Genomic DNA, 72,089 nt, shown 5'->3' on the forward strand with positions numbered 1-72,089 from the left:
ACGTTTTCTTAGGGTAGCTGAGTTGTTCTAGCTTTGATTTGGACACGCGTTTGGTGGGAATGGCTTTTTGACGATTGCTGATGTGACAGAGGCGTTTTCGCAGGCGGTTTTCATCATTGTAACAGGTTGGACTTCCCGTCTGCATTTAAAACTTCCCCCATTTGAGTTGAACTTCATTTTTCTAGTTCTTTTCACTTTTTTGCTTCTTTTACTTTCTCTCCTGTTTTTACTCTTCGACGGACCATGACCGACTTGGTTTTCTTCCTGAGCACGACGTGGAGTATCATCGAAAAGAGGCAATAATTCTCCCCCACCGGGGAAGCTCGGGGTCCCTATTACGATCTTCGAGGATGGTCTGAGGTTGTCGACGACATACTTTTTTGACGAGATAATGCGCTAGTATGGATTTTGTGTGGACGGCCTAACTCTAAATGTTGTCAACAAGATTGTTGGCTTTGAACTCGTCTACCAGACCCTTGGAGTTCTGCTACAGTTTTGGGAATTCAAAGCTTTCTTCAATTCTTCTACTTGATCCGGTGTTCAGACTTTTTCCCAAAGGCGGGGTGTTCATGCCTTCATCATCAACGAAAATGCTCCTAAGAAGAACTGGCACGATCGGTGGCTCTGGGTAAATTGCAACCTTGTGGGTTTTGGTTATCCTCGCTTGACCACTTTTTTTGATTATGCGCCAGAACTATTTGGGGCTTGCGCAACTGTGGTGCAAGCAAGTAAGACCATTTGTGTTAATGGCAAGGATTGGGGTGATCATATGTTGGCTGCAGTTGGGATGAGCGCCGCCTGAAGGGCACCAGGGGATCCTTCCCTTTGAGATGGTGCTCCTTTTTGGATTGGGGTGATCCTTTTTGGATTATTGTTTTGCTTTGTGAACTATGTTGGCTTGTCTCTTGTTTGCAGGTCACAAGAGGATCCTTCCCTTTGAGATGGTGCTAAGGGGTCGCTTTCAGGGCACCAACCAATATCGGGAAGTGCCCTTGATTGAGACGCTCCCTCTGCCGTTCAGTCGTGACCATGCCCTAGCCCTTGTCGATCCTCTTGTTATGTCTCCGCCCAGGTCTGATCCTCCCATTGGTCAGGTGTAAATTTGAAGCACCTATCGGTGGTGTTTCTCGTGAGGACCCTTTGCCTTCTGATACGGAGGAGGAGGAGACGTCAAACGGGTTGATTCAGCGTAACATCTGTGCGGCTTCCAAATGGTGACTTTCCTAGCTGGATTCGCCGCTTGTGGAGTCTGTTGATGCAGCTCCTCAGGTCGGCGCTTGCTAAAGAGGCGGAACATGGACTTCCTTATGGGGAAGGCCATAGTGATGGTTGACATCCCCGATGAGGGAAGGATCGACTAAACTACCCCGTGAACCTAAAGAAGAGCCGATGGAGACTTCAGCTCTTGGTGAGGATGTTCTTGGTGTTGACTCAAGCCCTATTTGCGAAGGTGTTCCAGACCCTAAGATCTTGCTCTTGGTTGGGGATGATACTGTCGAGGGTTCTGCTTGTACTCCTCCGGCAACGCCGACCATATATGTGCTTGGATGGGGAATAACCCAAGACTCTCTCCTTTCACAGCATGTTGTAGCGTATAATTGGGGTTGCCATGATTTTTCCCCTACTACCATCGACGCCTTGGAGCTTCTTTCTAATTCCCATCTTTCAAACAACTTTTTTATATATAGCTACGCAGGTCGGTTCGTATATGACGGTGACTGTCTCTCGCCTTCATCAGGACGGTTCTAGTTCTAGTGAGCTAGCGTCAGTTAAGGCCGAGCGGGATGAGCTGAGGGCGAGGTTGTTGGAGTTAGAGGGGGAAAAGCGGTTATTCGAGGAATGCTATGATTTTTTGGCGGGGGAGAAGGCTTATTTGGAGGACCAAGTGGCTTGTCTGGATGGGTTGGTAGAGTGCTTTTCTCAGCAGAGCGAGGTCTTAGTGGATGAGAAGAAGGTGCTGGAGGGCCAGGCGGAGTGTTCTCACAGGAGGCTAGAGGATGAGGTTGCGAGGAGGAAAGTTGCAGAGGAGAACTTAGGTTGGTTGCTTCAAAAAGGCGTTGTCCGGGTGGTGGATAAGGTTTTTGAGAGTGTTGAATTTGCGTTGGGGTGAAGCGGATGAAGATGGCATGTGTGGCTACCCGCATGGAGAACGACAAGCAGGTGATCTTAGAGCAGGTTGCCACCAAAATTTTTGTCTCTGGGGAATCGGACGTTACTGCGGAGCATGCTCAGGCGATGCATGATGCTATAAAATATTTCATGGATATGGACTTTGCCTCCTATCTTCGACTAGGTGAGCTGGACATATGGGGGCCTTTGTCAGATGTACAATGATCATGACGCCGAGGAAGGTCATTCTGAAGGTGGCACTTCTCACGCCATACCTTCCTCCACCCCCTAGTAAGTGATGGTTTTTACCATTTGTTGTTGTTGTTTGATGTTTAAGATAATATTTGCATCTTCACGGTGTTTTTCAAACAATTTTTAAAACAATGTTTAGTTGTCTTCTTTGGCCATGCGTGGTCGTTTTAAAATCCTGGGCGTTATCCGAGTTAAACAATATGTGCTTTGTGATTTTTGTATGTTAAGTTTGCTTTTAGTTTGCTTTTAGTTCGCTTTTCTCCCCCCTCCCCTTTTGACGTCCTGGGTGGTTTGTGTTGGCTAACCTTGGTTTTGGTTCTCCAGGAGGTTAGTGTTGACCTTTGAGGGTCTTGGTCGTGTTTATTGTTTGGTCAACCAACTTTGGGGGTGGGGGGTAGAGCATCGGTTCTAATGGGCTCGACGCTCCCCCTCATATTAGCCTCTGTTGGTTGAGGCTTTAGTTAGTCTGTAGGTGCGAACTCTGGATGGTTCATGTTGTTAGGATTTCTTTCTTAGCTGAAAGCGTTCGCTTTGGGGCTTTGTTCTAAGGCTTGGTTCAAGGGGAGTTGTACTCCGACCTTAGTCGTCTGAGCAAGATCGAGGTCGTCACATCGGGATCTAAGAGCTTAGGCATTGTGTATTTATAGGGAAAGATTATGATCCTTTAAGGCCTCTTATTTGTCGTGATCAGGATTTGCGACTCTCCTAACCTTGTTGTGAGCCTTTAAGGTCGTTGATTGTTTTTGTATCATTGGTTTTGTGTTGGGTGGCACAAATGATCAATCTGTTATTATTTGTCATTTGTACGAAAGTGTGTCGATACTCATTCGCTGTAAATTTTCTTTTCATTGCAAGTTTTTTTGGTGCCTTAGAGGCATTTACATTGTCAGATAAGTATTGGAAGTCCGATAGCTTTTGCTATTCTAGGTTTAGCTCTTGAGCTGACTAGTTGGGGTGTGATTATTCGTTAGGAGTTTGATCACTTGGCCCCTTCTATTGATTCCCCTTAAACAAAGGCTATTGGCTTGGGCTCATGGGCTCCCAAGTCATTGGAACAAATTATTCTTATTGGTCTTCCTTAGCTTGTGTCCTTCGACGACTAAGATCTGCAAGATTTCTAGCGTTTATGCTCATGTGCGAGTCGTGATTGGCTATTTCTAGGTTAGTCATCTTTTGGAAGATGATTTTCAATTTCCTCCATTCTCTGGTTTTGGTCGCTTGGTCATCATTTTTTAGTGGTTTTTCCTCCTTCTGTATGAGTTTTTCGTTGGCGGCTCTGTTTTCTACGAGGTTACTGACTTGGTGTCGCCCTGGGGGAAACCTCTGCCAGTTGTGGACTCGTATGGTTATAGTGAGTTTCCTGTTTGCATTTTTTAGGTGATTACCTATCCTCTCTTCTCCGGTACCGGTGGCTCCGTGTTTGTGCCTCCCATCGATCTTCGTGACTTCGCGCGTGTTCTCCTTCGTTCCCTTCTTTTCCATGTCATGTTCGATTGTTGCCCTGAGATGTGCAAACATGCTTAGTGACATCCAACCTCGTTTGGTATTCATGAGGATGATCCTTGATGGTTCTGGAGTGGTGATGTTGTTGCTATCGCGCCCTTACCCCATGGGCTGTTCGTTAGAGGTTGGCATATTTTTCCTCTTGTTTTGAGTGTGGATGGTCATTTTTTTGCGCTTGACTGTTTGGGTGTTAGTTGTCGTCATGAACCGCTTTCTTGGGATGTGTGTAGTGGCCCAGACGGTGATCTCCCGAGGTGGTTATGCTTGTGTGTTTAAAGTTTTCACTGTCGCTGAACCATTTGTCGTTATGAACTTGACTATACCATGTATTGTTGATGGGATGGCTTGTAGCCAGAAGAGAGCAGGTCGCCCTAGAATTATCCTTGTTACGTTTTCCTTTCCGTTGTGGCTGAGTAGTGTCAACGGGAGGTTTATGGTTCCGAGCGGACATAATTTGTGTCCCTTGAAGCCGATGAGTGGGGCTCGGGTTGGTGGTCTTAGGCTTTTCTTACAGGATGGCGGGAGTTGCTCGAGGCAGTGCTCGTAGAGGATGTCGGTGTTGCTACCTCTGTCGGCCAGGACTTACCAGATCTGATGCTTTTGTATGAAGGTGGGGATTATGATTGGATCTGTGGGGTCCTAGTTGGGCGCTCATGGATCTTCTGGTGAGAAACTTATGTTGAGAGTGTCGCCAGGTAAGTCGTCGGTGCCATCGGCTGGCAGTCGACGCCTGACTCTGTTCTCGGGGCTTGCGATTTCAAATATTTCTTCCTTTTTTATTGGTTGTTCGTTTTTCTCCTTTCGGGTTCTCTCGTCTTTCCATTCGGCTTCAAACTATTACCATAAAGTCTTCGTGATTTCTGTTAAGTCTCCGCTCAGTTGCTTGTCTTCTACTTCTTTTTTGAGGATCGTGCACTCTCCAGTGTCGTGGTTTTTGCTCTTGTGATATTCACAATATTTGCTTTTCTCTTTTTCTGTCTGCTGAGGGTTTTTTTTTTCAATGCGTGCACTTCCATCTTATGGCTCGGCTCATCCTTGACGAATGGGACAAATCTGCGAGATGAGTGTCTCAAATGTATGTGGGACTTATCATGGCTTCCATCCAGGGCCGACCCGGAGATTTTGAAGACCCTGTGCAATTTAATAAAAATGGGCCCTAAATTTTGAAAAATCTCAGAGATTTAAGCAAAAATATTATAAATTTTAATTTCCTATTGCAAATACTTAAATTAAAATTTCAATAAAAATAATACACAGAAAATAAAATGGCTTCTATATTATTGGCTTCTTGGTTCTAGATTTTCCACACTTCAAATCACCAAGAGGGTATCAAAACTGTAAAAAAAAAAAAATCAGAATCCAAATCAGCATGATATGTTTCATTATTAGGAAAAAAGCAGAACAATGATATTATATCAGAAATCCAAAAACGACCTTATGATTTTCGACACTACAAATCAGAATTTACCTTAATTCCCTGTTCCTTTTGAGTTATGATTTACGAAAACTCATATCATTGTTCCTTCGATTTACTGATTACTAATTTGGAAGTAGTAGAAAAAGAAAAAAGAAAAACTAATCAGAAATTTGCAGCTTCTGAAAAAAAGAAAAACTGATCAGGAAAAGAAAGGACAAAACTAAAGTTGAATGTTACCTTTTGATTTTGAAACTTCAAGCAGGTAACAAATTTGAGGCTTCTAAAATTGTTGGTAAGCTTTGTTAGAACTGAAATCGTTGGTAAGCTTCATGGTTTTGAGAAGAAAGAAAAAGAAGTAAGATTGTTGATTGCTTGTGTCTTTTATATTTGAGTGGAATCGACTTATGCTTCCTGTCACTCATGTGTGCGTTATCAGTGATGAAAAAACCAGAAACCAAAGAGTTTTTTTGTTTTCCTAAAAATTATCCCGCTCCCTCCTTGCCACGTCGGTTGATGGAGCAATAAAAAAACTAACCTAATTTTCTTGGGCCATTGAACGAACATACTCTAGTATAAATGATAAAAAAAAAAAAATTAGGCCCTATAGTTTTTTGGTCCCTGTTCACAGGCACTTGATGAACCTGCCATGGGCCGGCCCTACTTCCATCGTTGCCCTCCTTATGGCTATGGCAGTATTGGGAGCTGGCTGATTCTTGTTTGAGGTAGGTGTTCACTACGGCTTTTAGATTGGCTTCTTTTCGTTCTTATCCTTGATCTGCCTGAGGTATTTTTCGACTATGTATTTGAGCTCCTCCTTGGATTTTGGTACTATTCCTTGTATTTTCTTTGACAGGGGAATGGGAGTAGCCCTTGTGCGAAGGCGCCCGTGACTAGAAATTCCTTGTGGCCGGGGACACTCAGGGTAGCAATTGTAAACCGATCATAGTATGACCGAATGGATTCTCCCTCTTTTTGCTTGCATGTCGTGATTTAGTTGGCATCTCCTTTGACTTTCCTCAATTGCATGAAGTCGTGGAGGAAAAGGTATCTTAACTGTTCAAAGCTGGAGATACTTCTCGGACGTAGTGCTTTGAACCATTTGCTAGCATTTCTCGATAGTGTAAGCGGGAAGTAGGTGCAAGTGAATCTCTTGTCCATCCGAAGGGATGTCATGGTCCACTCATAGGTATCTATGTGTTCGTCAGGATCTGTCGTGCCGTCATACTTTGGGATGTTTGGTATCATGGTGGAATGCAGTATTTCATACTGTAATAGCTCTTGGCAGAATGTCGAGCTGATACTTGTTACGAGGCTGTTCATATGTGGGTAGTTGAATGGCCCGCCGGCTATCGCCTGCTGCATGGTATGAGCTGTTATACCCTTGGCCAAACTTGTAATGGTATCTATTGTTATACATGTTTGCTCGAGGCATATACGATGCATGTGTGGGATGTACGTGCATTAGCTTATTCGGCTGCAAATTCGACTCCGTTAGCCCCATAGCATGTGCGTTCGTCCCCTGTGCTAGCTCACTTTGTGTCTATGTGTGAGGGTACACGCCTTGGTGGTGGTATGAATATGGGTTGAACAACGGTTGTTGGGCGAATAACGGGATATGTGACATGGCTTCCATTGGAGAAGGTTGGTGACATGCAAGTGGTGCGACTGATAGAATGGTGTCGAGGGACCAAGGGCTGGTCCCCGCCTGTTATGCCGATGGCTATGGTCGATCTGCTGTTTGTTGTGATTTGGTGGTCAGCGCTCTTTGAGGCACTATGGTGGTAGTTGTGGCCGATTGTTCTGTTGTGACGGGTGACGGCCGCCATAAGCTAGTAATGAACTCTGCCATGGAGCCGACTAGCGGTGTCGTTGGTGCCTGTGTGAGCGGCTGTCCTTCCAGTGTTGATGGACTGCTTCTGTCAAGGGACTACATTGGTCTCACCGAGCTATTATTGTCGCCTTCCTGATGTATCAGTCCTTTATTCGTTATTTCCGACGCCTGGTGTTGCGAAGTGGGTTGTGCTGTACTGGGTGTATGTCTGGATGACCCCAAATGTTGTGATATGTCTCCGACTCGATTCCTGCTCTGTGAAGGATGGAAAAGGGGTCCGATAATCACAACAAAAAATATGACCGTCATTCGTCGTTCGGGAGATTATCCCGGAACGATGCTCCGACGATCTAGTCAGTTCAAGGTTCTAATGAGAGGGTGAGAAAGTATGAGATAAAGGGTTAATGTTGAATGTTGGCCCCTTCTCTTGGAGGATAATGGAAATTTTTATACATGGAATCGGGGGGACAAAACCCTGACCATATCTTCTACTTTTTCAGGTCTAACAGGGACAGATGGTTTTCGATTGGTAGATCGTGCTCCGTGAGTGGCCGTTGTTATTGGTGCAGGCTTTCCAGGGGATCAGCGTCCTGAGCGTTACACCTGTCGCTATGGAGGACGACTGGTACTATTTTTTCGTGACACTGGTTTTGGCGCTTGGGTGCCAAGAAACAAATACGAGGTTGTGAAGGGAGAGGGTGAGGACCCGACGTTAGACGTACACCGACTTTTTCCTAGGTCGTCTATCAAATTGACGGTTCTGTTATACCTAACGTATTCCTGATGGGACACGTCAACACTTTATGCCTAAGAAACTAATTATATGACCAAATCTAAAAGAATAAGCCCCACAACAACTTAACCCATCAAACTAGCCCAAAAAGGAACCAAAAGCATCAAAACCAAGATATGAAGATATTTAAGCAAGAAGATGACAAAGTATGAACTTGATACCTCAAAAGACTTGCAAAATGAGTGGTGATTCTGGAGTTATGGATCTATAAACTTCACACCAAGCAAAGCACCTTCAATCTTTTTTACTTCCTTCAAAAAGAGCAAAATAACCACCAAATTCTTCTCAAGAGCTCAAAGACAAAACAATGGAGGCTAAGGGTCGCGATTTAGGGCTTTAGAGTTATGGTGGCTAATAAAGAGGCCAACCCTAAGGACTTAAGGACCTTATATAGGGTGCAACACCCTAAAATTAGGGTTTCTTAATCTCCTCGCATGCAAAGCGTAACCCTCGTACGCCCAACGTACGAGGCCTCGCATCCGCGACCATGACTACTGACCACGCTTAGCGTACGCCTCGCGTACTGGACCTCGCACTAGTACGCTCTGCATACTCCCTAAGTATGCCTCGCGTGCTTGGGTTATCCTTAAACCTTAAATTCTTCTGAAGGCCATAACTTCTTCATTATAGATCCGACTCCGAATATCCTTATATCCACGAGAAGGTAACGAGAAGCTCTACGCTTTTATCAACTCATACATGCCATAAAATGTCCTGAACAAAAATCCAATTTCCATAAAAAGCCCGAACTGATACTTTACCAAAATACCCATTGGCTCCAAAACACAAACCGAACATCTAGACCATCTAAATTATGTCACCCTCACCCAAAGTACACCCCACGTACTAGGGTTATCCTTAAACCATAAATTCTTCTGAAGGCTGTAACTTTTTCATTATAGATCCGATTCCGACGATCCTTATATCCACGGAAAGGTAACAAGAAGCTCTACGCTTTTATCAACTCATACCTGCCGTAAAATGTCCCGAACTAAAATCCAATTTCCATAAAAGCCCGAACTGACACTTTACCAAAATACCCCTTGGCTCCAAAACACAAACCGAACATCTGGACCATCTAAATTACATCACCCTCATCCAAATAGGAAACGATTCGGAACAGGGCGTTGCAATTCTAAACAAAAGTTAGGGTTTTTAGCCCATAACTACTGAAATCACACGATCAAAATCGAAGTTCACCTTGGAAAACATGATTAAAAACTAAGTGAACAAAGGTTTAGAAGTGTTATTGCCTTAAAATCTCTTCAAAACTCAACTTCAATTCTAAATCAAATCTCCCCTGGTCTTCCAACACGTCTGTGGTCTTCAGAAGTCGAAAATAACCTGAAGCATAAGGTAGGGTTGAAAGCAGAACCGAAATATTTATACTTTCTAAAAACTGGCTCCCACGCAGTGACAAACAGGCTCAACAATGTGGTCATCTTTAAATACGCGTATTCCCCAACTCGACATACATGATCGTGAATATTCGTTTCACTACGGCGTGGCTAATGATCTCCACTCCGTGGGCTTCAAAATTTCAAAGCATTTTTGACTTTGGATGACTTGGTCCGATTTTCCTGCTTCTAGATCCGCATTTTGCTTCCTTTTTAATCCCACACGTGTCTTCGTTGCTACAAAACAAAATTTAAACATATTAAGCACATTTTGTTCTAAAATAAGCACAATTATAACTAAAAATATTAAGATAAAGCACAAATTAAATGAATAAATATGCAACTATCAATCTACGACAAACTATCACCATGTATCCTCAACTACATTGATGACACTGTAGATAAAATTATATTCAAAACCAACAACTCTACACCTTCGTCGCCTAATTCATGACGCTTGCAAACAAAATTGATCAGTTTTGCTAACAACTTCGCATCCGGTGGACCGGTGGTATTCAATTCTCCACGTAAACAACCATGCAAGATTAATTTTTGTATACAATGCAATGCTGGCTCTATGATCTTGAGTGTTTATGAAGAACATACATTAATGATCGAGGACAATATGAATTTTGATTCAGATAAAGTTAATTCATTCGTTCCAGAATCATGTATAACACATGGAGATGATAATTGTGACGATAAGTTAACGCCTGATTGAGGCTCCTGCAGGGTGAGAGGAGTTCAAGGGGAGATAAGGGAGGGGATGCGAGTTATCCGGGGAGGTAACGTGTCCGAGTATGAATTTACATCGACGGACAAACTTGGCTTGAAGATGCGAGTTTACCAATTTACCCCTTTATTGTGTGCAATGGATGGAAAAACAGACGGGGTTAACTTGGGAGGACCACCGGTGTTATCCAAACCTTTAATAGGAACCATCGATGTTAGTTTGTCAAAAGTTGCACCAAAAGTGTTATATAATGTAAACCACAAGGACCAAGACTGTAATTTACTCTAAATAATATGAGATGTTTTACATGAAAGACATATTCCAAAATTGTCCGACATACTGTCGTTTTTCTAACAAACTGATATGAATTATGAAAATATATTTGCGTTTCTATAAACGAAGTGAGAATAAAATAAGGATGAAAATGTCATTTGCCAGCCAATTTTCCCTTTTTTTATAATTCGAAAAAATATCTCAGTAGTTCTGAAATAAATATAGAAGGGATTGAAAGAGGGTAAAACTAAACCTAACCTGCAACATTTCAGGCTTCAGCGCCGCTCTTCCCTTCTTCCGACACCATCATCTCCGACCGGCAGATATTTTACCATCGTCTTCATTCGAGATCAGTCATCTACCGCCATACAGGTAATACATAATTTACCTTTATTATTTCTCTGACCTACGGTTTTTATATTATACGAAGATAAGGAAAATATTGTAAAAAAATTGTATATTTATCTGGTCAGGTATATGATTATGCTATTCATTATTGATCAATTTGACACGCGATTCGTGTACTAAGAGAACATAGAAACTAGAAACTATTAGGCCCATGATGGAAATTGACATTGCATTTTACATTGTAAGTGTTAATTTTTACAGCTGAGTTTATTGCTGGGCAGTGTAACTCCTGTTATTCTTTGTTATATTTTTTCGAGATTTGACAGTATTCCGGGCATCGCGTTCAATTTTAGGGTTAACTCCGGCTGTTTTAGGGTTAGCCGTAGTCTTTAAGAACATATTTAATTTGGTAATCTATGTTCTTCTTAACCAGTTAACCGTGTCTTTGGTAATGGTTTCGGTGTGTATGTTTTGACTTTTGATACATATGGGTTATTAGTGTCTGTAATAATAGAAGCGAATTTATGAATCACCTTGGAAGATGAATCTCTACAAGTGGCTATAGTTGATTCTTCACTCAAATCGGCTTTGAATAATGTTGATTTAATGGCACTTTGAAGTTATGTAGTAGCATATTAATGATGCTAGGTGTATATGGACACCTATCTATCATAAAAGATGTGGGTGCCTAAGACTATGTGTTTCTATAGTTAGTTTGATAACATATAAGTAGGGAGTAGAGGCCAGTTGATGAAGGTCATAGAAATGCCAATGGCAGTAGATAAAAAAGGTCTAGCTTGATGGACATGGATTGATATGGTTGTGAAGTATTATTTAGAGTACATGGACATCTCTTTTGGTGGTCAAGTTTTTTGGTATCAGTTAGCCAACACGGGTGAAGGATTGTAAATTTAGAACTTTATATTTGTGAAGCAAAGATAAGTGAGTATTAGGATTCATTAACTGTTAGGTGGTTCGAATTGCTGTATGTTTCTTCCATTCCCTTCATGAACTATTGTTTGTTTTAATATGGATCGGGTTTCTTTCTCATTTGTGGTCTACCCAACTACTTAGGATACCTGCCCGAGTCATCCAAAATTTGTGCCAGTTCAAATCTTTTGAAGTTGTTAAGGTTTCTTTGTTTTCACAATTCACATGTTTAAGTGAGGCTTCTAGCACTTACAGTCAATTGTAGTTGCCACTTGCATGGATCCTTGAAAAGTGTAGAACTAGATATATAGGAACAATACTGAAAAGCAATAGAGAAATGTAGATGACACATTTTTGTATGCAAATATAATATACTCCTTTGGCGGCTTTAGTTGAGCATGATGCTGCTCCTCTACATTTCTCGTTTTTTTTTTTTTTTTGGAATGATTTCTTGAAGTCTCCATCCTAGAAGAACAATATGAGAACTTTCACTAACAATAGGTTCCTATGTTATTTTTCCAATATATATTTTTTTAATCTTATAGTTCTTGATGACACTAGGTATGGAAGCTTAGATTTGCTTTGCTCGTATGAATCGACTTACATCTTTCACATTTGAGCTTTGATCAGGTAAAATTTGTTGGGCAGATAAAAGGAATGCATTTATTTCGGCTAATGAGGTTTAGGTGGAGAAAGCATGATTGCATCATTGATCAAAATAAGGTTATATAGAATTCAGATTGGCTGATTTGTTGAAAGTGTGAAACCCTGGGAAGACCTTAAAGACAATTAGTTTACCAAAACGACATAACTAGCGAGTAGTGATACATTTTTTAATGATAGCACTCCCCATTAACTTTGGACATACATTTTAAGCATGTTTACAAGGATATCGAATCATTGTGTTCTTGAAGAGACTTTTGTGAAACTGTTGTCTAGTTGTCTAGTTCCATTAACACTATTGACAAGGGAAGGAGGTTAATGAGAAGTATCAACCACCTTGTTAGGACAAAGTTGCACCTCATTGAAGATTTGAATCTCAACTATGTGCATGGTTGCTTCAGAAGTCTCTAAATCTTCATCAACCAAAGACAGCTCTTCTCATGCTGTTCATCTTTAACGTCTTTTTCTTTTATTGTTTTATCACAGCAAGATAATTTAACTTGGCCTAAAAGAGAAAAATCTCATTTCTTGTTATTCCAATCCATAATCTTATCCCTGAAGACTGTAGGACTAGTTCTTAAGTCTTAACCTCTTACTATTTGTATTCATTTCACTCTTACAATCATAAACCTATCAACTGAAGCATCTAGAGACCCCTCACATCATGCAATACTGTATCCAAAGTGTAGACAGAAAGCTTGGATTTGCCCACCTCACTTGTTGAAAATGCTATACTAGGGCTATTGGTAAAAGTGAGAGATACTAGTCACATATGTGTTTCTGCTAGTGTTATACATTGGTCTCCTGGGAAGAATAGGCAAGAGGCAAAGAAAACTCAAACATACATGAAGGCTCTCATAAGTTGAACCAAGATGATCAAAAAGGCTGAGTAAACATCTTGTATTTCATGAATAGTTGTCGTAGAATTGAGACAAATATGAATCCCACTACTCTGTAGATTATAAACCATCCTTCAGATGATAAAAAGAATAAAAATGAAAACAAAGAGCAAAAGAAAAGTTGCAACTTTGTCAGAGTGTTTTGTATATAAACCTTTCGGAAAATCGGGCAAGTAGCTTTGTTTCAGCTATAAATGAAGTTACAGGGAAACCGAGCAAGCAACCCGAGTAGCATAATTAAGGCAACACATGGAAGAAGATCATATACAATAGGAAAGAATTTTGGTTTTTAGGAGAGAAATCCTGAATTGGTGATGTTATGGAGGGAGATATCATGTATCAGAATATATCTAAGTTATGTGAAAGCCTATGGACTATTGGTTTGTCTTATTTAAGATAGTTTAAAAACCATCTTCCTCTCTATCTACCCCTATAGGATGCACAAAAGGCTTGCCATTGTGTTGATGGAGAATCTTAGGCTAGACTGAATGGCAGTAGTCCCCATGTGGTGTCCTAATATCTTAAGCTAGACTTAATCCTTTGATGAGGTTGCAACATGCAGCTGTTAAGCACATGTGGGCTAGAGCATATTGTATTTTGCATCAAGTGTGCATGCTTGAGGTATTTGTTATTTGTGAGGAATGTTGGTGACTGTAAATTGTATTAGTAGAAGCATTGGATGACCAATGATTTAGCAGCCTTCTTTTTTGCTTCTCCTCTTTCTCTAATCATATTTCTGTTTTGTCTGGCAATTTTTATATATTTTTGTTCTTTGTTGTGTAAAAGATGTATAAAAGTTATATAAAGGGGACAAGTACTCTCATGCACATTGTTATGTGAGTGAGTTGGCTTATATGATACTCCTATTAAGCACTGCTTTTGTGCATTTTTGAATTGCTCATTGGAGAGTATATTCTCAGCCCCTGTGCATTAACTTGCTGCAGGAAACAGGAAAATTAATCCCATCTTTCTTGATAAATTTTGATGCTATAATTTGTTGTTGAACCCATTTAGCTCTCCTTTGACCATGCCTGCCTGGACATAGTTCCCCATCTTTTATTTGACTTTGCTGTGTATGAACATATATTATTTTTTGATATCTCAAACCTTATTGTCTGCTCTTCCACCTTTCTCATTATTGCTGCATTGTTGATGGTAGAAAGCTAGATACAAATTTCCACATATCATTTTGAGAATTCAGTCATTCACAGTTGTCTGCCATTTTTGAACTCTCCTTGAGCAAAACCATATCATATCATATCATATCTAATGGCACAGATTCTATTTCTATCACTGTTGTTCTCACTTTGCCACTCCTTTTCTCCTTTTGAATCTTGTTCCCATTGCTCTCTTCTTTCTTCTGTAAATGCTTCTTCTGGCTTCTGTGTATCTATCCCAGTTGCTGTTCAAGCTTTTATTCCTAGATACATAACAATAAGATGCCAAGGACCACCCGGGCAAGGGCAGGGGCAGGGGCAGGTGGGGCAGCTTCCAAGGCCGAGGAATCTCCAAAGGTAGTGGAAAAAGCAGCATCTGAAACAGAAGAGCAGGTGGACTTTGAAGAGGAGGCTGTTGAAGAGGAGGTTGAATATGAGGAAGTAGAGGAAGAAGTGGAGGAAGAAGAAGAGGAAGAGGTTGAAGAAGAAGAAGAAGTTGAGGAAGATGAAGAAGAAGAAGAAGAGGAGGAGGAGGAGGAAGATGCTGATGATGAAGCAGACAGACAGAAAGCGGGGGAGGATGAAGAAATGGAGAATGCTGATGCTGATGCTGATGAAGAGAAAAAGTATGCAGAACTTCTTGCCCTTCCTCCTTATGGTTCAGAAGTATATCTTGGTGGAATTCCTCTAGATGTTTCCGAAGATGATGTCAAAAAGTTTTGTGAATCCATTGGAGAAGTCACAGAGGTAACCTTATCCCTCTCTTTCTCTCACCACATTAAAGATAAATATATATATAATTAATAAATAAGAAACAAACAGGTGCGGATAATGAGGGGCAAAGATGCATCCGAGAATAAGGGGTATGCTTTTGTGACCTTCAGGACCAAGGAGTTGGCTTCTACTGCCATCAAGGAGCTTAATACTAAGGAGTTGAAGGTATTGCTTGTTACAATTATCATTATCATTCTTTTTATAAACAATAAATAATAATATGAAGCTATATTGGCTGTTGGTTGGTAAGGAGTTTTTGTTGTTTGTTTGTTAATTAATATCTCAGGGTAAAAGGGTGAGGTGTTCCACATCTCAAGCAAAACATAAGTTATTTATTGGTAATGTTCCTAAAAGTTGGACATTGGAAGACATGGAAAAAGTTGTGAGAAAGGTTGGACCAGGGATCAATTCTGTTGAGCTGCTAAAGGTATCAATAGATACCATCACTAGTTGGTTGTTTGTTGGATATATTAATTATATATAATATAATATAATGTGGCTTTTTGTTTTTTGTATTTATTTACAGGATCCACAAAACTCTAGGAGGAACCGTGGATTTGCTTTCATTGAGTATTATAACCATGCATGTGCAGAGTATTCGAGACAAAAAATGCTGAACCCTAAATTTAAACTTGATGATAATGCTCCAACTGTCAGCTGGGCTGACCCCAAAAATGCAGAGTCTTCAGCTTCTTCTCAGGTAGGTGAAGGTGCATACTTTTTTATTTTATTTTTTATATATATTAAACTATTAAAGTTAAGTTGTTGACTAGTCAAGTCATATATATGTATAGGTGAAGGCAGTGTATGTGAAGAATCTACCAAAGAATGTGACTCAAGATGAGTTAGAAAAGATATTCGAGCACCATGGAAAGATCATAAAAGTGGTTCTCCCTCCTGCAAAAGCAGGCCACGAGAGGAGTAGGTTTGGTTTTGTTCATTTTGCAGATAGATCAAGTGTCATGAAGGCTCTTAAGAACACCGAGAAGTATGAGTTAGATGGTAATACATACATACATACTGCTCTCTCTCATGATCATGATCAAAGCAATTTTATGTACTTTGATTGAGATGGTTTTGGTGTATATATAATGTAATATAGGTCAAGTATTGGAGTGCTCACTTGCTAAGCCACAAGCAGACCAGAAATCATCTGGAGGATCTTCAAACAACCAGAATAAGGCGGCTCTACTTCCAAACCACCACCCTCCTCGTGTTGGTTATGGCGGCTTGGTAGGTGGTGCATATGGTGGTTTGGGTGCAGGATATGGGGCAGCCGCCTATGGACAGGTAGGTCACAACCGACACAACACATTTCTTCATCTTATCTATCTTTTTTTTAAAAAAAAAAATGAAAGTATTATTCATGGGTTACTGCAGCCGCCACTTATATACGGAAGGGGACCTTCAACAGCTGGTATGGCCATGATGCCAATGCTTTTGCCTGACGGAAGGATTGGATACGTCCTGTAAGTTGAAGAGGAAGATTTAGACGGTTTTTGTGTTCAAATGTCTTTTTTCATTCATTCGCTTTTATTTGCAAAAACAGGCAACAACCAGGTATGCAGCCACACTCACCACAGGCCATGCAACAACAGCCAAGAGGTGGTGGTGGCCGGAGTGGTGGAGGAGGCGGCTCAGGTGGTGGTCATAGGCGTGGTAATGACAGTGGAGGTCGAGGAGGTGGAGGACGACGCTACAACCCGTATTAGGAGGCCGGGTCTAATGTTAATTGTGTCTCAGATGGATTAACTTTAAGAGCACCTGGAGGGATAGGGATTGGGATTGAATGGTTAAAAAAACTTTGCCCAACTAAATTGTTTTAACATTTCTTTGTGCTTTTTTTTTTAATGGAGAGCTTAATTAGCTTGAATGAACAATCATAGTTGGTTTGTTATATGGAAAATAAAACTAGACCGACTGCTCTAACTAATCCAATCCAATCCAATCCATCATGTCGTCAACTTTGTTGAACCTTTGTTTTGGACTCGGCTCATTGCATGTAAAAGCTTTACAATCGTTTATTCCTAATCTCCATTGTACAGTTTCATCACCAACTAAACTCATAAACCATATCCAATAACTGAAATTAAAGTAAGTTAGGTATAGAGAATGTTACCAGATGCTACAGTCTAACAGCACAAACCTTTACCAACTACTTATCTTCCCTCGCTAAATTACATACTCACACTTAAATTAATGTAATGTGCTGGAAATACATTGTACTAATGGTAATGTCACATACAAATAAGGAAATTCATCATTTGCAGCCACTGATAATCTAAGACACACAATCACATAAAAAATTGATTGGGGGAAGCATTACATTACGTAAAGTTTAATATGACTAACTTGTATCATCCACCCATTTGTACCAAAAAGCCCAAAAAAAGTATATAACAAGGCAACCCAAATGGTAACATAAAAAAACGTGATTCGATTTAGTGGGTGTATCAGAAAAATGTATCATGATAAATAAAAGATGTACCATAAGCCCATGTAAACTATCCTCACTACAACGCACAACCCCTTACCTACTCTATTACTGACCATAACCATCTCTATCAAAAACAAACTTTTTATTATTATTATTATATATATATTTTTTTATATTTAAGAACATGTTAGTTTTACGGTTCAAAAAAAAAAACATAACTACAATACAAATAAAATAATAAGTACACCTTTATGTGTTTCCCTGCTAAATAGTTCTACTATGTGTGAGACCTGTGTATTACACGAGTTTATTAAAAATAAAAATTTAATATCAATATATAAATATGAAAATATTTTATAATGTAATACTTTACATAACATAATGTAATGTAATTTTTTGAAATTTGCAAAAGAAATTAAATCGTTTGAAGTATTTATGAGAATTTATTAACAAACTAATAGGATGATTTTATTTCTTTATAAAACCAATTACAATTTTATGGAATTTCATTTTAAGAAAATAGAAATCCTTAAAAAATGATAAATAGAAAATAAAATTTCTAAAATTCTCACAAAATGACAAATATGTCATGTAAAAATAAAGATAAAAATAACATGCGTAAAAAAAAACCTTAATTATTTCTTATCACAATTTCATTCGTAACCCCGTCTGTCAATTTTCATAACTTTCACGTTTCACAAATATTATTTTCCAATTTTCCACTATATTATTCCTGTTACTAATTAAAGTGGCATAAACCAAATCGTAAAATATAATTTAGAACTTAATATATTTATTAGAATTATACAAATAAGTAGAGAATTTACTGGATGTCTATCACAATTCGCAACAACACCCAGTTACCCTAAAATTTTTGTAATCTCATCATGTCTCTAATCCAAGAACTCGACCACCTTAAAATTCCAGTTAAAGACATCAAATTGGCCACCAACAACTTCTCCGACGGCAATTTCATCGGCCAGGGTGGATTTGGGAGTGTGTACAAAGGCCAACTCCCCGTCTCTGCCACTGCCACCAGATCCACTAGACCATCCACCACCGTCGCTGTAAAGCGGCTAGACGTGAAGGGTGGTCAAGGACAAAATGAGTTCTTGATGGAGATCTTCATGCTCTCTAGTTACAAACACGAAAATCTCGTCTCTCTTGTTGGATTCTGCGAAGAAGGTGACGAGAAAATCATTGTTTACGAGCACGAGGGTCGCGGAAGCCTCGATAAGTATCTGGCCACCGACCATCTTACATGGGTGCAACGGCTTCTGATATGTCTTGGTGCTGCTCGTGGACTAAATTATCTACATACCGGTGTCGGAGAGGGGCACAGGGTTTTACATCGTGACATTAAAAGCTCTAATGTCTTATTGGATGAGAACTGGGAAGCAAAAATTTCCGATTTTGGGTTGTCAAAAATAGGTCCAACGAATCAGGAGTTCACTTTTCTTGTTACAAATGCCGCTGGAACATTTGGCTATGTTGATCCGCTATACGTATCGACGGGAGTTCTTACAAAAGAGTCGGATGTGTATTCTTTTGGTGTGATTTTATTTGAAATCTTGTGTGGAAGGCTAGCGATGATCGGAAAATATGACGACGAACGTCGGTTCTTATCTCACTTGGCTCAACTCCGTTATGAAGAGGGGAAACTAGACGAAATCATTTTTCCCGGTATTCGGAAACAAATAAAGCCCGATTCGTTGCGAGTATTCTCCAGAATCGCTAATCAAGGCCTGAAAATAGATAGGAAAAAACGTCCGACGATGGCAATGGTCATCGAACAGCTACAAATCTCGTTGGAATTTCAAATCGTAAGTTACTGTTCTTGTGAAAATAGGTCAAAGTTCTGGTGTAATCTTGTAAAGAACTTGAACTTTGTGCTATTTAATGCTAGGGTTGTCGGAAAATCGTACGAATTGGGTTATGGGGATCGAGCACAGGGGGATCCCCATGGTCGTTGCAGCTTGATAGCAATCAGAAGCTTCGGAAGATAACGATAGATCACGAGGATTGGCTTTATTCTATTGGTTTCACAACTCAAGATTTTAGTGGGACGTTGGATTCTTCTCAACGTCATGGTGGCAGCGGCGGCCCTAGCGGTGGCAGAATTTCTGAGGTGACAAATCTTTAATATTAAAAAAAATGAAAAAAGATGCAACAGTCTATTCATTGAACATATCTACCAAAAAGTCAAAAGTCAAAAGTGATCCATTTGAAAGCTAAAACAGAGAACCTTAATATTATTGGTTAACGTCTCAAAATGTTAAGACATAACAATCTATGCTATCTATATACATCCTATAATTAATGATGCCACATGACATAACATATAATAATATACTCTAACACCATAACTATGTGATTATTGTCTTTTTAGCAATATGATTATTATTGTTGGTTTTTGTAGGTTAACTTTGATGTTGATGAGGAGATAACCGAGATACTAGGAACAGTTGGGAAAACGACCGGACGTTATGCAAATTATATAGTAATCTCATCATTGTGTTTTAAGACAACCAAAAAGACGTGTGGGCCTTTTGGTAAAGAGACAGAGACTCGTTTTTCAGTGCCATGGGATGAAGGTACGTTTGCAGGGTTTTATGGTCGCGCTGGTTTTTACTTAGATGGATTGGGTTGTTACTTGAAGGCTACAATATGAAAGCCTTCTTCTTATATGACTCCTTATAGGTACATATAACATATATGAAGGGCTAATATTGTAAAATGCCAATCTACTATTGGAAAGAACATCTCATAGAATCCCTAACCTACTTCTTTTCGCTTAATGTCCATCAACTTTAGTTTAGTTTAGTTTACCAATATCGTGAATATATCAGGATAAATGAGTTACCCGAAGTGGAAAACATCTATACTCATTTTTGTTGTTGTATATATTAGATTAATTTATTTTGTTCTTTGTGAAATTTTGTCCAAGCCTAATGATTATAAGCATCAAGAAATAGACTTTCAGAACAGCATACGTTGATTAAAATTACTTGATACAGCTAGCTATCTATCATTTAGGATATCACATCTATCAGGTTTTTCTATGGAAAAATACAGTACCATTGACATATTGATTTTTATTGAATAAAAGATTTATAACCTGTTAAACATGGCTTCATAGGTTTTTGGCATTGCTTGAAAGCCACTAAAGCCTAACTACTTTTAATCAATAGATAATTTCTTTTGAATATGTCAACTTAGATGCCAATCATTAATTCCTTATGATCGACTTTACTTTTCACAAGTTATATAGTATTAATTTACATACAAAGTTGTCTCATATTGCATTCATATCATCATCAATCTTACATAAGCATTATAATTTAAAAAATGCATACATCACAATATTTTTTATATAAAAAAATTAGAGTTTAGAAGTAGCATTGGTGAAGATCAAGGTTCTAAAAAGCTTGATATGGTTTCGTCATGGCTACAAAGCTTGTATTTGACGACTAAATTTAACAAAATGTCGTCTTAAGACAATACACTACAATAAATGTTACCATTACCGGTGACGCCTTTAGCAGCGACCTTGACATTAGCGGCGACATCTAATTGACGCGTTACATGTCGTCGCTTATACCTTTTTGCAGCGACCGGTCGCCACTAATACCTTTAGCGGTGACAGCCCCTATCTTTGTCGCCGCTAGGACCCACCGATTTTTTTTTTTTTTTTTAATTTATCTAAAATTTATATAGAAATTTTTTGGCGACCAACCTTAAAAAGTATTTAGGACGTACCTTACCAATAAAAATATTTGAATTTACATAGAAAAATGTATATAGAAAAATTAGTGAACCATGTGGTTTTCTATTCAAGACTCGTCACTACGTACAAACAAGCCACAACTCGCAAAAGTTTGAGCTTGACATTGCTGTCACGTCACACCTAACGTTATTTAAAACATTGGTGAAGATTATACATTTTCTTTTAAACACAATTTCATGTATGCATAGTTATAGAGAACATGTGTATGTGATTGTGTTTCATTAAAATTTACCATTAATATAGAAATTTTTCTAAAAAGGAGTAAAACTAATAAAGGTTTGAGTTTCTAAATAAACAAAAAATATTTTTTTTAACCATCATCTAATAATTCACTTGGAAAGACAATGATTTTTTTTTATAGAAGTCACAAGTTCAAATTCCGAGGGTTTCAATCAATGGTGTCCAAGACGAGGTAATGGAACATTGATAATGAATATAAGACAATGCTGTAAGCAGAAATATAATTTTTCTCAAAGAAGAAAAACTTTCTTTAAAAGGAACCAAATGGATTGATTCTTGACCGCGATAACCCACTTATTCTTTTGAGAGAGGCAATCATGAATTTTAGCTCAACTTCGTTCTATATTTTCAGTGTTTGTTTTTGCATGACGAGTTCGCAAAGTGTTGGTGATTTGTTTCATTAATAGTATTTAAGTGTAATAGATTAATTTGTTGACAATAAACAATCTTGATAAATACTAAACAAGTGATGGTGGTGCGGAGTGCACATTTGTGTAATTTTGTTCAAGATTCAAAGTAGACTGTCATTTACGGGCAAAACCCTTGAAAGAACGTGGGTCCGGAGGCAGCGCCCCTGGAAGCGGGGTCTAAGGGGTGGCATCCCTTGGCGGGGTCCAAGGGGCACAATTTTTAGAGTATTGATCCGTTTTTTTATTTTGTCTTAGACTCTTGTTGAAGATCCGGTTTTGTGACTGTTGGAAACTATCTTGTGACAGTTTGTGCATTTTTCAGACATAGAAAACTGCTTTGTGATAGTTTTCAGACATAGAGGTTTATAACCACCTTTTGGTTGTTATTTTGGGTACATACGAAATTCATAAAAAACACTCTCTATTATTGCACCTTATTTCTGATTCTTATCCAATTGCTGATTTCGAGAGTACCACATAAATACTTCAATTTGAAAGTGACATCACGATTTTCAGAATTCTAAGTGCTCTCATACCCCAAAATTCTAACACAAAGTTGGTCGAGGTTCCCTGGAAAATTGATGGCGTTTCGGAGGAGAATATGAGACAAAATTGCAAAAATGGTCCCTGTGGTTGACAAAACTCTGTGGTTTTGGTGGTGCAACGGTGGTCCAATTTTAGATACCTTGTGTGATTTTGGTCCCTATGGTTATCATTTTCTTGTAGTTTTGGTCCATACCCTACCTAAAATGACAATTATACCCTTAACTGATTCTTTTTTAATTTCTTTTATTTGATTTCTTATTATTTTAATTAAAAAAAACCAAAAAAACCCACCCCACTCTTAAGTCAACAATTCACCACGTCTCTCTCTCTCTCTCTCTCTCTCTCTCTCTCTCTCGTAAAGACCAAACACCAGACTTCAATCCACCGCCTCCATCATCGTCAACGACTACCACCTCAAAATCTTCAATAAATTGTTGCCAACATATCTTCCTCAATCTCCACCACAGAAGCTACCGGAGACTCCTCGCCTAAGCCAACTTTCACATTCCGATCACCACCACCACCACTATTGATCAACACCACTACCACCCGTCTACACCACCAATATCTATTTAATTTTGTCTCCTCAATGTGGACATCAAAGAACAATAACTAGAAAACTACAGATCGGAGAAGTGAAAAAAATAGATTGAATATGGAATACATCGAAGCACTTCAAGAACGTATAGGATTTCACCAATTTAAGAACGTTATCTATTGATGCTCGATTTCTTCATTGTTGTTTGAGAACGGGAGGACCTAGTAGGGATAATGTGTGTATGTGTGTGTTTCAACCTCTTTTCATCAACAACCATCTTCGATCAACCTTTACCCACAAACACCATCTCATACCATTTTCACGTTTCATCTCCGACAACCACAAAATTTTATCCTCAAATCAAATTGAAATTCAACACCAAACCATACCAAATCAAAATCAAGAACAAACCTGCAACCTGCAACCAATATCTAAGCCTACAATCTTTTTAAATGTTTCAGTTCCAGAAATTTCCCCCCCTCAGATCCAATAATTGAAAATGGTTCTAGAAATCAATTCCCCCATCAAGAAGGCGTCGATAGGTTAAAAGAGGGAGGGGGAGGCGGTGGGGGAGATTGCCGATGGTGGAAGACGAGTATAGATGCGTCGTTGACTGTGGAGGTTGTGACAACCGTCAACTTCCAGTCAAGTCAAAGTCAAATAAAGTCAACGATTTTAACCAGTCAACCCAATTAACCCTGGTATACTAGGGATTTCGCTAGATAATTACAATACAGCTCGCTATTCTAATAAGAATTCATCAATTGAAAAGTGGTATATCTAGATTCCCTTAACTTAAAACTGTGGTAAGTAATGAATTCAACCGATAAAACAATGTTGCATACTCATCGGGAGTGTGTAAGACCCTTAAACATGGCTTAACGGGGTATACGGACCTTGCTTGGTGAAACCAAACACTCAGAAAGGTCACAAAAGAAACCTCTCCCAAATCTCTTTAAGTATGTGAAATCTCTCCCAAATCTCTCCAAGATTATGAAATCTCTCCCAAATCTCTTTAAGTATGTGAAATCTCTCCCAAATCTCTCCAAGATTGTGAAATCTCTCCCAAATCTCTCTCCATTGATTGTGAAATCTCTCCCAAATCTCTCTTCGTATGAGAAATCTCTCCCAAAATCTCTCTCAAAACCCCTTTCGATTTATTTTGATCATTTGGGGGCATCCCGATACTTGGTTTGATGAGAAACCACTCAAAGAGGGGAGATATTTTGGAAAATAGCCTCTTAGGGCCGAAGCCTCTCTATAGGGGCCAAGTCCTCTTGGATCCGAGACCACATGAACTGAGTCTGAGGCCCTTGAGCAACCACAGTCTTCAGACCGCAATGGGGTAGCCGCACCAAGCTGACCGCAGCCAGCGAGCCACAGCAAGCCGACCGCAGCCAACGAGCCGAAGCAAGCTAGCCGCAGCCAGCGACCGCAACAACCTCGCCTTCAGACCCTCCTGGCGCACCTTCGTTTCCCTGCTGATGAAGCCACTGCGATAGCTACTCGGACCACAACCCTTTTTCCTTCAGACCCACTTCAGCAGCCAAGCCCCACTTCGGATCTAATGCTGTTAAGGCCGGAGTCACCCTCCTGACTTCGAATTTGCCATTTTCACCCGGTTTTCGACCACGACTCCGTTTTAAGCCCGTTTTTAATTATTTTAACGCGGGATTTTCTCCAAAAATCATATTTTAACATATAAGACCCTAAATATTCATAATTTAAACATATTTTTATGGAAATATTTATTTAAGAATAAAATCTATTAAGTGAGATCTTGAGGTGGAGTATGGATCTTGCCATAATATTTGACACAAACAACCACCCCATGCCCATTCCTTTGACCAACTATTGTACTCCCCACCACTCCTAGTCACCTCATGGTACTACCCCACTCATTTCCCAGCAAACCCACGTCCAAATGAGTTGGAAAACCCTCTCTCTCACTCTCCACTTCACTCATTTTCCTCATTTCCACCAAGTATCAAACACCACTTTTCTCTCAAATCCTCTCATTCAAATTCGAGATTTAAGGGCTGATCATTAATTTTTCTCTCATTTTTGGTAAGTTTCATCACCCTCCTTATGGTTATTACATTCACTCTTACTCAAATCATAAATATTTTACACAAACATCATCACATTCATGTTAGATCTTCGAATCTTCAAGTGATCCTTCAAGTGTTCTTGAGTTGAACACTTCTCATCTTCAACATTCACCCTCTGAAATCATATAAGGTGATTTCATACCCATATCTTTTCATGTTTTTATTAAGTTTTAAGGGGGGGGGGGGAATACAAGTTAAAACACCAAGAACACAACTAAACTCATTTAACAGCCTTCATCAGAAAAGTTCAACTCTATTCACGGACTGTTTTGGATAACTTAAACATTTTAGTTTTCAATTTTTTTAGGTGCAAGTAGTTCCATTTCTTAGCTTTAAAATGACTACTTGAACATCTCCACACAATTTTTCTACGATTTATGGTGATTTTTACAAAACTGTCTATCATTTCAAGAAGCAATCCAGACCAGTATGTGATTCTGGACGTTTTCACACATGTTGGAGGCCACTAAAAATCATGAGAAAAATTATGAATAAACTAGAAACATTTTGTGAACTCACAGAATTTACGGAATCGGTTTTCGACTTCATATGATTTTTCTAAAACAGTGTAGGAAAGTAAAAATCTAGGTAACAGTTTATAACTTTCATCGCACTTTGTAACTTGTTGAGCAAAGTGTTAATATTGAAGATTTCATATTTTACATGTGTTTCTTGATGTGGTATATTTACATAACATATAAATACTTACCGAAGTGTAAGAATCCTCCTCCATTACCATTAGTACAAAACAAGAATGATAAACATAGTTATATTTTGCCATACATTCGACTTACATAGAAAAGGGTTCTTATACACCACAAACAAACATACTACACTATACTAGGTATAGTTAGGTCGCATATACATTACAAACATTTTGATAAGCTATAATATGTATAGTTTATGTTCATTTACATTACAAAAGGTTTTCATACGAAATGGGGTACAAATACAAAGTACCAGTTTTATACAAAAGGGGTACATCACAAAGTACCAGATTTTCATATAAATGGGGTACGAATACAAAGTACCGGGTTTATACAAAAGGGGTACATCACAAAGTACCGGGTCTTCATATAAATGGGGTACGAATACAAAGTACCGGGTTTATACAAAAAGGGGTACATTACAAAGTACCGGGTCTTCATATAAATGGGGTACAAATACAAAATACCGGGTTTATACAAAAGGGATACATCACAAAGTACCGGGTCTTCACATAAATGGGGTATTAATACAAAGTACCGGGTTTATACAAAAAGGGGTACATTACAAAGTACTGGTTAATCTTAGTATAGTTATAGTGACCCACATAGGGAGTTAACAAAACTTAAAGTATACGGGATTTTATAAATCAAAAAGGGTTTTCATGTTGATCTAAAACCGCTTTTAATAACAATAGGTACAGATTTTACTTGTACACTTTTGGTCTCGGTACGTGAGATCATATAACACAAAACTCACACGCACATCCAATCTTGGGTTTTAAGACTACGGGGGTGTTTGGCTTAGCTTTTCACAGCCAAAAGTCCTTTTTGTAAAAGAAAAAAAAACAAAAAGATGTTTGGCAAACTAGTAACTTTTGGAGTTTTAATACAAGGAAAAGCAACTTTTTGGAAAAGTCAGGATTTCCTAACTTTTTGTAACTTTTTGGAAAAGAACTTTTGAGCTTTTAAAAGCTAAGCCAAAAACGCTCTACATATCGTTTTTATAAGGAAAATATTGGATTTTCTTGGTAACATACAACTCATTGCAAAGATCGGATTTTAAACTCTGACTTTCAAAAGCTTATGAACTCACCAACTTATTTGTTGACACTTTTTCAAAACTACTTGTATTCTTAGGAAATCAGTGAAACTGGAAAACCAACAACATTTTGAGGATGGGACGTTAAATCGTTAAACAGTTCATTTTATCATCATAATGTAATGGATTTGAAACATGTAAACATATACTTTGGTGTAAAATTTTCAATTATATGTGTGATGGTTGTATTTACTTTGAGCACTATTATACTCGTTGTTGTGATACTATACATGAAGTCCGCCACCCCCGGACGTTTTTGCCATCCTTGGTTTGGGGGTGTGACAGAGGTTCTTAGATCAAGGTTTTAGACGACAACCAATTTTTTTTGTAATTTGGGAATGGGCTAGGGTTTGAACGAGAATGAAAAATAAGTATGGTTGAGGCTTTTTTTATTTTGAATAAAAACTGATAATAAAAAAATGGAAAACAAATTATAAGGGAATAATGGTCTTTTTAAGTAGATAGGGACCAAAAACAATAGAAAAATCCAATTTTGGACTAGTGGTGCACCAACATTTAGTTTTGGACCAAAAGCACATAAATTTGCCAACCATAGGGACCATTTTTGCAATTTTGTCAGAATATGATGATGTCTTTTAGAAAGAAACTGCAAATACTAAAACAAAAGCTTAGACTGTGGAGTAATACTGAAAGGGATATTCCAACTTCTTCCACCATTACTACCACCAACTTCAACCAACGCTACCACCACCACCACCTTCAATCACTACTTTCAACCAACACCACCACTTTAACTCTTCGAAACTGTAACACACTGTTATGAAAATATTCGTTTATGGATTTCAGAGGCCAAGGATAGGGGCGTTTTGGTCTTTTGGTTCTTAAAATTTTATTCGAAAGGTTTTGGGCCGGGGTGTGTCGCTAGAAGCATAGGGCTTCTTGCCACCTTTTCGTGGATATAAAGTTCATTGGAAACGGAACTCGGATAAAGAAGATATGACACTTGGAAGTTATTGGCATTAATGGTCCCTAATGTACAAAGTTGACAAGGAAGGACCATGCATGCAAAGTGGAAGGCGCGTGGGTACGCCCAACGTAAGCTGGGTTATGTCCTGCGTATAAAGGGAATGGTCGCGGGTGCCTTAGGCATACGCCCATCGTACATGAAGTACGCCCAACGTACGTCTAGTGTCCATAAACCCTAATTTTAGGGCCAACCACTATATAAAGAACATAATGGCTCAAACCCTAGCCTCCTTATCTGTCTGCCAACCTCAGAGAAACCCTAGAACGACTCATTTCTTCATCATTGGGTGATTTTGACTTCAAGAAGCTCATTTTGGGTGGTGTAAGATTGGAAAAAGAAAAGAAGAAGTTGGCAAGGAAGAACTTGGGAAGTTGGAGCTCATAGATATGGAATAACATCATCATTTGGAACTCTTTGGAGGTATAAAGTTCATAACTTTACCTAAGAATACTTAGATTTAGTGTAGTTTGGTTTTGGAGTCACTTTGGTCCTAAGAATGGACCTTTATGATGAAATCTCGCCTTTGAGCTTAGGGTTGCACCCTCAGCGCTAAAAGGGTCCCATAAGCAGTAAAGTCTCCATCTTGAATGTCTTAATGGGTTCATGCATGAGATCTAGCCCTCTTCATGGAAGTAATGCATCATTTTTGTAGTTTGCGCTTGTTTGAGCCAAGTAAAGTCACCAAGTCAGTGACTTTATGGATTAAGACGTGGATAAAGATCAGGATTTGTGATTATAGCTTCTAAAGTGGAGTATTAAGCCCTTAATGGGAAAATGACTTAGTAGGGGATTTACGCTGAGCGTACGTGCAGGTATGCCCAACGTACGCACCTTTTAGCCTGTACGCTTAGCGTACGTAGATGTACGCCTCGCGTAACTTGTCAGTATGGACTTTGTGTTATTGGGCCACGATTTGGGCCATGCTTGGGTATTTGGGTTTTGATGGGCCATTAGGACTCAATTATTATGGGCCAAGAATATGTTTGAGCTTAGGGTAACGCCCATTAAGGGGATTGGGCCTAATGTAGCAAATTAGGCCATTAGTGGGCCACTAGTGGGCTTGGGAAGCTTACCTAGTGTTGGGCTTTTTTATATTGCAGTTTTGGGCCTTGGAAATGGACCAAGTTGGACTAGGGGTAGAATGGTCATTTTACCCTAAGTAGGATTATTGAATTGGACTAAGTGGTATTTTGGTATTGGTAGCTTGGGGAGTCGAGGGATCAGCAGTTCGGGGATCTGCTAGCTAGCAGCGAGGGGTTATTCACAGGATTCTACAGTCAGCTTTGTGAGGTGAGTTTTCTCTAGTAGGAACGGGTCTAAGGCACCAATGTCGGCCCATTTATTTATGTTAGTGTATACCAGATTTAGATCCGATGCCGGGGTTAGCTGTAACGACCCAATTTTCATGACCAAAAATTTCGTTTTAAAAACATTACTTTAGAAAATATTAAAAGCTAAAAAACATTGTCTGATCAAATCATAACATAAGTGAACCATGTCTAAAAGCCAATTCATACATTCAATCAAAATATCAGAGTACAAATCCCAGTGAAGCTCGTAAATGCGGAAACCGAAGAGTGTGTGTGTGTGTGACATGCTGCTACCGCGCCGGCTCCTTTCCCCTAGCTGAGGAGGTACCTGAAACCAAAACTGAAGACTGTAAGCACAAAGCTTAGTGAGTTCCCCCGTCGTACCACATACCATACAAACACATAACATACATACTGCCAGGCTATTCTGGGGTGCCTGACTACCCGGTACGGCCGTTCTGGGGTGCCGTCCTACCCGTGTCAAGCCATTCTGGGGTGCTGACTACCCATGTCAACCCATTCTGGGGTGCTGACTACCCGTCGGTCCTAACAACCGACCACAGGGACTGGTCCCCTCATACTACCTCTATCGCATATAACATAACAAGCCAACATGCAAACATATCATCATATACTGTCAGACGTATCTGGGGTGTCTGACTACCCGTCGGTCCTAACAACCGAACTCGACTACTATCACATACAACGTATCATGCTAGCATATAACATATCAGGTAGTAGTAAACCTAGATGATATCACAAAGACAATCATCTACCATACGTCTCCTACTGGTGGGTCGGCGTTGTGGCCTTAGACCCACCGCTACTGGAAGGTAACTCACCTCGAAGTAGCTGCTGATCTGATCGGGAACTGACTGCCTACTGCTGCTACTGCTGCTACTCCGGAAATCCTCCGGCTGCAATTCCCACAATATACCCAATCAAACACTGCGCACTGACCTTTGGGTAAAAAGACCATTTTACCCCTGACCATGCCCTAAGCCAAAGTCAGAGTCAACTTTCAGTTGACCCGACTCGCTGAGTTGGCTTTCCAACTCGCCGAGTCCCTATCCAGACGACTGCCCTGAATCCCGGTCCTACCCGTCGAGTTAGGCGACGACTCGACGGGTTTACCTTCTTAACCAATATTCAAGTCCTTCATCCTACTTGCCGAGTTGTATGAACAACTCGTCGAGTTCATCTTCATCCGATGAACACTGATGCTAAGACTCGCCGAGTTGTATGAACAACTCGTTGAGTCCATCTTCATCCGAAGAACACTTATGCTGAGACTCGCCGAGTTGTATGAACAACTCACCGAGTCTGTTCTTGATCTAAGGAGATTGCCTTGAACTCGCCGAGTCAGGGCATTGACTCGCCGAGTACCTCCATAGATGAGTTAAGCTTCCGACTCACTGAGCCACACCCCGTGACTCACTGCTCACTCGACACTACGAAAAGGGGACAAACTCGGAGACTCGCGAACAGACTCGCCGAGTCGTTGCCATGCATCCACTAAATACACAGATTTGCTCGATTCCAGTCCATGCCATTCACAGATCTGGGTTTCTAGGACACGAATCACACGTAAAGTTTCCAACTTTACGTGTGGATATTCACCAATATGGATTTTAGGGCTCAAAATGTCTCAAAAGGGGAGATCTAGGGCTAACAAGCAACATGGGGCCATAAAGCTAACAGATCTGAGCTCCTGGAGCTCAATCTTGCCTAGATCCAGAGGCCAAACATCTTATTACGACATACAATGCACATACAAGCTTGGGGATTTGACCAAGAAGGACCCAAATGAAGTTTTAAGCATAGAATCAAGGGGAAAACATGTTATACCTCAAAGGAACTGCTGGAAGAACACAAATAATGCCTGGATGGCTTCCCTTCTTCTGGATCTACTTCCTTCCTCCTTCCAAACCTTCAAAAACACACACACTAACCTCAAACTCTCAAAGAATAGCTTAGAACGAGAGATATAGGGCTTTAAGGGTCAATGGGGGCCGGCTTGGGGCTGATAAGTCCTTTAAATAGGGTGCAAACCCCTGAGACTTAGGGTTTCATCCGACATCTATGACTCGCCGAGTCCAGGATATGGACTCGCCGAGTCGCCAACTTAAATGTGTCCCGGGTCCCGCATCCACTCGGCGAGTCGGACCTATGACTCGCCGAGTCCAAGGCTAAAAGAAAGGAAATACTCAAATAACATTTACGTACCAGGAACCGGGTGCTACAAATCTCCCCCACTTATTTTAGACTTCGTCCTCGAAGTCTGCTGCTCGATCCTGAAACAGCTCGGGATAATGCTCCATCATCTCGTCCACCAGCTCCCAAGTCCATTCCGAACCCTTGCGGTGCTGCCATTGCACCTTCACTAGCTCCACCTTCTTGTTCCTCAAATCCTTCGACTTCCTGTCGAGGATTGCGACTGGGCGCTCAATGTAACTCAGGCTGTCATCAACCTGAATATCCTCCAAAGGTACTACTGCAGAATCGTCCACTAGGCACTTTCGCAACTGAGAAACATGGAAAGTGTTGTGGATCTGGCTAAGCTCGGCTGGCAGATCCAGCCTATACGCTACCTTGCCCACCTGGGCTACGACCCTGAACGGTCCGATGAATCGCGGGCCCAACTTGCCCCGCTTCCTGAATCGAATGACGCCTTTCCACGGCGACACCTTCAGGAGAACCATATCCCCGACCTGGAACTCCAAATCGGATCGACGCTTGTCGGCATAACTTTTCTGCCGACTCTGAGCAGTCTGAAGCCTGCTCCGGACCTGCTGGATCCTCTCGGTCGTCTTGAGCACCACTTCGGTGCTCCCCATGACCCTCTGGCCAACTTCACCCCAGCATATCGGGGTCCTACACCTTCGCCCGTACAACATCTCGAAGGGAGGGCGGTCGATACTCGCGTGATAGCTGTTGATGTAGGAGAACTCGGCCAGGGGAAGATAGGTATCCCAGCTACCACCGAAATCTAGCACGCACGCCCGCAGCATATCCTCCAGAGTCTGGATGGTCTGGTCGCTCTGCCCATCCGTCTGCGGGTGAAAGGCAGTGCTAAAATGCAGACGAGTGCCCAACTCGTCATGGAATCTCTTCCAAAACCTGGAAGTAAAACGCACATCCCTGTCCGAGATCACCGATATTGGCACCCCATGCCGTGCCACAATCTCTCTGATATAGATGTCGGCCAATTTCTCGGCCGATATGCTCTCTTGAATCGGAATAAAGTGAGCACTCTTGGTCAATCTATCCACGATGACCCAAATCGAATCCACTCCACGTGCGGTCCTGGGAAGCTTCGTGATAAAATCCATCGTGATATCTTCCCATTTCCACAGTGGAATATCCAGTGGCTGCATCTTGCCATGCGGTCTCTGATGTTCGGCCTTGACCTTCCTGCAGGTCAAACATCGCTCGACATACCATGCCACATCCTACTTCATGCAGGGCCACCAATAGTCTAGACGAAGATCCCTATACATCTTCGTCGCCCCGGGATGAATAGAGAATCGGGACTTGTGCGCCTCCTCCATCAAAATCTGGCGTACGCCTCCGTGATACGGCACCCACACCCTACGGTGTAGTGTCAAAAGTCCTCGGCTATCATAATCAAAGGAGGAAACCTGACCCACCACACGCTCGCTCTTCCGATGCTCCTCCTTGATAGCCTCCTGTTGAGCCTCCCGAATCTACTCCAACAGGGGAGTCACCACGGTCATCCTCATGCAAACGTCCCTGATCGGCGCCGCCTTGCGGCTAAGCGCATCGGCCACCACATTGGCCTTCCCCGGGTAGTAAAGGATCTCACAATCATAATCCTTCACCACGTCCAACCATCGACGCTGCCTCATGTTCAGATTCGGCTGATCCATGAGGTACCTCAAACTCTTGTGGTCCGTGTAGATGGTACATCGAACCCCGTAGAGGTAATGCCGCCAAATCTTGAGGGCAAAGACCACCGCCCCCAACTCCAAATCGTGCGTCGGATAGTTCGCCTCGTGAGGCTTGAGCTGCCTCGAAGCGTAGGCAATGACATGCCCCCTCTGCATCAGTACCGCGCCCAACCCAGAAATGGACGCATCACAATAAACCACAAAATCCTCTACGCCCTCTGGCAGGGCTAAGATCGGCGCCTCACACAATCTCTGTCTCAGCGTCTCAAATGCAGCCTGCTGCTCGGGTCCCCACCGAAAGACCATGACTTTCTTCGTCAGCCGCGTCAGGGGTACGACTATCTTGGAGAAATCCTGGATAAATCTCCGATAGTAGCCTGCCAATCCCAGGAAACTCCGAATCTCAGATGGAGACTTCGGAACCTCCCATCTCATCACGGCCTCGACCTTGGCCGGATCGACCAGAATCCCGTTCTGGTTGACGAGGTGTCCTAGAAATTGCACCTCGCGCAACCAAAACTCACACTTGGAGAACTTGGCATACAAGCTCTCCCTCCTCAGGGTCTCTAACACCTCTCTCAGATGCTCCTCATGTTCCTCCCGAGTCTTGGAATAAACCAAGATGTCATCGATGAAGACTATCACAGACCGATCCAGCATCGGTCTGCATACGCGGTTCATGAGGTCCATGAACGCGGCAGGAGCATTGGTGAGCCCAAACGGCATCACCACAAACTCATAATGGCCATAGCGTGTCCGAAACGCGATCTTCTGCATATCCTCCTCCCTGAACCTCATCTGATGATAACCCGAACGCAAATCAATCTTGGAGAACCAAGATGCTCCCTGAAGCTGGTCAAAGAGGTCATCAATCCTCGGAAGCAGGTAACGGTTCTTCACTGTTACCTTGTTCAGCTCCCGATAATCTATACATATCCGATGCGACCCGTCCTTCTTTTTCACAAACAGAATCGGGGCTCCCCAGGGCGAACTGCTCGGACGAATAAATCCCTTGTCTAGCAGCTCCTGCAGCTGCGTAGACAACTCCTGCATCTCGGGAGGAGCCAACCGATACGGTGCCTTGGCTATCGGAGCCGCACCAGGGACAAGGTCAATCCTGAACTCCACCTGTCGCTCCGGAGGTATCCCAGGAAGCTTCTATGGGAAAACATCTGCAAAGTCTCGGACCACCGGAACCTCGCTCACTGTCGACTTACCCGCCTCCCGGGTATCCATCACATACGCGACATATCCTGCGCATCCCTGCTGAAGGTAGCGCCTAACCCTCGCTGCTGAACATACAGCGGGTCCACACTGGGCCTCTCTCCATGAATCACTAACTCTCCCTTACTTGGGGTCCTGACCCGCACTAGCTGCTGCGCGCAATTTATCACAACCCCATTAGGGCTCAGCCAATCCATGCTTATAATCACCTTGTTCCCACGCAGTGGTATGGGAACCAAATCTACCAAATAGCGCTCCTCGAACAAACGCAGCACGCAATCTCGAAATACCATCGATGCTCGCACCGATCGATCATCAGCAATCTCCACCTCCAAAGGGCAATCTAACTCGCCTGATGGCTCATGAAAATTCTTGCTAAGTGCAAGGGAAACGAATGATCGGGACGCACCCGAATCAAATAACACCTGAACTGGGAGGCCGTTCACATGGAACGATCCTAATGCATACGTATACATACAGAGCACATATCAATAACCTAACATTATAAAAAAATAAGATAGAGGGAAAGAATCATACCCGTCACCACATCGGGTGCGGCGCGTGCCTCCTCGGTAGTCAGCTGAAATGCTCGGCTCCTCACCACTGGAGCCTCTGGCTTGCCCTGCCGGCCATCCGTGATCCGCAGGGTCGCTGGAGCTGGCGCCATCACCGGCGCTGAAACTATCAACTAGGGGCAATTGACCTTCTTGTGGCCCCTCTGGTTGCAGTGAAAACACAGCAACTCTGATGTCTGAATAACTGCTGCCGGAGCAGTGCAATCCCTGCTGATGTGCCCGGACTTGCCGCACTTGTAGCAGCCTGATGATCCCATCCTGCACGCCCCCTCGTGCGGCCTGCCGCATTTCCTGCAGCGACTCGGTCCTGACTGGTCTTTCGGCCTACCATCTGATCCCTTGGGCTTCTTCCCCGAAGCCCCTCCTGCCTGTCCTTCCTCCAATTTCCGTTTCCGGATGTGCTCCAAATCTATCTCCCTCTCCCTCGCCCTGGCAATCATAGAGTCCAAGGTAGGGCAAGCCGAAAAGCTAACATGCTCCCGGATGTCAGCTCGTAGCATATCATGGTAACGAGTCCTCCTCATGTCCTCGTCACCGGCATACTGGGGCACCAACAAAGCCCTCTCCGGAACTTGGCGGTGATCTCCGCCACAGTCTCCGTCGTCTGTCTCATGTCAAGAAACTCCCTGGCCAGTTGCTGAAGCTCGACCGCCGGCGCAAACTCTGCCCTGAACCTGGTCACAAAGTCCGACCAGGTCATGGCCTCGATAGCTGAGGCTCCCAACGAGTCACCCACTGACTCCCACCAATCCCGGGCTCGGTCCCGTAAACATCCTGCTGCATACCTCACCTTCGACCCCTCGGGGAAGAAGCTAGTCAACTGGGCAGACTCGATGTCTGCAAACCATCGCCTGGCAGCAATGGGGTCTTTCACCCCATGGAAATCCGGCGCACCACTGCCCCTGAAGTCCTTAAAGGACAGTGTGCGAGACCCCGACTGGCCAGATGCCATGTCGCTCCTGAACGCCCTGAGGCGATCCTCCATCAACTCGATGATCCCTTCCTTGATCGACCCGAAGATAATGGGAGTCGACTCAAGGATACCCCTGGTAATCTCTGACGCGATGAACTCGCGTAGTCCTTCATCAACCGGCTCGGAACCTGATCCCGAACCTGACCCCTCTCCTGAACCGCCATCTACAGGCCTCGATCGAAGTACCACCATTCTGCAATACATCACAACAATCATTAGTGATACTGATACTCCCTGAGGGATCACATCTACTTACAAGTCCCCTGGTATTATCTTGGCCATCCTTGGTTCGGGTATGGATCCTCTGCTTTCAGTAGTACGGGCCCATACTACCTTCCACATCTATCCGTACCTTCTTCAAGGAATGCCTCGACTCCACCAGATCCCTTTCACTACTGCTGATTACTGCTATACTCATCCTAGGCTTGCCCTAGGGAAATCTCTAGTTCCACTCTAACCAGTCCTCAGCTGCTGCAGGCCTCCTTGTAATGCCAGTTAGCCATTACCCGAATACCATCACATGTGACGAGGCTCAGATAATCCTTCGAGTATCGGACTCGTCCCTACAACGGTTGGACTCAAACAAGAGCTGTGCAGTAGGATCAAATCCGACACTCTAAGATTATTCAACCCTGATCACATGTGACGTGACGCATTCGCCTAATGGCTAACTCCCATTATTCAGAGTCCCACGAAGCACGAAGCAAGCAGCATTCAGATAAGGGTAACAATCTCAATTAACTCTATCTACTTTCAGGAACTGAGCTAGCATAAAGTGCTAAGCTCATACTACCAGGCATAACCTAATTAGACTATCCTACTTACCATCTACTCAATAACTAGCATGCAAGTTCTCATACAACTGAAACACATTAAGCAGGCACATAAGGCATCACTCCTAGATCCTTAGTCCTATTCTAGCATGCTGTTCTACAAAAGCTGATAAACATAACATAAACTTGTATGGGCACTTTGGGGATACTTACTTGAGCTCGGCCGGTCGCGCACATCACACACTTCGTTCTTTCTCAAAACTCTTTTCTCAATTTTAGAAAACATTTTCTTTTAGAAAATCTTTTAATCCCTCGATTTGAGTTCAGACACTCCCGAAGGTGTGTCCGAATCCCTCAAACCAGGGCTTTGATACCAACTTGTAACGACCTAATTTTCATGACCAAAAATTTCGTTTTAAAAACATTACTTTAGAAAATATTAAAAGCTAAAAAACATTGTCTGATCAAATCATAACACAAGTGAACCATGTCTAAAAGCCAATTCATACATTCAATCAAAATATCAGAGTACAAATCCCAGTGAAGCTTGTAAATGCGGAAACTGGAGAGTGTGTGTGTGTGACATGCTGCTACCGCGCCGACTCCTTTTCCCTAGCTGAGGAGGTACCTGAAACCAAAACTGAAGACTGTAAGCACAAAGCTTAGTGAGTTCCCCCGTCGTACCACATACCATACAAACACGTAACATACATACTGCCAGGCTATTCTGGGGTGCCTGACTACCCGGTACGGCCGTTCTGGGATGCCGTCCTACCCGTGTCAAGCCATTCTGGGGTGCTGACTACCCATGTCAAGCCATTCTGGGGTGCTGACTACCCATGTCAAGCCATTCTGGGGTGCTGACTACCCGTCGATCCTAACAACCGACAACAGGGACTGGTCCCCTCATACTACCTCTATCGCATATAACATAACAAGCCAGCATGCAAACATATCATCATATACTGTCAGACGTATCTGGGGTGTCTGACTACCCGTCGGTCCTAACAACCGAACTCGACTACTATCGCATACAACGTATCATGCTAGCATATAACATATCAGGTAGTAGTAAACCTAGATGATATCACAAAGACAATCATCTACCATACGTCTCCTACTGGTGGGTCGGCGTTGTGGCCTTAGACCCACCGCTACTGGAAGGTAACTCACCTCGAAGTAGCTGCTGATCTGATCGGGAACTGACTGCCTACCGCTGCTACTGCTGCTGCTCTGGAAATCCTCCGGCTGCAATTCCCACAATATACCCAATCAAACACTGCGCATTGACCTTTGGGTAAAAAGACCATTTTACCCCTGACCATGCCCTAAGCCAAAGTCAGAGTCAACTTTCAGTTGACCCGACTCGCCGAGTTGGCTTTCCAACTCGCCGAGTCCCTATCCAGACGACTGCCCTGAATCCCGGTCCTACCCGTCGAGTTAGGCGACGACTCGACGGGTTTACCTTCTTAACCAATATTCAAGTCCTTCATCCTACTCGCCGAGTTGTATGAACAACTCGTTGAGTCCATCTTCATCCGAAGAACACTTATGCTGAGACTCGCCGAGTTGTATGAACAACTCGCCGAGTCTGTTCTTGATCTAAGGAGATTGCCTTGAACTCGCCGAGTCAGGGCATTGACTCGCCGAGTACCTCCATAGATGAGTTAAGCTTCCAACTCACTGAGCCACACCTCGTGACTCACTGCTCACTCGACACTACGAAAAGGGGACAAACTCGGAGACTCGCGAACAGACTCGCCGAGTCATATGAACGACTCGCCGAGTTGTTGCCATGCATCCACTAAATACACAAATTTGCTCGATTCCAGTCCATGCCATTCACAGATCTGGGTTTCTAGGACACGAATCACACGTAAAGTTTCCAACTTTACGTGTGGATATTCACCAATATGGATTTTAGGGCTCAAAATGTCTCAAAAGGGGAGATCTAGGGCTAACAAGCAACATGGGGCCATAAAGCTAACAGATCTGAGCTCCTGGAGCTCAATCTTGCCTAGATCCAGAGGCCAAACATCTTATTACGACATACAATGCACATACAAGCTTGGGGATTTGACCAAGAAGGACCCAAATGAAGTTTTAAGCATAGAATCAAGGGGAAAACGGGTTATACCTCAAAGGAACTGCTGGAAGAACACAAATAATGCCTGGATGGCTTCCCTTCTTCTGGATCTACTTCCTTCCTCCTTCCAAACCTTCAAAAACACACACACTAACCTCAAACTCTCAAAGAATAGCTTAGAACGAGAGATATAGGGCTTTAAGGGTCAATGGGGGCCGGCTTGGGGCTGATAAGTCCTTTAAATAGGGTGCAAACCCCTGAAACTTAGGGTTTCATCCAACAACTATGACTCGCCGAGTCCAGGATATGGACTCGCCGAGTCGCCAACTTAAACGTGTCCCGGGTCCCGCATCCACTCGGCGAGTCGGACCTATGACTCGCCGAGTCCAAGGCTAAAAGAAAGGAAATACTCAAATAACATTTACGTACCAGGAACCGGGTGCTACATTAGCCGATGTAGTTTATATGTTCTGGATTTCAGTTCGATAACGGGCGAGGTCCGAGGAAGGATTATATATTTTTCAGGGCTATGGTTCGATGTCGGGTGGTACCCGAGGCATTAGTGTAGGTGTAGTTATACTTGTTGTATTTGTGATACTTGTGTATGCCTGGTAGGGGGATGAGTGTGGGCGGGGGCCCGTATCTCATCACTAGCTAAGTGTGAACGGGCTTCCATATCTCATTAGTAGCAAAATAGGGGCGGGGCCCAAGATAGGCGGGGCCTTGAGACTAGCATTTATAGTATAGTGATTGTGTTAGCATGTTTATCTGTTATTGTTGTATGTGTAGGGGGCGGGATCCGAAGACAGGAGGGGCCTGGTAGAAACAGATCTGTATACCGAGCGAAGCTCGATGCCAGGCGGAGCCTGATGCCAGGCGGGGCCTGATGCCGGATTCCTCCGATGCCGGGAGGGGCCCGATGTAGCGAGCTAGGCCCAATGTTTGCAGTATGTGTTTAAGTGTTTGGTATGTGGTAGTATGGGGAACTCACTAAGCTTCGTGCTTACAGTTTTCAGTTTTGGTTTCAGGTACTTCCGGTAGCGGAGGGAAGAGCTCAGGATGACTGCATGACACACACTAAGAAGTTTAGCATGGGATATTTTACTGTGATAAAATAAGCATGTTTTGAATTAATACTCTATTTTTATAAAGCAACTTATGTTTATGAAAGAAATGATCTGACAATTATAGTTTTTTTAATGATTTAAAAATGAAAATTTTCGACTATATTTTTGGGATGTTACAGACACCATCACCACCTTCAGTCCTAAACCACCGTCAATTCACCCAAAACCTAAAGTGCCCTCAATTCACCCAAACCCAATCTCTAAACTACCGTCAATTCAAAACCAAGAATTAGGGTTTTGTTTCTTGTGTTCCTCCAAAACATGCAAGTAAAGAGGCAACAACGATGATGGGTTCCAACGACAGTGTAGAGAAACAGAGAAGGAATGGAATGTGTGTGTGTGTGTGAGAGAGAGACAGAGAGAGGGGGGGGAGAGAGAGAGAGAGAAGCAACGCTGGAGAAGGGAGCGACGGTGGTTTTGAAGAAAGATATAAAATAATATCCAAATGAGTAAATTATTGAAATCGTCCCTGTGGTTTAATTAAAATTGCGTGTTTGGTCCCTAACATTTTTTTTGCACTCGGACCATCCTTCTAATTTGTTTTTGTTTCGGTTATGGTCTCTGACAGACATGAAAAAACAATTTTATCCTTGTTATATTTTTTCCTCATATTTTTAATAACTATAAATAACTAGTAAATATTTATTTATAATATAAAAATCATTGGGTCCCACCACCCTTTCCTAACACCGACCCCCACTCATCTTCTTCCTTTTCCTCATATACTTCCATAAAACACTTCTACAAAACACAAAAAAGGCCTCTATCTGCTGGTCACCACCATCATTAACCTCAATAACCACCACCAACACCAAAGCATATGACTACAAAAGCGAACATGAACTTGAAAAACTGATGAACCAGGAAAAAGAATGTGGCCATCCTTCCTTCCAATCTTTTTATCTCTCTTCTATGTATCTCTGATAATTACCTTTCTTCCCTGATTTTTAAGAAAGAAACCCTACACCATTAAATCAGTAAACCCTCATCAGCCGCCACCCGCCACAACTGCTACCAATCATAATCAGACCGACGCCTTGGTTGTTTTCGACGATCATACACACTGCGTTTTGCTCCACCGCCACCAGACTAGACTATCAGAGGAACCACTGGACTTTCGTTGGAACCACTAGAACCCTTCCTTCCCTCTTTCTTTTTCTCAGTAATCTTTATATCGCTTATTCCTAAGAAGTTGGGTATGGATCTGGGTCAGAGGTGGGTGATCTACAGGTGGGTTTTTGTATGAGTTTCATTGTGCGTTCTTTTGTGGGGTTTTTTCAGAGTTCAACGTTAGTCTCTGATGATTTTTTGGTGGTGTTGGATAGCGAAATTAGAGATTTTCGGTGGCTTTAGAGTAGCAAGTTTTCTATGAATATAGAGTTGCAAGTCTCCGGCGGCTTTAGAGTTTCAGGTTTCCGGTGGAGGGTTTCAGATGCCAGATTATGGTGGCGGCAACTCCGAAGGGGACTTTAGGTGTAGATCGGTGGTTTTGGGTTAACTCTAGATGAGAGAGAGAGAGAGAGAGAGAGAGAGAGAGAGGAGCTTGAGCTGCAGATCGTCGGAATTCTATGCTCGCCGGAGCTCTATGGTTGTGTTTGGGATTTAGTAAAGGCATGATAGAAAAGTCAAAGATGTTTGGTTTCTAAGGGTGAACACGTGAGAAGAAAGAAAAAAAAGGGGTGAGGGTGGGACCAAAATCTATTAAAATTATGTTAATTGATTTTTTAATTAATAGTAATTAATAGAAAAACTGAAAAAATAAAATAGTAACAGCAATATAGTCTTTTTATGTATGTTAAGGACCACAAACGCAACAAATCCAAAACATAAGGACCGTCCGAGTGCAAAAAAAATATTAGGGACCAATCACGCAATTTTAACCAAACCACATGGACGATTTTAGTAATTTACTCTATCTAAAATAATTTAGAAAAAATGTAAAAAAAGTCTTTTACCTAGGTGAATAACTACATATCGAAGCAAGTAAATTTTTTGGTAATTATCTTCCCATAAACCTCAGGGACTAATCATGTAGTTTTGTTTTATAATTATTTAAGAGCAAAGTCTTTGATAATGATTGGACACCAAATCGACATATTTAAGCAAAAATAAACATTGGGTGGAAGCTGTCAATCTTTAGAAGTAGTGGATATTTCTAAAACTTATTTAATATGGGAAGGGGGGTTTATTGTAACACAAGTGGAGAACTTAATTAATATGGGAAGGGGGGTTTATTGTAATACAAGTGTAACTTGTTTAATAAAATCTGAATAATCGAATTTTGAGAAACTAAAGTATATATATTGGCCTCCTTACTCGTATCCCACTCAGCTTCAGAATTCTGTAATCTTATGGCTCGTATTCAAGAACTCGACCACCTTCAAATTCCACTTGAAGACATCAAGTTGGCCACCAACAACTTTTCGGAAGATAATTTCATCGGTCTAGGTGGATTCGGAAAGGTGTATGAGGGCCAACTCCATGTTTCCGACTTTGCAACAACCAGCTCCATCTCCGGCAGGCCAGTCACCACCGTGGCTGTAAAACGGTTAGATGTGCAGGGCGGGCAAGGAAAAAATGAGTTCTTGAATGAGATAGTGATGCTCGCTAGTTACAAGCACAAAAACCTGGCATCCATTGTTGGATTCTGTGACGAAGGTGGAGAGAAGATCATTATTTACAAGTATGAGGCTCGTGGAAGCCTCGATAATTATCTAGCTAATGATCATCTTACATGGGTGCAACGGCTTCAAATTTGTCTTGGTGCTGCTCGTGGACTTAATTATCTACATGCAGACGTGGGAGAGAGCCACAGGTGACATTAAGAGCTCCAATATTTTGTTAAATGAAAATTGGGAAGCTAAAATTTCTGATTTCGGCTTGTCTAAAATAGGCCCCACAAATCAGAATATCACTTTTCTTGTAACAAATGCTGCCGGCACATTAGGTTACGTTGATCCACTTTACGTATCGACTGGGGTTCTTACAAAAGAATCTGACGTGTATTCTTTTGGTGTGGTTCTCTTTGAAGTCTTATGTGGAAGATTAGCAATGAAGAATATGTACGAGGACGAGCGTCGGTTCTTATTTCACTTGGCTAAACTCCGTTATGAAAAGGGAAAACTTGACGAAATCATTCTTCCCAGCATACGGGAACAAATGAAGCCAAATTCGTTGCAAACATTCTGCAAAATTGCTTATCAATGTCTGAAAAAGAAACGCCATGATCGTCCAAAGATGTTGTTGGTCATCGAACAACTACAAATCTCGTTGGATTTTCAAATTGTAAGTTGTCTTTAGGTTCAAGATCTGTTGTAATCTTAATTATTAGAATTTGAACTCATAATCACAAAGTAACTTTATATATATACTAGGGTTATTTGAGAATGACGGAGTTGTGCGGATCGAACACAGGTGGATATTCATGGTCGTTGCTCCTTGATATCAATCATAAGCTAAGGAAGATAACCATAGATCACTATGATTGTATTTTTTCTGTTAGATTTACAACCGAAGATCTTAGTGGCTCGTTACATTCTACTCAACGGTATGGAGGTGACAATGGCCTCAGCCCTGGCAAAATTACCGAGGTGACAATTCTTGAATATTAATAACATTGAAAAGACAAAACTTTATCGAACATATTTACCAAACAAGTGATACGTATTATTTTCAAGAATTGTGCTTGTTAGTGACATGAATATTGTAAATTCTTGTAGGTTCACTTTGATGCTGATGAAGAAATAACTGGGATAAGAATTGGAGTAACCAGTGAAATTGGAGGACTTGTATTGATTGCATCGATCTATATTATGACAAACAAAAATGGGCATGGGCCTTTTGGAAAAGAGCCAGTGAGTTTTTTTTCAGAATTTTGGGATGCAGGGTCGTTTGCGGGGTTTTATGGTCGTGCTGGCCATTTTTTGGATGGTTTCGGTTGTTATCTGAAGGCTACCATGTGAAGGCCTTCATTTATTTGAAATAACAGTCTATAGTATAAAAATCTCATTAAATCCGAACCTACTAGTTTACATCGATGGTCTTCAAATTTGATGTTGTTGGCATTCTAATCTAGTGAACATATTAGGTTCAGACATCTCACATGTTTTATTTATGATAACTGGACGCTATCTATACATATTTTGTTTTCTCATATACACTGTTGTGTAATATTCAGTGTGGTTATCTGTTTGTAAAAGAAAAATCAACACTAATATGCTTCAAATCTGTTGCCAAGATTTTTGATTCTTTATTTTGATTGAACACGCACTGGAATCTGGTAACACTAATATGGGAGCTACTTCCTGTGTTTTTACCTTTTGAGGTCTGACCACAAGTGAATTGCTAAAAGTACCCTTTCACCTAACCCTTTGACTTAATTTGCAAGTCAACTAAACCTACAAATCTCTATCTTTGATTTACAACCAAGTCAACCACGACATCCTATCACGACCCATTATAGCCTCCACCTTTTCAAGCCTTCTCCGAACTTGCCTTTTTGAAGCCCAAAACCGTAATCAATCCCAATACGGTTCCCCTTCAAGAACATGGAGTGAAGATTCCAAATTTGTTTTGTTTTTGTTACCACTAAAGCACCTAATTTATAGACCCTAGGTACAAATTACAAATATCGATATCAAATTTCTTTTAACCTCTACAACGCGCCAAACACTTGTTAGAACATTTGGTATACCGAGGACGGAAGTGCATCGTTCACACCATCCCTGCCTTTCGTGGTTGTTCGTTGTCGGGCTCAATCATGGTGCAGACGACGAACATAAATGGCCAATTGGCTTCTTTCTTCATTTTCTTAGCGTTTAACGGTCGAAACTTTGATTTTTTTAATATAAAACATTATCTATATATAAACACAACAATTTAACAATTTATACACTCAAACCATTCTCTATACTCTCTATCAATAAAAACAAATATACATAGATTTCTTTAAGAATTTAGATTCGAATGATGATAGAGAATTCATCTCGACGTTCTTCAAAGTTGGGCAACACATTCACGATGAAGAAAGTTTGAATGTTTCGCATTCAAGAGTGGTCGTCAATCGAGATCGTTAAGCCGCACACGACTTGCCGATAATTGTCTTTACAATGAAGATGTGTTTGAACGTTGTTTCCATGTTAATAAAACTATATTTTTATATATTAGTAATGCCTTAAAGGCCCGTTATGATTCTTTTAAACAAAAACCTGATGATAGATGAAGAATGAGTTTTAGTAGTATACAAAAATGTACGCCTGCACTTAGATATTTGGGATACGTATAGCCTTTTATGCATCCGACGAGTACTTCAAAGTAGGGGTGAACGCGGTGCGGTTCGGTGCGGTTATTAACCAAAACCTCACCACTAACTGCAAATGCGGTTAATCCATTTTCAAAACCGCTTGGTGCGGTTATTTTTGTGGTGCGGTTAGTCGGTTATTTTTGCGGTGCGGTTTTGTTTTTTCTGTGTTGCGGTTATTAACCGCATGGATTTGGTGCAGTTATTTTGTGTGATTTTTAACCACAGTTTAGAGCTCAAACGATTTTAAGAGTTCAAACATATTACGTGTAATAAAAAAACATAAGGTATAAAACAATTAACTTAAATCACAGATAATTCATATCTTAAAAACATCAAATCAATAATAATTAACAGTAAATTTCTTAAAATTTATAATTTCACCATTTTTCAAAATTAAACATAACAAAAAACCAACACTTTTGTCTTCTAGTATTTATTCATCTTTCATACATGAAATTTGTCTTATTTTTAATATTTAATATATTAATAATTAATAAAAAAAGTTATATATAATATATGCGGTGCGGTGCGGTTTTTTTGCGGTTTTTCAAAAACTAATAACCGCACCGCAAATTTGCGGTTTTTGAAAAACAGAAAACTTCACCATCAGTTTTTTTTTGCGGTTGCGGTTTATCGGTTGCGATTTATACGGTTTTTGCGGTTAATTTTAGTTGCGGTGCGGTTTTTGCTCACCCCTACTTCAAAGTATCGGAGAGGATTGCAGTTGTTTGCGTAAATTGGTTTTGTTCATGTGTCTATGAGGTTTTTCACGAAGAATATTTGCGTAAAGCTACTCAACGTGATATTGGGAGATTATATTTAGCTCATGAAGAGAGACATGAATTTCTGGGTATGCTTGACAGTTTAGATTGTATGCATGTAGCTTGGGAAAAATGTCCAAATGCATGAAGTGGTCAATTCACCCGAGGAGATATAGATGAACCAAATATAATCTGTAACGCCTGCATTTCTTGCTAGACATTAATAAAATGATGTAATAGTTAGGGTCAACAATTTACTATAACCTATTTGATGTAATAAAAAAGAGTTATGTGAATATTATGTGTTTCGTATGTGTATATATATATATATATATATATATATATATATATATATATATATATATATATATATATATATATATTATGTGATTATTATAATATAATAAAATAAGAATAAAATACACGTCTAAATAAATAATAATTAGGATGAATATCCTTGACGAAAATTGAATTAGTCGTGACATGAATTCCGTAGATATAAGGAACGCTTAAATCAGATTTATAACAAAGAAATTATGATCCATTGAGGTTTTACGATTCAACCCGATACGGCAGCATGCGTCGTAAAATGTTAATTTTTGTTAGGCTACTTTTTAGCCTTAGTGATCTAAACAAAATTTATAGTAGTCTTTAAACCGAGAGTGTGCATATAAAGAACATCCAAATCTGACTTCGTGAAAAGAAGTTGTGATTTTTCTAAGATTCAACGTACCAATATACAACTCAGAAATCAAATTTTAGATCAGTCGGTTTTTATACATAGCAAATAGGGTCCGATTAAAACTCTCCTCTCTTAACCCCTATAGTTAAACCCCTTTTCGATTTCATTCCTCTTTCTTCTCTGTTCATGTTTTGTATCTAATCTCTTTTCATCTCGATTCAATGATTTGATGGGTGTGATTGATGCTTATGGTGGAGGTGGTGGATTTGTATCTTTGTTGTAGGTTTTTTGGTCTAGAAATGGTGAAGAACACTAGGTGGGGAATAGGGCAGAGAGGGGATGTTTGAGGACCAGATTGAGTTCAATTCATACAGGGATAACACATGTGAAGATCGATGGTGACGATCTCCGAACAAATCTTACATTAAAGAAAAACAAGCATTGTTATTATCTTCTTTCTCGTGTGAATATCGTTCTTGTTTTATCTTTTTATACCCTTAAACCATTCATGGAAATGGTTTACCTTTAAAGTTGAAATAATGGGGAATTAGTGATGTAAGAAAAAAAGGAAGTGAAAGATTACTCAGTAAAGCTGCAACCCATGAACATAAAGTATGGGTGATGCCCACCAAATGTTTGATCTTTTGTTTGAATGATATTTCCATGCTCCAACTTGTAGCTCTTAGTTATGCTCATTGATTTTCAGTAATTTGGCTTCACAAATTTCTATTTAAGCCATCAATTTAGCATTTAAAATTTTTGAAGCAAGTTGTTAAAGTCCCTAAATCAAAAACGGGTGGTGGTGCCGTGAGAATGGCTTCCAGGAGAGAGAGAGAGAGAGAGAGAGAGAGAGAGAGAGAGAGAGAGAGAGAGAGAGAGAGAGAGAGAGGAGCCCTTATCTTTATTTAATATATAAAAATACTTATATAAAAAAGAAAATAGAAAATAAATATAATAAGTGCAATTTAGTCATTTCAATTTTACGAGGGACCAAATCTACGTACAAACATGGTCAAAAGGACGAGGAACGGAGGAAGCCAAAAAAGTCGGGGAGTCGGGGTTTGGACTAAAACCCTCAAAAAATGCATACCACATGGACCATTTTGTAGTTTTGTCTTTTAATTATAAGAAATAAGCCCATCCTTTTTCTTCTTTTTTATCATTCACGACGTAAAAGACCCCTCTCTCTCTCTCTCTCTATATATATATATATATATATATATATATATATATATATATATATATATATATATATATATATATATATATATATAAGGATTATGTATAGCCATGGAGGACATAATAAACATGGTTAAAAAATCAAATATAACGGTGAATACACTTGACTCTCTCTCTCTCTCTCTCTTTATATATATATATATATATATATATATATATATATATATATATATATATATATATATATAAGGATTATGTATAACCATGGAGGCTGTAATAAACTTAGTTGGTTAAATAAACAAATATAATGGTGAATACACCTGACTCCCCCCTCTCTCCTCTCCCTCTCTCCTCTCCCTCTCTCTCCGGATTAATCAGTTTCCTTATTTTAGGAGTTGGTTTTGTCTAGTTTAAATAAAGGGTATTTTAGGAAAGTTACCATATTTAACTTTTTGTCTCCTACATAGTTTTAGAATTGAAGTAGGATACTAATGGTGTACCCAGGTCGACCAATCAGATCAGCGCCTACCCGGTCACACTAGACGGGCTTACAAGCAACCAAGCACAACTTTCCGGCCCATCATATTAACACCAACTCAGGTGTAATAGGATCAACGCATAAATGACAAGACACAACTGTTCAAACCAACGAACCTACGTGGTAATGCCAATACATAACAAACAAAAGAAGGAAACGAGACATATCCCATAACTTATGCAAGTACAAGATCCCGAAAATAATAAAATATAGAGCGGTACATAAAACATATATGCCTTTACTCGGTCAATGTAAATTATCGGGTAAAATATTGTATCAAAGAGATTAAAGATACCTATAAAGGCATGAAAAGGCACGAAGGTGAGGTAACGTTCTGATGAAATTAGGGACTCTAGCAATTATTTTTAAGGTTCATAACAACAAATGATTTAGGCATCGGAGAGTCATATCGGAGATCCATCAGTATAACTTTCTAACTTAGTGTTCGTCTCTTTTTTGTTGCGTGCAATCCGGAGTGCCCATTAGAATAGGTTGTCGTTAACCTGCTACAATGTACCCGCATACCATGTAGCAACATTGGTGTCATATGTGTCATAAAGCTGAGAACTACATTTACCAATAGCAACACAATAAGTGCCACCAACATTATGACTCACCATCGCGAGCCAGAAGGGAAAACTTCACCGTGCATAGGAGGAAACGATGCAAGACTCATGCATAAAATATTTACAACGAAACAATCACAACAAACCCAAATAAACGGTGTTGCGCCAATCTTAATACAAGGACATATTCACTGAATATGTGCTCATCGAATATACTGTGATAGCGGGAGTTCAATGGAGATAATATACGAATACTGTGTCTCTAAGTTACCAGAGGCAATGAAAAAGCAACTCAGGCAACTGATTAACATTTGAAAAGATTTGCGGGGCACTCAATATGGCCCTATGGGTAGTGTCTTTTCCACTAACATTATGAGATCTCCAAATGAAGGACAAAAATACACATATATTAGACTTCATGTAACACCGTAAAATTTCAAAACAATTTTTCATTTTAAATTAATAAAAATACTCCAATCACAAATCTCAAAAACATGTATCAATTGTTTTTTTTCACATAACATAAGTATCAATCACAATCCCCAGAATCTCAAAATATCTCCACTACATGTAACATCCCAAAAATACAGGCCAAAAATTTCATTTTTAATTACGTCATTTTAAAACCAATAGTGTAATAAAACATCTGTAATATTATGTCATGTCAAAACCAAAGTAGAAATAATCAAACATGTTATCATAAAACAATATCAGAGTGTAATCCCAAAGATCTCATGTGCGGAAAACCATAGTGTGATGCGCTGCGATCAAGCCGACTCCTTTCCTTCAAACACGAAGTACCTGAAACCCAAACTGAAAACCGTAAGCACGAAGCTTAGTGAGTTCCCTCATCATACCACATACCATACAATCACATAACATACATATATTGTCAGGCATATCTGGGTGCCCGACCTACCCCTTCGGTCCTCTCGACCGGATACTGTCTAGTATATATGGGAGCTGGCTTCCCCTGCGGTCCTCTCGACCGGATACTGACCAGTATAGCTGGGAGCTTGCCCCCCCGTCGGTCCTCTCGACCGGATACTAACTAGCATATCTGGGTGCTAGTCTCCCCTTCGGTCCTCTCGACCGGATACTGGGGACTATTTCACCCCCTACTACTACCACATAACACATATCACATAATCTATCTAGCATGGCTGGGCACGACCGCCCCTTCGGCCCTATCGACCGGTACTCTGGGGACTATCTCCCCCTATTGTCACTAGCACATAGCATCATATCATACTAGCACATAAACATATCACAGGTAGTAGCAACCTTAGATGAATATCACAGAGACAATCATCCGTCATACAACTCCTACTGGTGGGCCGGCATTGTGGCCGTAGACCCACCGCTACTGGAAGTTAACTCACCTCACACTGCTGAAGTCCCGAAGACACAATCCCACCCTGCTGAAGTCCCGCAGACTCGACCCCAGCTGCTGGACGACATATTTTCGATCTGTCAATATCAAAACATCACCCAATTAATAATTGGGTCCCACTACATAACCATAAACACTTACTTTGGATAATTACATTACCCCAATCTTGGCTTATTCAAGCCCAAGGCCCAATCCGTAGGCCCAAAGTCAACTAGGAATCAAAGCCCAACACATGGCCCACATTTCCAAATTGGGCCTAGGCCTATACATGGTCTTATTCTGAGGCCCAACATCATGTAATTATTAAGGCCCAAACTATGGCCCAATTTTCCAAATTGGGCCTAAACCCCTTACATGGGCCTTACCCTAAGCCCATTAAATTATTCTAGTTCAATTGCTTGCTCTTGGATGGTCCATTATTTTCTCAATCATTTAGGCCCAATAGAAAGGCCCAACAATAAACCCAAGTGAAATTAGGGTTTCACATAAAATGATGATTAAGGTTAAGTTTCCTACTTAACCCATTAAGGACTTAATCCATTAAGGACTTAATCCATTAAGTCCAATATTGCTTAGATTAATCTTTACCAATGATTATTATTTAATATCTCAAGTTATTAAATAATTTTCGTGTGGCCCGATTAATTCCCCCAAATTAGGGTTTCATGGCATTAGGGTTTTCCAAACCCTAATTAGGGTTTTCCAAACCCTAATTAGGGTTTCCAACCCAATACTAGTCCATTAATTAATTTGTTGGGCATTTAGATCAATTAGTGCTTTATTGGGCCTATTAAGCCCACTAGAAAATCATTAAGCCCATTAGGGTTTTATTAGGTCCATAAGAGTCCATTAAGCTTCATTGGGCCCATTAGAGCTCCTTTGAGCCCATTAGGGTTTCTAGCACCCCGAACGAATCTATCACGAGAGGCAAAACGCATCGCCACCCGACACGGCGGCCGGTGGCGGCAGCCACCACCCTAAGGTGGTGGTTTTCAAGTTCTTTTATTATTCCAAGCTGTGATTTACATTTTACAATGCTAAATATCAAAATAAACACACACTAAACAATTAAACACACACACACACACAACCACCTTGTGGTGGTCGGCGACGACAAATGGAGGTTGGATACCGGTAGGCGGTGCTTTGCGATGACAGCCACCACCTCACGGTGGTGGCGGCGGTTTCTTTCGATCATCAGCCCAGCACATGATAGCACAAACACGGACAACATGCGGTGGACGACGGTTATGAACGGCGACAATAGCTGCGCTCCCATTCGGTGTCGACGGCGGCAGCAACGAATTGAAGGAGGCGGACAGCGCTACAATGGCTTATAGCAACTGAAACGGCGACACACAACACGTTAGCCCTTTGGAATGGCAACCGATGTCCGGAGTAGAAGAAACGAGCCCTCCGACGGCAGCAGTAGCAATGTAACAGTGGGGGGGGGGGGGGGTTAAGCGGACGGCGACGTCTTCGTCTTCTTCACAGGGAGGTGCAGCGACGGAGGCGGTAGCTTTCAGGCCCGACAACGCAGACGGGTTGATAGCGTCGATTAGGAAACAACCTGCTCGCCAGACTCGTTGATCGGAACGACGAAGAAGGGTGGCGGCTGGAGAGCTTCCGACGATGGCGGCTATAACTATGGGTTAGGTTTAGGGTTAGACGGGTGTTGATGTCTATATACCCTCGTCCCATAAACTTTTCTCCATAATAACATCTTTGGTCCCTCCTTTCTCTTTTTCTTTCAAAATTAATACAAAATTTACCTTTTTAACCCCTGATTCCGCAAATCTTTACATTATAAATCCAGAATTTACATTTTACCCCTTATTTCCATAATTCCTTCCATATTGAGTCCTAACTGTTACCATGCAGCCCATGTCTTCAATATTACTTACAAAACTAATATGTAACTTACACTTTTAACCCATGACTAATAAAATTGTATCGTTTGGTCTCCAAAAACCAACTCTCCACTAAAATTATGGATTTGAGGGCTACTAATCATTCATTAATTAATTAATTTATTTAATAAATAAACGGGGTTTTACAACTCTCCCCCACTTAAATTAGATTTCGTCCTCGAAATCATTCCTTACCAATCCTTACATACCAAGCTACTCTAGTAACATGGTCACCATCCTGGGCATACCCTAGCCTTCCAGGATAGCCATGACCAATCCTCGTAAAGCCATGCAATCCGTAGATGAACGAATTTCTCGCAACAAGGTAACATTCACTTGATCTAAATCTGCTGTCTCGAGATGGTCTGAATCCCTGGCAGACCACTCATACGGAATCAATATCGTTGGACCCAGTCCACTTTATCTCTCAACCGGCTACTCAATTTCCGGTAACTCGAGGTTCCCATTATAAAACAGGATCATAGACCTAATTATCTCAGCAGATCACTTGTACCTGGCCAAGGCCTAGATACTCTTGTTGTGAGTGACTTGTCACTCCCCAATAAACCAGCTATTTCGTGAGTACTTGCAACCCCAAACACCAATACTAACACTTCCCAGACGCTGAAAATGTCCGAACACTAAACCGTTTGAAGCAGTATGCTGCCATATGGCTGCTTCCCACAAGCTACCGAGACCTCCTGGGTCTCAATTCGCTCGCCAATCATCTGAAATATTGGGTTCCGGCCCAGCTATGGAGTTAAAGGACTCCCTACTTAGTCGATTTCAGAATGAAATCCTTCTCTGGAACTAGTTGTCACTAGTTATCATGCCACTGTGGCTCTAACAACCTCCTGATCCAACCGATCGGGTCCATACGTCGAATCCTGACGTCACCCAATCCAAAACTAAAAGTGATTGCTACCTAACCAATGGTAGTCTTTCATCACAAACAACCTTAAGCAGTCCATTGCTTCCCTGATCTAATATCTGTAGTGACGTCCCTACCATCTCATTACTGGCTTAACCATATCTAATCCATTTGGGTAAGTCCGAAATCCAATCCGTGGATTTCCATATCCTCACTGCCACACCCGAACTGGTGGGTGCTACTGTTCCTTTCGCGTTCTAACAACACTCTCATGCCATCTACCGCCCTAGTGAATGCTACGGCTACACCCGCAGACTTACAACACTCTAACACTATCTGATCGCTAGTGAATGCTACGGCTACCCCCGTAGTCTTACAACACTTCCCATGATAACTGACTGCTAGTGAATGCTACGGCTACCCCCATAGTCTTACAACACTTTCCATACTAATTGACCACTAGTGAATACTACGGCTACCCCCGTAGTCTTACAACACTTTTCAAACTATCTGACTGCTAGTGAATGCTACGGCTACCCCCGTAGTCTTACCACACCTTCCATACTGGGTCGAACACGCACTCGACCTAACACACAACTGAACTTGAGTCCTAACCAGAACTCAAATCTGGTTCCCGAACCTGTTATCACGTGACCCCATTGTATCAGTACCGTACCCATGCCCATGATCAAAGCGTCACGGCAAACCACGAAATCATCTACACCCTCTGGCAAGGTGAGAATCAGTGCCTCGCACAACCGATGTCTGAGAGTCTCGAAGGCTGCCTGCTGTTCAGGCCCCCAACAAAAGGTCATCGACTTCTTGGTCATTCGGGTCAAAGGAACCACAATCTCGGAGAAGTCCCTTGTAAATATCCGGTAATAACCTGCTATACCCAGGAAAATCTGAATCTCGGATGGAGACCTCAGAATTTCCGACTGTATCATGGCCTCTATCTTGGCCGAATCAACTAGAGTACCCTTTTGGTTGACAAGGTGCCCAAGAGATTGCACCCCGCGCAACAAGAACTCACATTTGGAGAACTTTATAAAAAGTTTATCCCCCACTTAGATTCAACTAAGTCTTCACGGTACGGGAGAATTGAAAGATCCCCAGTCCTTCTTACTTCTTATTAGTCCACTGCCGACAATCTGAGCTTACCAATGCTAACGATCAATTACCAGTCAAACCTTATGATCACCCATCCTCTGAAACCTTGAAGAGTACTCTTGAATCTGGTACATTCTGACACCTCAGACCATCTCCCATGCTGTTCACTGAAGACCTTAATCTTCACTCTAGCTGACGAATCCTCGTTCTCATTTCCAATCTTGCAGTACCATTGAACTCTAACCGAACACAGCCCATGCGAAAATACAATTCTCTTGAACATGTGATGACCAACCACTTATGCATCTAACACCCGTAACTGACACTACCCGTTTCATGTCACCAGCTCTGACCTAGCAACGGTAGTGCCTTGAACTCCAAAGTTCATCCATATCCAATCGTCAACCATACCTGAACCATGATAGAACCGCTGACGCTGACTTCACCGCAGAACTATTAATCTAACCCTGATCGAGTATCCTTTAAATAACACTCTTGCATAGATCCCGACAAAGATCTGAAATGATAATGGTATGCGCGGAAGCCACTCTGCAAGATGCATCCCTCTTTGGGTTCATCAAAGACTTTTCAGCATGCAGGATGGCATATATGATCCTTGATAACCCAAACACTAGCAGGAAAACCGACCCGAGATCCGACTTATCCAAACTCACTCGCAATCCCAAAGCGATACGTATTCCCAATATCCATTTAATAAGATGACATACCCGCAACATCTGGAGGAATACTAATCCCTTCTGCTGACATGATCAACCCTGCTACCCTGTAGCAGACTAAACCCTTGGAGTGACAAACACCCTTGTACACTGTCCAGTACGTGCTGCACTGACTCTGGCCCTGCTGGCCTTTCACCCGATGATCAAAAGTCATGGGTCTCTTCCCGGGACCCTCTACTATACGCACCTGGTACGCACCTCTCTTTCCAGGGTGCTCCCAAATCGATCCTGTTGTGTTTTGAGCATTCTAACACTCCTAAGTGTACATGCAACCCTAAATACCTTGGATCTATGTTTTCTCTATTATACATGCAAATAAGAACATCCAAGGTATTATCCTAATCTAGCATACAAAATAATGACTTAACAAGATAGAATACATACCTCTTTGATGTAGAAAGTCTTCATGAAGATTGAGTGCCTAGCCCCAATAATGTGGAAGCCTCAAATGGAATCACAATCACCAAAACACTTAGAATAGCTTGAGAGAATTCTACAACTCATGAAATCAGATAGCCCTTTCACTTCACACTAGTGGCCGATTTTGGTCAAGAATAAGATGCTTATATAGTTAGGGTTACACCATGTAAACCCTAATTGACATGGCCTTTCATTTCCATGATCCATGGGTACAAATACACCATGGAGCATCCATGGACCATCCTATGGGTTTTAGCCCAACTTGATTATCCATGGAGCATTAGCCCACTATACAAGTATGGATGATTTACACAATCAACCCATATATTTAATTAGTCTTCTTTTGATCACTTAATTAATCCTAGATTAATTCTTGATCAATACTAATTAAATAATCTTATTATTCTTATTATTAATATACTAGAACTTATAATATATTAATAACCATAAGTGTCTTATTTCTCTCATTATAGTCTATCCAAGTGCATGATGGTATGCAACCCAAATGGACCATGCCGGGTCGGGTCAAGTCTTACCAATTATAGTTATGGACTTAGACATTAATCCCACAGTCTCCCACTTGGATAAGTCTAAAACTATTATTGCGTATGACTTCAGGAACCAACCGGCAATCGTAGCTCTCAAAAGCTTCTGTCGAACTCTGACCTTGTAGATGAACTCTGACCTTTGTCAGTGACTTTTCCATTAGATAAGGGATCATATATTCCTCCATTCTAGATATCATATGGATTGAGACATGGATTATAATCATTCTCTCTGTCCATTTGTTGTTTCCCGATTTCCGATTTATGACGACTGACTAATTGAACAAATCAAATCAGTCCTGGCCCGGCCGAGCACTTCCATTTGTCATCATCAAATCATCGAGGGGCCCACATATATCGCTTTTATCCCGAAGGTAAAAGGAACGGATAAACTTCGACTCATATGGCTTGTTCTACTACTTGTTGAATCATACACAAAGGCACGTTTTATAACACCGAGTTACCGTATGCGTTTACGTGCAATCAATGTACTATCAACTCATAGTAACAACTCATATCTCTAGGTTTGAAGAATATAAGATATTATTGTCTCATGATCACTCGTGATAAAATCCATGAAATGATTCCAATGAGCGCGGGTTGAATCCAATACTCAGAACTTATGAGCACTCATGATTGTTGTAGCCTTGTCCAACACCTTAGACCTCTACAACCCATCATGACAATCTTAATTCATATCTACTTCCAACATATGACCGACTGTGGATGGTTTGAATAACTTAGTCATTCCGGAAAAATAACCTAGTTTATTCGGGAAGTCAAAACATGCAAAGTGAAACACAATAATAATTGAATCAAATATGGTATCAACCCTTTGAACATAAATAAAACACCTTTTATTTATCACCATATGATTACGCATTATTCATTGTATACTGTTTCAGCTATCAACTTTATTCTTGAATTTAAAACAATAGTTGTCCCATGCTCCAAGCATGTACACTATGTTTTCTTAAACACTAGTCATGCCATACACCAAGTATGCATACTATGTTTGTCTATGATCTTTACTTTGTGAACTAGATCAATTGAACATAACTTCAATGATTCTCTTTTCACACTCCCAAATCCTTACCGCAAATACAAGAATTCCAAATTCATGCCATTTACTGAAATCTGTTAGATTCTAAACTTATATGCATTGATCCTCTTGTAATGATTATGCACAAAGTCATAAAGACTTGACAACAAACATTACAGAGCATTCCAAAGGAGATTATCTCCTTGGAAACATCCTTCTTGCATTAAGTTTCCTTAATCTTACACAGATTGAATAATTTCTAACTTTGAAACATTTCTAGATTCCATTTTGACTATCACTTCTGAACAAGAGTTGTCTCCTTACAGACTATGTCAAAATGGTCCTTCCAGAATTATCACTATACTTCCAACTGTCCTTGAGCAACCAATCTTTAGTAAACCTTAGATTGTCCTCGACAATTGTTTAATCCTTTTAGTCATATCCAGTTCTAAACCTTTTCCCTTCTTAATGCCCCAGGCATTTGGAAAATTTTTAGAACGGATGAATATAGCACATGTAATCGATCCTATATCCGAAGCATATGGGACACGATTCATGATGTCTCACATAAAGACTAAACCAGTCTTTTGCTATAATATTTCCATTTCAATTTGCCAAGTTCTCATAATTCAGATTATGAAAAGGGATGCCGTAATCATAATCGAATTTTAGAACGCAAATAATGGACCCATATACAAAATTTCCTTATGTTGAGGCATTCCAACATGAAATTCATATATATATATATATATATATATATATATATATATATATATATATATATATATATATATATCCTTGACTAAATGATTAAAACCTCACGATCTAAGCTTATAGATTTGAGATGAAGTATAATTTCCTCTCCCTTAATTATAGCAAAACAACTTTTTCCCAATTGAAACTTTTGTTTTCTATAATTAACATTGCTAACTTGCAATACTTATCATAATTATCATGCTCCCACTAACATGATGATTATTAGCATAACACTTACACTCCCACTAGCTTTGACATGTACTCAGAAATTAGCTGGACTTCTAGAAATCAACACTTCATTGACTTTCTTACCAAAGTTCAGATTTCTGATACTAGATTGTTTTGATAAGACTTTATCAAAATCATACACCTTCCCTTAGATAGCACACTTGTGTGTCTAAACAATTATGAAGAGGTATGCCGTAATCATAATGGTTAGACCTTTTTGCCATTTCTCACAAGTCCATGTTAGTGTGCCGGTTAACCACACGCGCTCCACTAACGACTTTTGAAAATGCAAATAACACAATTGATATCTACGTAAAATCTACTTAGTGAAAGCGTTTCCTCACCATCATTTTCATGAATCGGAGAGAAACCTTATGACACTTAGATTTATATGGTGTATGTGTTCTTATCCATGTGAATTGTCAAAACCATAGTCACAAGACAAGGATAATGACAGATCCAAACTCATATGGACTGAACTCAATCTTAACTTCTTGCCACCTGGCAGCTCAAGGGCCTGCCATTGCTTCCAAGTTGTTGTGCGACAAATTGAGAACTCTAAGAACTCATATGCAAAGCCAACTTTAACTGGAATGGGCACAGAATATGTCAACACGATAGGTTATAAACCTCAAGTCGTGTGCTAGTGAAGAACTTCAGGTTCTATTCTTGATTAGTTCTTGAGACTTTCAAGACCTTTAAGACTCCCACTGTCCTCTTGACCTATAAGACTCCCTTGTCAAATATCCAAGAGATAGTGTGGATTCTAATCAAGACAAACACTTCACACATTTGGCCTAAGTTGATCTTTGTTTTATCCAAAACATCACAACTTACCAATTTCAAATGTACAAGAGTAGAAAACTTTTACTCTTACATTTGACAAGTGTTTTAAACCTTCTTTAAGACATGTCACTCAAGTTACAATCTTGGAGTATGACTCTAAGACTTGTATTGGAACGAAGTATGACTCATCTTCTTGATTTAACCACTTCAACAATTCAAGTTCCTCTTCTTAGTCATAAGGATGCACTAAGATTTTCCTTAGAGAACTAATTGTGCTATGGTTTCTTAATCATTAAGATGATCACAAAACTGATACTAAAGTAATCTCCCATCTTTTCAGATTTGAGAAACTTTTATCCTTCTGCCTAATTTGATTCTTCTTATTCGCTCTGCCTTACATTGGAACCTTTTCCAATGTCTCAGAGTTACACTTAAGCTTGTAAGTATAATCATATTTACTGAGCTTTAGTAAACTATGACGAATAGTTTTATCAATCTTTTTGTGGTGGACTTGACCAGTGCACAAGAATGTGTACTCGATCCCTTAGTCCATTACTTGACTCACACATCCATGTGAACGAGTAATTAGTCTTAATTTTTTCAATACTTGAAAGTTCTCATTCATCATGCTATATAACTTGCATGATTCCAAGTTTCGGTCCAATTGAAACTTGGGTGATGAGAATCTTTCCTTATTTGGTAAATCTAGACATTACCACAAATGAAAGAATCAATTTCATATTTCCACTCTTGCTCTTAATGGAATCATATAAGCAACAATTTTTCCTCAAATGCCATTGTAAGGATATTTTAAAATAAATAAAATTAAAAAATTTTCTATTATTTTAAAACTTTGCGGAAAAACTAATACTTACAATCCATATGAAAACTTGTTGTTATCTATTCCTAAGCAAAAATATCATAACTCCTAAGAAGTAGCTCAAGAATCCGATTTTTCAAGATATGCGATAGAAATCCATCTACGCGATCAGATTCAACATATTCTTTCTTTAAGTTTCTTCACTTTTCTTTGATTCTTGAACATCACCATGTGACCCAGTCACATCATGTATCAAGAATCTCAGTAATAGAAACTTAACAGAGTTAGATAGTGGACTTTACCTGAAGTAGAGTCAAACTTATTGACTTTAACATCCTTAGGTAAATTTGGCAGCTTCGTGACCAATGCCCCTTCCTTTGGCAATATAAACATATGGAACCTTTGATAATGGTACACGGGACTATCACAAACTTAGCTTTTCTCTTTACCATTTGGTCAACCGAGTTGACTATGGCCGATCCCTTTCCATTGGGAAGAGAATGCTTTCCGGGATTTCCTGTGTCACTATTGTCAATGTCCATCAAGTTTCAAGGAAGTTGATCTTAACAAATAGATAAGATCATTAAGGGTCTTGTCATAGTCTGTTTCATAGGTGTCCCAAAGGAACTCACTATGTGACTTAGAAAGTGATTGAACCACCAACTTTCTCAAGACTTTGACACCCAACTCTCCCGGCTTGTCAATATGTGACTACATCTCCAAGACGTGACCACACCTAGACCTTGCCTTGCCAATAGGGCCTGAGTGACCTTAAACTTTTCCAAGAACTTGTGGGTTGGGGAGAATAATTGGAGGAGGAGAAATAAGTATGATATCCATGGGACATCATCTTCATTAGGAAACCTTGTTTCAAAAGATTTGGGAAGATCATAGGTGCCTAAACCAGACAACTTTTGGGAGATATTCAAGATAGTTGATTTAAAGTCCTTAATATGACACCCAATATGAAATATTAAGGCTAGGACCCAACAAACTATTTTATAACTTAGAAGAGGTATGCCGTAATCCAAGCTATAAAATATTTGAAGGTAGGTGAATGACGATTCACCAATTTCCACCAAGATAAACGAAATGTATTATTAGGTTTTAATTGGTTTTGAAACTCCTAGATCTTTGAGATTCATTGAACTGTTCAAAGGCATGTTTCAATCTCGAGTGTGCCCTTCAGGTTTTGTGACTGGGATGCCGAGGATCACAAAACAAGGTGTGAAGTAACCATGCAAATTACTTGGTACCCTTAAGTGTTTACCCCTCAATCGATGTGCCGGTTAACCACACACGCTCCATCGATACTATGATAAACATTAAGTCACCCTTTACCTACCTTGTTAAGTCCAAGTTAGTGTGCCGGTTAACCACACACGCTCCACTAACGACTTAGACAAAGTGTAAAGTGTAATTTCATGGGTTAGCACCTTATTCACATTTTTCCTAAGTAACTAAGATTGGGTATTATTAAGAGTTTAGTTACTTAGTATTATCATTAATACTTTTAATGAAGGGAGAATTCTAGTCCTGTCAAACCCGTTCGGCTAACGACCCTCCACCAGTCAAGCAAGCGGTGGGTGAGAGTGGACACCCATTAAGTTGCCATTTTATAGGCAACAACCTTATACCCACCTTATAGACCGGCTTCGTGAATGAGGCGTACTCGCGGTAAGACTGACTTTACTCTTATACATATATATATTATTAACTTATAATATTATAAAGTATAAGGGTTGAATTTTAACTTTTAAAATTCTAAGGGCTAACTTGGAATTAAAGTATTCATAAGTGAAAACTTTTCAAATTCCAAAACTTGAGGGCAAGTTTTGAAACTATTCAAAACTAATTAATTCCATAACTTATGTGTTTAAAGTAGTTTTAATCCAAAAACTCTTCAAGTTCCATAACTTGAGGACAAGTTATGGAAGACTTTAAACTAATAAAAGAACTAACTTTTTCTTTATTTTATAACTTATGGATTTAATTATGGTTACATATTTTTCTTTAATGAAGTGACTCTTGAACTTCCATAACTTGAGGACAAGTTATGGAGTCATAAAAAATTATTCAATGACACAAGACTCTTCATTTTGTAACCATTGCCAACTCTTATGAATTTTATGAGTCTTTAATGTGACTCTTCATGTAACTTGAGGACAAGTTACACAAAAACATTTTATACTCAACTCTTAGATTAAAATGGATTGAAAACAACTGTTTCACTCAACTTTTCTATTAATCTAAGCAACTCATAAGAACAAGATAATTCAAATCAAACTTTTTCATGTAATTAGTCTAAACCTTAAACTAATACAAAACATGAATCTATTGACAATTATCTTTGAAAATGGATTAGCATGAACATTACCACATCAAAAACAAGTTTATAAGTTCAAAAACAACTTAGGGTAATGTTCCTAGTCCATTTCTAGCCAAAAAACTCGAAAATATGCTGTCTGGGGGTCCAACTCGTCGAGTGCATGAACCAACTCGGCGAGTTGGATCGATTTGATCACTTTTTAGGCATGGACTCGCCGAGTCTCCTGATGGACTCGCCGAGTCTGATGATCAGACAACACCAAATTCGTTTTTTCAGCTTCTATTGCAGGTATAACAAGAAAACAAGCCTAGGCTCTGATACCACTGTTGTGTTTTGAGCATTCTAACACTCCTAAGTGTACATGCAACCCTAAATACCTTGGATCTATGTTTTCTCTATTATACATGCAAATAAGAACATCAAAGGTATTATCCTAATCTAGCATACACAATAATGACTTAACAAGATAGAATACATACCTCTTTGATGTAGAAAGTCTTCATGAAGATTGAGTGCCTAGCCCCAATAATGTGGAAGCCTCAAATGGAATCACAATCACCAAAACACTTAGAATAGCTTGAGAGAATTCTACAACTCATGAAATCGGATAGCCCTTTCACTTCACACTAGTGGCCGATTTTGGTCAAGAATAAGATGCTTATATAGTTAGGGTTACACCATGTAAACCCTAATTGACATGGCCTTTCATTTCCATGATCCATGGGTACAAATACACCATGGAGCATCCATGGACCATCCTATGGGTTTTAGCCCAACTTGATTATCCATGGAGCATTAGCCCACTATACAAGTATGGATGATTTACACAATCAACCCATATATTTAATTAGTCTTCTTTTGATCACTTAATTAATCCTAGATTAATTCTTGATCAATACTAATTAAATAATCTTATTATTCTTATTATTAATATACTAGAACTTATAATATATTAATAACCATAAGTGTCTTATTTCTCTCATTATAGTCTATCCAAGTGCATGATGGTATGCAACCCAAATGGACCATGCCGGGTCGGGTCAAGTCTTACCAATTATAGTTATGGACTTAGACATTAATCCCACAGTCTCCCACTTGGATAAGTCTAAAACTATTATTGCGTATGACTTCAGGAACCAACCGGCAATCGTAGCTCTCAAAAGCTTCTGTCGAACTCTGACCTTGTAGATGAACTCTGACCTTTGTCAGTGACTTTTCCATTAGATAAGGGATCATATATTCCTCCATTCTAGATATCATATGGATTGAGACATGGATTATAATCATTCTCTCTGTCCATTTGTTGTTTCCCGATTTCCGATTTATGACGACTGACTAATTGAACAAATCAAATCAGTCCTGGCCCGGCCGAGCACTTCCATTTGTCATCATCAAATCATCGAGGGGCCCACATATATCGCTTTTATCCCGAAGGTAAAAGGAACGGATAAACTTCGACTCATATGGCTTGTTCTACTACTTGTTGAATCATACACAAAGGCACGTTTTATAACACCGAGTTACCGTATGCGTTTACGTGCAATCAATGTACTATCAACTCATAGTAACAACTCATATCTCTAGGTTTGAAGAATATAAGATATTATTGTCTCATGATCACTCGTGATAAAATCCATGAAGTGATTCCAATGAGCGCGGGTTGAATCCAATACTCAGAACTTATGAGCACTCATGATTGTTGTAGCCTTGTCCAACACCTTAGACCTCTACAACCCATCATGACAATCTTAATTCATATCTACTTCCAACATATGACCGACTGTGGATGGTTTGAATAACTTAGTCATTCCGGAAAAATAACCTAGTTTATTCGGGAAGTCAAAACATGCAAAGTGAAACACAATAATAATTGAATCAAATATGGTATCAACCCTTTGAACATAAATAAAACACCTTTTATTTATCACCATATGATTACGCATTATTCATTGTATACTGTTTCAGCTATCAACTTTATTCTTGAATTTAAAACAATAGTTGTCCCATGCTCCAAGCATGTACACTATGTTTTCTTAAACACTAGTCATGCCATACACCAAGTATGCATACTATGTTTGTCTATGATCTTTACTTTGTGAACTAGATCAATTGAACATAACTTCAATGATTCTCTTTTCACACTCCCAAATCCTTACCGCAAATACAAGAATTCCAAATTCATGCCATTTACTGAAATCTGTTAGATTCTAAACTTATATGCATTGATCCTCTTGTAATGATTATGCACAAAGTCATAAAGACTTGACAACAAACATTACAGAGCATTCCAAAGGAGATTATCTCCTTGGAAACATCCTTCTTGCATTAAGTTTCCTTAATCTTACACAGATTGAATAATTTCTAACTTTGAAACATTTCTAGATTCCATTTTGACTATCACTTCTGAACAAGAGTTGTCTCCTTACAGACTATGTCAAAATGGTCCTTCCAGAATTATCACTATACTTCCAACTGTCCTTGAGCAACCAATCTTTAGTAAACCTTAGATTGTCCTCGACAATTGTTTAATCCTTTTAGTCATATCCAGTTCTAAACCTTTTCCCTTCTTAATGCCCCAGGCATTTGGAAAATTTTTAGAACGGATGAATATAGCACATGTAATCGATCCTATATCCGAAGCATATGGGACACGATTCATGATGTCTCACATAAAGACTAAACCAGTCTTTTGCTATAATATTTCCATTTCAATTTGCCAAGTTCTCATAATTCAGATTATGAAAAGGGATGCCGTAATCATAATCGAATTTTAGAACGCAAATAATGGACCCATATACAAAATTTCCTTATGTTGAGGCATTCCAACATGAAATTCATATATATATATATATATATATATATATATATATATATATATATATCCTTGACTAAATGATTAAAACCTCACGATCTAAGCTTATAGATTTGAGATGAAGTATAATTTCCTCTCCCTTAATTATAGCAAAACAACTTTTTCCCAATTGAAACTTTTGTTTTCTATAATTAACATTGCTAACTTGCAATACTTATCATAATTATCATGCTCCCACTAACATGATGATTATTAGCATAACACTTACACTCCCACTAGCTTTGACATGTACTCAGAAATTAGCTGGACTTCTAGAAATCAACACTTCATTGACTTTCTTACCAAAGTTCAGATTTCTGATACTAGATTGTTTTGATAAGACTTTATCAAAATCATACACCTTCCCTTAGATAACACACTTGTGTGTCTAAACAATTATGAAGAGGTATGCCGTAATCATAATGGTTAGACCTTTTTGCCATTTCTCACAAGTCCATGTTAGTGTGCCGGTTAACCACACGCGCTCCACTAACGACTTTTGAAAATGCAAATAACACAATTGATATCTACGTAAAATCTACTTAGTGAAAGCGTTTCCTCACCATCATTTTCATGAATCGGAGAGAAACCTTATGACACTTAGATTTATATGGTGTATGTGTTCTTATCCATGTGAATTGTCAAAACCATAGTCACAAGACAAGGATAATGACAGATCCAAACTCATATGGACTGAACTCAATCTTAACTTCTTGCCACCTGGCAGCTCAAGGGCCTGCCATTGCTTCCAAGTTGTTGTGCGACAAATTGAGAACTCTAAGAACTCATATGCAAAGCCAACTTTAACTGGAATGGGCACAGAATATGTCAACACGATAGGTTATAAACCTCAAGTCGTGTGCTAGTGAAGAACTTCAGGTTCTATTCTTGATTAGTTCTTGAGACTTTCAAGACCTTTAAGACTCCCACTGTCCTCTTGACCTATAAGACTCCCTTGTCAAATATCCAAGAGATAGTGTGGATTCTAATCAAGACAAACACTTCACACATTTGGCCTAAGTTGATCTTTGTTTTATCCAAAACATCACAACTTACCAATTTCAAATGTACAAGAGTAGAAAACTTTTACTCTTACATTTGACAAGTGTTTTAAACCTTCTTTAAGACATGTCACTCAAGTTACAATCTTGGAGTATGACTCTAAGACTTGTATTGGAACGAAGTATGACTCATCTTCTTGATTTAACCACTTCAACAATTCAAGTTCCTCTTCTTAGTCATAAGGATGCACTAAGATTTTCCTTAGAGAACTAATTGTGCTATGGTTTCTTAATCATTAAGATGATCACAAAACTGATACTAAAGTAATCTCCCATCTTTTCAGATTTGAGAAACTTTTATCCTTCTGCCTAATTTGATTCTTCTTATTCGCTCTGCCTTACATTGGAACCTTTTCCAATGTCTCAGAGTTACACTTAAGCTTGTAAGTATAATCATATTTACTGAGCTTTAGTAAACTATGACGAATAGTTTTATCAATCTTTTTGTGGTGGACTTGACCAGTGCACAAGAATGTGTACTCGATCCCTTAGTCCATTACTTGACTCACACATCCATGTGAACGAGTAATTAGTCTTAATTTTTTCAATACTTGAAAGTTCTCATTCATCATGCTATATAACTTGCATGATTCCAAGTTTCGGTCCAATTGAAACTTGGGTGATGAGAATCTTTCCTTATTTGGTAAATCTAGACATTACCACAAATGAAAGAATCAATTTCATATTTCCACTCTTGCTCTTAATGGAATCATATAAGCAACAATTTTTCCTCAAATGCCATTGTAAGGATATTTTAAAATAAATAAAATTAAAAAATTTTCTATTATTTTAAAACTTTGCGGAAAAACTAATACTTACAATCCATATGAAAACTTGTTGTTATCTATTCCTAAGCAAAAATATCATAACTCCTAAGAAGTAGCTCAAGAATCCGATTTTTCAAGATATGCGATAGAAATCCATCTACGCGATCAGATTCAGCATATTCTTTCTTTAAGTTTCTTCACTTTTCTTTGATTCTTGAACATCACCATGTGACCCAGTCACATCATGTATCAAGAATCTCAGTAATAGAAACTTAACAGAGTTAGATAGTGGACTTTACCTGAAGTAGAGTCAAACTTATTGACTTTAACATCCTTAGGTAAATTTGGCAGCTTCGTGACCAATGCCCCTTCCTTTGGCAATATAAACATATGGAACCTTTGATAATGGTACACGGGACTATCACAAACTTAGCTTTTCTCTTTACCATTTGGTCAACCGAGTTGACTATGGCCGATCCCTTTCCATTGGGAAGAGAATGCTTTCCGGGATTTCCTGTGTCACTATTGTCAATGTCCATCAAGTTTCAAGGAAGTTGATCTTAACAAATAGATAAGATCATTAAGGGTCTTGTCATAGTCTGTTTCATAGGTGTCCCAAAGGAACTCACTATGTGACTTAGAAAGTGATTGAACCACCAACTTTCTCAAGACTTTGACACCCAACTCTCCCGGCTTGTCAATATGTGACTACATCTCCAAGACGTGACCACACCTAGACCTTGCCTTGCCAATAGGGCCTGAGTGACCTTAAACTTTTCCAAGAACTTGTGGGTTGGGGAGAATAATTGGAGGAGGAGAAATAAGTATGATATCCATGGGACATCATCTTCATTAGGAAACCTTGTTTCAAAAGATTTGGGAAGATCATAGGTGCCTAAACCAGACAACTTTTGGGAGATATTCAAGATAGTTGATTTAAAGTCCTTAATATGACACCCAATATGAAATATTAAGGCTAGGACCCAACAAACTATTTTATAACTTAGAAGAGGTATGCCGTAATCCAAGCTATAAAATATTTGAAGGTAGGTGAATGACGATTCACCAATTTCCACCAAGATAAACGAAATGTATTATTAGGTTTTAATTGGTTTTGAAACTCCTAGATCTTTGAGATTCATTGAACTGTTCAAAGGCATGTTTCAATCTCGAGTGTGCCCTTCAGGTTTTGTGACTGGGATGCCGAGGATCACAAAACAAGGTGTGAAGTAACCATGCAAATTACTTGGTACCCTTAAGTGTTTACCCCTCAATCGATGTGCCGGTTAACCACACACGCTCCATCGATACTATGATAAACATTAAGTCACCCTTTACCTACCTTGTTAAGTCCAAGTTAGTGTGCCGGTTAACCACACACGCTCCACTAACGACTTAGACAAAGTGTAAAGTGTAATTTCATGGGTTAGCACCTTATTCACATTTTTCCTAAGTAACTAAGATTGGGTATTATTAAGAGTTTAGTTACTTAGTATTATCATTAATACTTTTAATGAAGGGAGAATTCTAGTCCTGTCAAACCCGTTCGGCTAACGACCCTCCACCAGTCAAGCAAGCGGTGGGTGAGAGTGGACACCCATTAAGTTGCCATTTTATAGGCAACAACCTTATACCCACCTTATAGACCGGCTTCGTGAATGAGGCGTACTCGCGGTAAGACTGACTTTACTCTTATACATATATATATTATTAACTTATAATATTATAAAGTATAAGGGTTGAATTTTAACTTTTAAAATTCTAAGGGCTAACTTGGAATTAAAGTATTCATAAGTGAAAACTTTTCAAATTCCAAAACTTGAGGGCAAGTTTTGAAACTATTCAAAACTAATTAATTCCATAACTTATGTGTTTAAAGTAGTTTTAATCCAAAAACTCTTCAAGTTCCATAACTTGAGGACAAGTTATGGAAGACTTTAAACTAATAAAAGAACTAACTTTTTCTTTATTTTATAACTTATGGATTTAATTATGGTTACATATTTTTCTTTAATGAAGTGACTCTTGAACTTCCATAACTTGAGGACAAGTTATGGAGTCATAAAAAATTATTCAATGACACAAGACTCTTCATTTTGTAACCATTGCCAACTCTTATGAATTTTATGAGTCTTTAATGTGACTCTTCATGTAACTTGAGGACAAGTTACACAAAAACATTTTATACTCAACTCTTAGATTAAAATGGATTGAAAACAACTGTTTCACTCAACTTTTCTATTAATCTAAGCAACTCATAAGAACAAGATAATTCAAATCAAACTTTTTCATGTAATTAGTCTAAACCTTAAACTAATACAAAACATGAATCTATTGACAATTATCTTTGAAAATGGATTAGCATGAACATTACCACATCAAAAACAAGTTTATAAGTTCAAAAACAACTTAGGGTAATGTTCCTAGTCCATTTCTAGCCAAAAAACTCGAAAATATGCTGTCTGGGGGTCCAACTCGTCGAGTGCATGAACCAACTCGGCGAGTTGGATCGATTTGATCACTTTTTAGGCATGGACTCGCCGAGTCTCCTGATGGACTCGCCGAGTCTGATGATCAGACAACACCAAATTCGTTTTTTCAGCTTCTATTGCAGGTATAACAAGAAAACAAGCCTAGGCTCTGATACCACTGTTGTGTTTTGAGCATTCTAACACTCCTAAGTGTACATGCAACCCTAAATACCTTGGATCTATGTTTTCTCTATTATACATGCAAATAAGAACATCAAAGGTATTATCCTAATCTAGCATACACAATAATGACTTAACAAGATAGAATACATACCTCTTTGATGTAGAAAGTCTTCATGAAGATTGAGTGCCTAGCCCCAATAATGTGGAAGCCTCAAATGGAATCACAATCACCAAAACACTTAGAATAGCTTGAGAGAATTCTACAACTCATGAAATCGGATAGCCCTTTCACTTCACACTAGTGGCCGATTTTGGTCAAGAATAAGATGCTTATATAGTTAGGGTTACACCATGTAAACCCTAATTGACATGGCCTTTCATTTCCATGATCCATGGGTACAAATACACCATGGAGCATCCATGGACCATCCTATGGGTTTTAGCCCAACTTGATTATCCATGGAGCATTAGCCCACTATACAAGTATGGATGATTTACACAATCAACCCATATATTTAATTAGTCTTCTTTTGATCACTTAATTAATCCTAGATTAATTCTTGATCAATACTAATTAAATAATCTTATTATTCTTATTATTAGTATACTAGAACTTATAATATATTAATAACCATAAGTGTCTTATTTCTCTCATTATAGTCTATCCAAGTGCATGATGGTATGCAACCCAAATGGACCATGCCGGGTCGGGTCAAGTCTTACCAATTATAGTTATGGACTTAGACATTAATCCAACAGATCCCGCATCTGCAACTCGTGGAAATCATATCCTTCAGGATCTGACACCCTGTCGCGCGCACTAGCTTGCTTGCCAATGGCTAAGCTGTAACAACTGGAACATCCTCTGTCCCCAAAATGGGTCACACACTCTTCCCTGAAGCTTCTTAGATTCTCCAAGACTCTCACTGATTCGAGCATGGATCCTGTGCTTTCAGTAGTACGGGCCCAATACTACCTTCCACACCTATCCATACTTTCCTCAGCAATCCTCCCGAATCCTCCAAGTTACTTCCTCAAACTGGTACACCCAAGTCTAACCGAGCCTCACTACCAACTCACTAAAACATATCCTAGGCTTCCCTAGGTTCCCGAACTTACCTAGTCCTCAGCTGCTGAAAGATTCGCAGTAATGTCAACTAGCTACCTTATGAATACAGCCACATGCAACAGAGATCAGATAATCCTTCGAGTGAGACACCCATCCCTAGAACGGTTGGACTCAGACAAGAGCTGCGTAATAGGGTCAAGTCCATCACTCTGAGATTATTCGGCCTGTATCCCATGTGACTTAGCATATTCACTTAGTAGCTAACTCACATCACAAAGAGTCCCACAAAGCACAGAGCAAGCAGCATTCAGACAATGGAAAATCTAACCATCATTATCCAATCAGATCATTCTATCCTCTAATCAGGAACCTGTACATACAATTCAAAGGCTCAAACAATCAGGCATAACCTAGACAGGTTATCTTATCACTGACTGATCAGTACTAGCATGCAAGTCTACAAGCACATACAATAGGCGTATAAGGCATCCTCCTAGATCTTTAGCCCTAATCTAGCATGCGGTTCTCATAATCATATCATAACATGTATGGGTATCTTGGGGAAAACTTACTTGAGCTCTGCTGATTACACGCATCACACACTTTGTTCTTCTCAAAGTTCTTTTCTCTTTTCAGATTCTTTTCAAACTCCTTTTATAAAATGGTTTTACTTTTGAAAACTTTCATACCAAGCCCTTAGTTTGAGTTCAGACACACCCCGAGAGTATGTTCGAATCCCTCAAACCAAGGCTCTAATACCAACTTGTAACATCCCAAAAATACAAGCCAAAAATTTCATTTTTAATTACGTCATTTTAAAACCAATAGTGTAATAAAACATCTGTAATATTATGTCATGTCAAAACCAAAGTAGAAATAATCAAACATGTTATCATAAAACAATATCAGAGTGTAATCCCAAAGATCTCATGTGCGGAAAACCATAGTGTGATGCGCTACGATCAAACCGACTCCTTTCCTTTAAACACGAAGTACCTGAAACCAAAACTGAAAACCGTAAGCACGAAGCTTAGTGAGTTCCCCCATCATACCACATACCATACAATCACATAACATACATATATTGTCAGACATATCTGGGTGCCCGACCTACCCCTTCGGTCCTCTCGACCGGATACTGTCTAGTATATATGGGAGCTGGCTTCCCCTGCGGTCCTCTCGACCGGATACTGACCAGTATAGCTGGGAGCTTGCCCCCCCGTCGGTCCTCTCGACCGGATACTGACTAGCATATCTGGGTGCTAGTCTCCCCTTCGGTCCTCTCGACCGGATACTGGGGACTATTTCACCCCCTACTACTACCACATAACACATATCACATAATCTATCTAGCATGGCTGGGCACGACCGCCCCTTCGGCCCTATCGACCGGTACTCTGGGGACTATCTCCCCCTACTGTCACTAGCACATAGCATCATATCATACTAGCACATAAACATATCACAGGTAGTAACAACCTTAGATGAATATCACAGAGACAATCATCCGTCATACAACTCCTACTGGTGGGCCGGCATTGTGGCCGTAGACCCACCGCTACTGGAAGTTAACTCACCTCACACTGCTGAAGTCCCGAAGACACAATCCCACCCTACTGAAGTCCCGCAGACTCGACCCCAGCTGTTGGACGACAGATTTTCGATCTGTCAATATCAAAACATCACCCAATTAATAATTGGGTCCCACTACATAACCATAAACACTTACTTTGGATAATTACATTACCCCAAGCTTGGCTTATTCAATCCCAAGGCCCAATCCGTAGGCCC

At 40.1% G+C, this 72,089-nt stretch overlaps 3 protein-coding genes across 5 annotated transcripts; all 3 read left to right on the forward strand.

Moving 5' to 3' along the window:
• Window positions 1-10,525: 10,525 nt before the first annotated feature.
• LOC145088509 (RNA-binding (RRM/RBD/RNP motifs) family protein) lies at window positions 10,526-17,012 on the forward strand. 2 transcript variants are annotated; one of them, XM_079026878.1, is made up of 9 exons: window positions 10,526-10,680; window positions 14,548-15,052; window positions 15,128-15,244; window positions 15,366-15,506; window positions 15,606-15,779; window positions 15,874-16,081; window positions 16,182-16,369; window positions 16,460-16,548; window positions 16,629-17,012. In XM_079026878.1, exons 2-9 carry the CDS (start codon window positions 14,588-14,590, stop codon window positions 16,789-16,791), a joined length of 1,545 nt encoding a protein of 514 aa, XP_078883004.1. In that variant the 5' UTR covers window positions 10,526-10,680; window positions 14,548-14,587; the 3' UTR covers window positions 16,792-17,012. The 2 variants fall into 2 exon arrangements, with proteins under 2 accessions (XP_078883004.1, XP_078883005.1); XM_079026879.1 differs by having other exon boundaries at window positions 10,532-10,680; window positions 14,093-15,052.
• Window positions 17,013-18,317: 1,305 nt separating this feature from the next.
• Window positions 18,318-20,501, forward strand: LOC145088510 (putative serine/threonine-protein kinase PBL28). The gene is made up of 3 exons (XM_079026880.1): window positions 18,318-19,339; window positions 19,423-19,644; window positions 19,936-20,501. The coding sequence occupies exons 1-3, from the start codon at window positions 18,404-18,406 to the stop codon at window positions 20,185-20,187; spliced, it is 1,410 nt and encodes a 469-aa protein (XP_078883006.1). The 5' UTR covers window positions 18,318-18,403; the 3' UTR covers window positions 20,188-20,501.
• A 21,621-nt stretch (window positions 20,502-42,122) lies between these two features.
• LOC145088512 (serine/threonine-protein kinase CDG1-like) lies at window positions 42,123-44,146 on the forward strand. Of its 2 annotated transcripts, XM_079026882.1 has the most exons (4): window positions 42,123-42,736; window positions 42,815-43,206; window positions 43,296-43,511; window positions 43,641-44,146. In XM_079026882.1, exons 1-4 carry the CDS (start codon window positions 42,643-42,645, stop codon window positions 43,881-43,883), a joined length of 945 nt encoding a protein of 314 aa, XP_078883008.1. In that variant the 5' UTR covers window positions 42,123-42,642; the 3' UTR covers window positions 43,884-44,146. The 2 variants fall into 2 exon arrangements, with proteins under 2 accessions (XP_078883008.1, XP_078883007.1); XM_079026881.1 differs by having other exon boundaries at window positions 42,124-43,206.
• The last annotated feature ends 27,943 nt before the right edge of the window (window positions 44,147-72,089 follow it).

This window comes from Lactuca serriola, chromosome 2 (genome assembly GCF_051521515.1).
Source record: "Lactuca serriola cultivar US96UC23 chromosome 2, Lser_US96UC23_V15, whole genome shotgun sequence".
Classification (NCBI taxonomy): domain Eukaryota; kingdom Viridiplantae; phylum Streptophyta; class Magnoliopsida; order Asterales; family Asteraceae; genus Lactuca; species Lactuca serriola.

Bases quoted from the DNA above. Each gene is read 5' to 3' on its own strand.
- LOC145088509 (XM_079026878.1), top strand. From the start codon at position 14,588: ATGCCAAGGACCACCCGGGCAAGGGCAGGGGCAGGGGCAGGTGGGGCA. The intron at 15,780-15,873 runs GTAGGTGAAGGT...ATATATGTATAG, and splicing joins AGTCTTCAGCTTCTTCTCAG to GTGAAGGCAGTGTATGTGAA. The intron at 16,370-16,459 runs GTAGGTCACAAC...GGGTTACTGCAG, and splicing joins GGGCAGCCGCCTATGGACAG to CCGCCACTTATATACGGAAG.
- LOC145088510 (XM_079026880.1), top strand. From the start codon at position 18,404: ATGTCTCTAATCCAAGAACTCGACCACCTTAAAATTCCAGTTAAAGAC. The intron at 19,340-19,422 runs GTAAGTTACTGT...ATTTAATGCTAG, and splicing joins TCTCGTTGGAATTTCAAATC to GGTTGTCGGAAAATCGTACG. The intron at 19,645-19,935 runs GTGACAAATCTT...TGGTTTTTGTAG, and splicing joins GCGGTGGCAGAATTTCTGAG to GTTAACTTTGATGTTGATGA.
- LOC145088512 (XM_079026881.1), top strand. From the start codon at position 42,643: ATGATCATCTTACATGGGTGCAACGGCTTCAAATTTGTCTTGGTGCTG. The intron at 43,207-43,295 runs GTAAGTTGTCTT...TATATATACTAG, and splicing joins TCTCGTTGGATTTTCAAATT to GGTTATTTGAGAATGACGGA. The intron at 43,512-43,640 runs GTGACAATTCTT...AAATTCTTGTAG, and splicing joins GCCCTGGCAAAATTACCGAG to GTTCACTTTGATGCTGATGA.